A 72,089-nucleotide genomic window follows, 5' to 3' on the forward strand; every position below is an offset into this window, starting at 1 on the left:
CTTCGATGAGCCCCTAATCACCAAACGAATCCTTAATAACCTATCAATTAATTAATTAAAACACAAAAATGCACCTTTAACCTACCGAACGTGCAACCGATTGAAGAACAACAAAAACGATTGAAAGGGGAAGAAGAAAATAGAAAAGAAAGGGAAAACAATGGGATTTTTGGCAACAAAAAAAAAGAGAAAATAGTGGAGTCTTTTGGGAAGAGAGAGAAATTTCAGTAATGAAAAACAAAATAAAATCTCGTTAACTCCTCACCCCAATTTACTCCCCCACTTGCCCACTCAAACCCCACTACTCAGAACCCAATTTTACTTAAACACTTCTACAGCCTCCAGCAAAAACAATTCCCTTGCTCGCATAGAGATTTGAACTCCAGACCTCTAATAACTTAACACTCACCTTAACCATCAGACCAGTAGGCCCATTCTGTTATATTTTTACACACTTTTCCTTATAAACCTATTGACCAGAGATAGGGATTTATTCATATAAAAACAAGGATTTTTCCCAAGCCAATGCTTGAACTTGGGATCTCACACGCACACCTAGAACACTTAGCCACTGAAACAAATACACATTTGTGTGTCACACATGCAAAAAAACAAACACATAAATTTTGATCCTGACCTAAGGTTGTCACCACCTGCCAACCAATGGTGGTCGTGATCCTGACCTAGTCTCCTTAATAAATTCCAAGAATCATTCTTAATGCTTACCAAAGGTGCTCCATAAAACCCAGTAAATCTTCATTCCTTAGCGACTTTATCCTCCTTAATCAAAGCATCTATGTAAATTTTAGAGAAACTCCTTAAACTAACAGTAATATCTTCCTTCCAAGCCAAACATAGCCCTCCGCATGAGCCCTCCAGTCCTACCTCAATTCCATTTACAAAATTGCATCTTCTTCGTACCTTTTCTATACGTTTTTCATCAATTTTAGTCTCCATAAAGATGACCATCTAAAGATTATATATCTTCAGCAAATACCAAAGCCTACGTACAGCCCGTGGACTTCCCAAACCATAGAATTCCATCATATAGTTTTCATTGTGCTTCGTCGACTTGCCTTTTGGCAGTCACCCGTCTATGTTGAATGGGAGCAAAAATTTACTCCGAGTTTTCCATCATCAAATTTGAAGGAACTACTACATGCAAATCAATACTCTCTAATTTCGTCCTTTTAAATTTGTCTTCACAAGAATTTGTAGTTTTTCTCTCATCAATTCTTGTTTCAGCTAATTTCCTCTTGCCCACCACCCTTTCATCCCTGCTTTCATTCATCATTACTCCTGGTGCAATTCTTTTCCAACTTGCCTTCTTGATTAATTTGGATTTGCCTTCCAGCATACTCTCTGACCCATTGAATCCCTCTACTTTCTCCACAAAAGGCCATTCCTTATGCACATTAGCTTCAGTACAGTATAAAACAATTTAATAAGGGTAATAATTGAAAGAAAATTCTAGAAGTGATAAGTAAAACTCATTTAATTTTTAAAGTAAAGTTTAAGGACTAAATCATAATTTTAGTAAAACCTTTTTGTAAAATCGAGAGTAAAATTATGGAATTATCCAAATAAGACTTAATCATGCAAATTTTCAAGTCATTTCATAGCATTTAGGGACTTCAATTGCATAGCATAAAAATCAGGACTCAATTGCAAAGATACAAAACATGCCCAACCCTTATATTAGACATTGACACCTATACATACTATTTCATGTTTTCATGCCAATTTTTCCTATTCTAACATATCGTATATTATACAAATCATGCTTAGTTACACTAAAACAAACATTAACACGCTTTAATAATCATGCATATTCAAACTTAAATCAATCAATCAACTATAAATGCAATTCTTTTAACCCCATTTTTTGAAACCTACCCTACCTTAATTAACTTAGACTTTAGTTTCTTACCAAATTTTGTGCTATTAATAAATTAATTTAAATTATTCTTTTTGAAGTTGTTTAAAATTTTACATAAATGTTTACAAAGTGTTTAAAATATGTTAAAAACATATTAAAAATTTTTAATTAAATATGTAGAGAAACTTAAAACTAATAAAAATTATAATTAAAATACAACATTTCAAAATTTTAAAATTATTTATATTTATAAACATTTTTTTTGAATAAAATAATTTTTTCGGAATTTTTTTTAAACTTAAGTAACTATACAACCATGTATTTAAAGTATTATAAAAAAATGTTATTTTTTATTAAATTTAAGTGATTTTATATTTTATTTAAATAAAATTTTCATTTCTAATTTTAAAGTTAATATTTATTTAAAACTCCTCTATAAAACTTAAATAAATACTTAAATATATTTTAATTATACACACAACCAATTATTGCTTATATATATATAAATTAGTAATATATATATATAAGGTTAAGATGGTAAAAAGCTCTTAAATTTAAAAAAAAAAGCAATAAGTCCCTCTTTTTTTGCACTCAATTATATTTTTACAAAAAATATAAAAGAATAAAAAATTTATAAAATTTTATAAAAATCATAAAAAAAAAGTTAACGACCCCTAATTTTTTTTCAATTAAAGCCATCACGTGTTGTAACACGTTGTGTGACATGTGACGAGAAATAAAAAAATCAATAAAAGTTATAAAAGTAGGGGCCTAATTACTTTTTTTGAAAAAATTTGAGGGTTTTTTGCACCCTTTAAATCTATATATAAAACCAACTCTTCATTAATCATTAGTAATTAATAGGGATATTATTGTAAAAAGAATTAGCTAAATAGGGGTGGTATTGGAATTTATAAAAGTTTAGACATTTAGCAAGTACCAATATTTCCTGTAACAAGCTAAATGAATGTAAAGAGAAATAATAGTAATAAATGGAGTGAATTCAAGAATATTAATTTCCAATCTATCTTATATCTATATTATTATTTATTACTTATATATATATATATTATTTTAAATTTAAATTTTAACTATACTATTAGTTGGAGTAAATAATAACAACTCTAGTATTTCAAATTTATCCTATATCTATACTATTTTCTATTTACCGATAGATTATATTTTTTCAAAATTTGACTTCTAAATTTTATTACACTTTATTACTTTTGAGTTACATATATTAACTATATCTACTCCTTCTATTACAATTGGAGAGGTTTATAGTATTTAATACTTACAAAATTTGATTTCATGATGAATTTTTTTATTGAATTTAACTCATTTTGTTTTGGAGAGTTATAATAATTTATGTATGATAAGAATAGGAGAATTTGCAGGTGATGAACTCAAAAGTTGCGGAGCAGTAAGCGAAAGAATTGTTGTGGGTTCCAATATCTTTAATTCACCAAAATATGTATAAAAAATTACGTTTACACTCCCATATGGCAAAGCCACATTGTCAAGCTCAATAGTTGTAGCATTCTTATCCAAATACCAAAAAATGTTCTCAAAAAATTTCACATCTCAAGACACAACGAACTTCTTAGAATCCAGATCATAAAAATACCAACCATTTTTGCCCAAAGGCTACCCAACAAAATCACACTTTCGACTTCAACTAGCAAACTTATCACCCTTAGAACATTGATTATGAGCAAAACGTAAGCAACCAAACACACGAAAATCATCGAACAAAGGAAGGCTACCAAACAACCTTTTATAAAGTGTTTTATTATGAAGAAGAGGTGAAGGAGTTTGATTAATGAGATGAGAAGCAGCCAACACACACTCCCCCCAAAAACATATAGATAGATTTCCCTGGAAAAGCAAAGCACGAGCTACATTTAAAATATGCTGATGTTTCCTCTTCACTCTCCTTTTTTTTTTTGAGGAGTACCAACACAAGATATTTGACAAATAATACCATTTGCAAGAAAATAATCCTGGAAAGAATTAAATTACGTCTCATTATCACTTCTATCACACTTTATTTGTTGAAAAAATTGATGATCAACCATAGAAATGATTGACATGAAAACTTTGAAAACCTCCTTTTTATTTTCCAATAGATACCCAAATAGCATGAGAGAAATCATCAACCAATGTCAAAAAATAATAAGATCCACAAGATAGAGTGTCATAAAACCACCATAAATAACAATGAACTAACTCAAAAATATGAGTGGCTTTTTGTTCAGAAATTGGAAAGCTATTTCTAGTCTACTTAGCACGATGATAAATTTCACATTCTTTATTCAGATGATCTCTAAAGTTACCAACATAAGGAAGTAACTTTACTACTTTCTCAAAAGGGTGACCCAATATGCCAAATTTCCAAAGAGGATGAAGTTTCAACCGAAGCCGCTTTGACCGTCAAAACCTGCCAAAAGTAGTAATGTCCATCCCGTCTCTCACTCGCTCCAATCAGCTCCATCGCACGAAGGTCTTGAATAGCACATATGTTAGTAGAAAATTGGATAAAACAGTTCATTTCCTCATTCAATTGGGAAACCGAAATCAAATTGCAGTTTAATTTAGGAACGTAAAGAATGTGTTTTAAGTGAACTTTTTCCATCAATTTAACCATTCCTTCTTAGTTAGCCACCATTGTTTACCCATCAAGGAGTCCTACAGAACATGCTACAACATCTCTCACATTCGTCAAACACATAAGATCACCCGTAACATGATTTGAACACCCCTTATCAATAATACAATTATTCTTGGACTTATCATTCAACCAAGTAAAAGTTGATTGTTTATGAACACCGCCAGAAAATACTGTCATTGCCCAACAGTAAAACTAGGAAGTCTCACCCCCATTGGTGGTGGTGGAGGAGAAGACTCGCCGCTAGCCATTTAGAATAATGAAAGAAAAAAATTGTGTCAAAAACCTTGCTCAAATGTCAGAATAGAGTAATCTCTTAAATTCTATTGATAGGCCTCAAGGGTATATATATCCCATTGGGAATCAAATTGCTAAAAGATAATATCCTAACAATGTAGTTGTTTTATTGACTTCTTATGTGATTTCTGTTAGAAATCAATATTTATATATATTACTTATTTTTTTATACATATATTACTTAAATTTTCTTTTGTATTTAAGTAAGTTATCAAATTGATGACCCTATTTGGCAATTAGCCGATTGCTTATTGTAGTGGTTGGTTTGATCAACTGTTTATTTAAAAGCGTTTGGTAAAACCTAGCTGCTAGTTGAAAGCTGGTATGTGTAAAATGACAAATAAAGGCATGATACATTTTATTGTTAAGTACTTATTTAATCCCATGTATGTTCTAAATGTCTAAAATACCCCCAATGGAAAATTTATCATTTGGCCCAAGTCTCGTATTTTTACCAAATTGGGCCAACAATTCTATGGGCTCCTCAATTATTTAAAATAAATTTAATCTATCATAAATCTAAATTTTTCATATCAAAATTCTACTAAATTCATTGATATATAGGATAAATAATTTTTTTAGGGTTACATGAAGTTTCTTTTATTTTGTTTTATTAGGAAAGTCGAGTAAATTTGTTGCTGCTCGTGTTTGAACATTTAATTTGATAAACTCTTGTTTGATTTCCTTCTTGTTCAATGATTAACTTTCTCATACACCTTAAGTGTTATCTCTTGAGAACTCTACATGGTGAAAGGGGACCTATTTTGATAATTTGTTTATGTGTTGTCAAAAAAGCAAAAGGGGAGATTATTTGGGTCATTAATTGTCTTTGTATATAAAGTTTCTCCTCATGTTCAAACAACTCCTTGAAGTGCATGTTTAGTCACCATGATTTTTCTCTTATTCGAATAACATGTCTGGATAGATAGTCTATACATCTCATTAGGACAGCCTAAGTATAGTATAAAGTTTGCATTATTTTTTTGAAAAATAAACCATGATGCGTTTCACTGTTAGTAAATAATCCTCAAGCTATGTTTTATTCTTTAATAATGCTAGTCAAATTTGGAGGAGGAATAGGTGGAAGGATCAACTTTCCTTATTTCAAGAGCTTATCATTATCCTTTAAGGGTATTAGGTGATCAAGCTAATGATTTTACTTGGCTTAGAAGATGTAACACCCCTTATGTAACGCCCCAATTTTCGGGAATTCTATGAATGTTGGCATAGGTTTAATTATGTTAGTGGGCCTTTAGAAGGCCCAAGCTTAAGATAGAACCCGGCAATTTTAGTTAATTTTTTTTGTTCCATAAGAAAAAGGGGGTGAAATTATGAAATAGGACCTATGTGAAAATGTTTGAAAATGTTATAGGCTAAATTGAAGTGGCCAAATAAATAGGAGTACAAAATAGAAGGATTTGCATGACAAACCTCCCATTTTACATGAAGTGGCCAGCCATCATGTTGTTGTAGACAAAATGTGCACTTGATATCCATCATTTATGGTACAAATTGATACAAATTGATAATGGGTTAGGTAAATGTTTCATGATAATGGGTTAGGTAAATGTTTCATGATAATGGGTTAGGTAAATATTCCATGATAATGGGTTAGGTAAATGTTCCATGATGGAAATTTTATGTCTTTTGTATTAAAGAATTAAATGGATGAAATATGAAATTTTATTAAAAGAAAAAGGGGTGAAAAGAACAAGTTTGTCTATCTTTGTTCATCATAGCCGAAAGTTAGAGAAGAGAAAGGAGAGGAGAAAGCTCTTGAATGTTCGGTTACTTGGGGAAGAAAATTGAAGGTAAGTTCATGGTAGTTTGCTTTTATTTTGAGGTTCATGAGTTCTTCTTGATTCTACCTTAACTCTTGAAGCATATTTTGATTTTTAGTTGTGTTGTGAGCATTTAGTCATGAATTAAAATGAAGGAAATGGTTGTTGTTTCATGTTCTTTTGATGAAAAATGGAAGATAGGTGAAGTTGAGCCAAACAAATGAGCATGCATGTGCCTTAGATGTTAAAGGGAAAAATCGGCTAACATGTTGTACTTTAAAATGATGAAATGGAGATTATACTTAAGTAAAATCATAGATATGTGATGATTGATTGGTGATATACATGTTTAAATAATATGCATGCAAGTTATGTGTGAAAGAGTGATTTGGTAATAAATCTGCTTGGGACAGCAGCAGTAACGTGACTTTGGAAAATCACCATAAATTGTGGGAGATGAATTAGAAGCTGAATAAATTATGTAATTAAAGCTTATTGAGTCTAGTTTCAAATGAAATAAACAAGAACATATTTTGAATTCTGTACAATGAGAAATTTGATTCGTAATGAAGAGTGGTCAGATTAGTCAAACAGTGAAACATGGGAAACTTTAAGAAAAATCTGGTATTGATTTGTCATACCAAAAATTCTTAAAATTTTATGGATAGAAGATATATGAGTCTATTTTCAGGGAAAATTAACGGAACTTAATTTGAAGTTTCGTAGCTCCAGTTATAAATAATTTAGTGGCTGTTGCTCAGGAAGACAGCTTGCAGTGAAACTATGATTATGTGGTAAACATTGACAAAAATTTGTTAATGAGTTGCTTATTGTTTTCTTATAAGCTTACTATGATCTGTAGGTGTGGCTGGCCGAATATTGTAAGAGGTTAATACGTAGTTCGTATTTGAATAGTTAGATTAACGTGTTAGTAATCAAATTGTAGGCAGTTCGTGTGTGGATCTCATCAGCATATCGTCGCAAACAGGTGTATAACTAACACCCTCTTTCTTAGTCTAGATCGGCAAAAGTCGAAAATCCGAAATGCCGAAAATCGGTATTTTGTAGATTTGCGAGTGTGCGAATGCTCGTGAGGTAAATCGATTAATGTTTTTGGTAAGCTGCAATGTTTGGACTGCAAAGTGCATGATTTCTGTGCCCTCGATATTTTTGGGCTTAATGGGCCAAAATTGGAATGATGGGCCAACGGGCCCAATTCGGTAAGAACCCTCGGTACGTGATTCTGTAGTACGTGAAAGTTAGGAATATGCATGAAAAACCCTAAAATAGATAAATTACTGAAATACCTTTAAAAGTGGAAAATTTACAGTTTTACCCCTAGGAGATAAATTACCGAAATACCCCTAGGGTTAAATTGACTTAAATGCATGTTTGACTGTTGTTATTTACTGCATGCCATGTTGTTATTATCTGATGCATGGGATTGGGATATTGACGGAGGAAGTACTGAAAGTGGCTTGTCCACGTACTGGAGGCTTTGCCTCAATTTACTGTTAACTAAGCAGCAATGCTGCAACTGTGGAGTGTTGGGCTGGGTGGGTTGAGCTATCCCCACATGGAGTGTATGCTGGTACGGGTGGAGTGTAGTGGTTGGTGGGTTGAGTAGTCTCCCCAAATGGGCTTGCATATGTTATTGATGTTGCATGTATTTTGAAATGGGCCTATGGGCCATATTGTTATCTGAATAAGGGGCTAAGGCCCAGTTTATTGTAATCTGAAAAGGGCTCTGGCCCAGTACCACTGTTACCTGAATGGGCTTAGGCCCAATGGGCTGGAGCTGACTTGGGCTTTGAATGGGTTTTTCTTACACACTGAGTTTCCCCAAATTCACCCCTTTTATTTTCATCCACGCAGGAAATCCCCAACCATAGTGGGCTTGGAGCTGTGAGGGAATTCGGAGTGGCCACCTGTTCTGAAAGTTTGATTTTCTTCTGGTGAACTGGACATCCTTTTATTTACGTTTGAAGTTTTGGGTTTTTAAATGTAATAAGGCCGCTTAATTATTTTTGATGGTTTTAATATGTATTACTAAGATAGGTATTACTTATTTTAACTGTTGAAATTGGATAGCTTTAAGGCGCGTTTTCAAAAAACAACAATTGATTTCAAAATAACACGACAACAAGCAAAGCTTCCGCAATGAAAGTATTTTCCAAAATTAATCACTTTTCCTAAAAATGACTTAATCAAATCGGTTTCCTAGAAATATCCATGACGTTAAGGTGTGGCAATGGCGGTATGCATGTCTAGGATTGGATCCGAAGGGAGCTTGGTACTTAAGCAGTCCGATGGACTCACCACCTTTTTCCGGTTTCCTACCTGGTGCACAGCTTCCATTCACTTTAACCTATAATGAAATTATCTTTTAAAACACTAAGTAAGTTTTTCTGGATCAACAATATAAAATATTTTGAACACTTCGATGTGGCATGTCGGATCCGGTCATAACGTCTGGGCCGGGTTTGGGGTGTTACACCTTAACCCTAAACCGTCGCCGAAACAGAGTTACGAGGCATTATTGGACATATCGGATAATTTACAAATAATTCTTAAATAAATAACAAACATGATATAGAATAATCATAAATTCATATAAACTTTTACTAATTGACTTCATTCATTCATTTTTTTAAATAAAAATTCAATATAACCCTTCTATAAATATCTAACCATCCCTGCAATTTCAAATCGCAACCAAACCAATTCCAATATTTTAACCAATGCATTTATATACTCAAATATACTTGAATCATACATGACATATTGACTTAACAACTTAAGTAATGAAAACCCTACTATCATTTTTAATTAGCTCTTAAAACTATTCAAACCATTTTAATTCAATATCAATGCTATAAAAAATTCTATCATTTCACTAATTTAATCATAAAAATTCCAAATACCTTTCTTTACAACAAAAATTATATAGCATACTAAAATAACCATTAAAATCCCTAAGTACTTGCCACTTTCACTTAAGGGAAGAAAACATCACCAAAATCTTTTTGCTGGAGTCGGGATCGTTCAGATGTTGGATCGGGACACTGGACTTCTATTAACCTGCGCACGGAAACAATCGTACGCTGAGTATATCATATTCAATGGTATTACCATAATTCAAATTATAAACATAATAATCATATAAATTAAATCATCTAAATTTAATATTTACTAAACCAATTCAAACATAAATTTGCCATTATCAATATATTCATACAATTTAATTTAGCTATTCGTCAATTGAAATCATATACATTCATGTTGAGCCATTATCTAATTCATAACCATTGGTTCATGCTTTCCATTCTCATACTCACATTCAAATCACATTTTCAATTCTTGTTCCATTTTTACATTTCTTTCAATGGCTTAACCAATTCCTTTTATTCAACTTAACTTTTCTTTTATTACCCCTATTAACAGACTCGGACTTTGGCGGATACTCGGATCCAACCAAACACACCAGTTTGGCACCCAGTGCCTCATGGATAGTTCAAAGCAAAGTTGACACCTAGTGTCTCATCGGCCTAACTGAAGTGAAGTGGTACCCAGTACCTCATCGAATCTATCCGAATGACACCCAGTGTCTCATCGACTCGAGGTCGAAGTATCCTTGAACACTTCCAATCCTCCAATCCTATGGCATGCCAACTATATCCGACTCAACCCGACTAGTTAACAGGGTTTCCAGATCACATATAAATCTCAATTCGGTTACAATTTCTCACATTTTCAATTCAATCATTTTCCACTTTTCAATCAAATTTTCAATTCACATATTCATAGTTCAATACACTTTCTCAATTCAATATGCATTTCAATTATTTACATATAATAACAATTCAATTTAATTTCATACAATTCAATACTAATACTTACCATGCATATCAACTTAAAATTCAACAATTAATAATAATTAAATTCGAATTATAATAATACCAACACGTATTTCTGATTCAATTCAATTTTCTAAATTCAATTCAATAAAATTACTTACCTCAATATTTACTTAGTATAAAAAAATAAATTTAAAATTAATACTTAATAATAAATAACTTGAATTATAGTAATATAAACCCGGATTTGTTCGATTACTCCTCGACAACTTTTTCTTTTCCTTTCGGTGTCGATGCCTCGGGTTCTTTACTAGCAGTTAAAGCATAAAGCTCTCAAACCCTAATTTCTTATTTTTCCTTTTTCTTTTCTCCTTTGCTTTCTCTGTTTCGAATGGTTCTGTTCTTTTCTTTTCTTTTCTTTGTTTCTCATTTTACTTTGTTTTATTATATGCTTTATTTATTTATTAACTTAATTAGTTTAATATAATAATAATTATAATAAATATCTATTTAAAAACAAATGTATGTGTTACAATTGTACACATATATATTTTTACATTTGTATATTATCATCCACATGTCCTTACTTTATTTATTTCATAATATAAAAATGATAATAATGATAATAATGATAATAATGATAATAATATTATATTATTATCATTATTATCATTATTATCATTATTATCATTATTATCATTTTTATCATTATTATTATTATTATTATTATTATTATTATTATTATTATTATTATTGTTGTTATTATCTTTTTACTTAAATTTTAAGTAAATAACTAAATATATTACAAGTGTACCTATTTAATTATTATCTCAATACACTTGTATACTTTATCACCCTACACTTGACACACAATTAGATTTATTTGTTTATTTATCTATAATTCATATTATAATTTAAATAATATAATAATATAATAATATAATAATTAATAAATTAAGAAAAATCTTATATTTTTCTTACACTTATGTTGCCTCATTCTACAGTAAATGGCATATTTGCCGTTTTGGCCTTTTTTATTTAATTTTAATCTACAATTAAACTTTTACCTTTTATTCAATTTAATTCTTTTAACTATTTACACTAAATTAGGCTAAATTCACTTAATTAAATCTTAATTAAGCACTCGACTAAACTCATAATTGCTTCTAATAATTATTTATGACTCAATTTACTAAGATAAAGGTCCTATAACTCACTTTTCTGGTACCCGTGAATTTTGGATAATTACAGAAGACCTTATTTGAAATAAAGATTGGAGGAATTTATTGTGGATAATGTTGCAATTCAAATGGTGATTTCATCTTCTAAAAGTTACTTGGAGAAGTTGTTATATTTTGCCTATAAATATGCATCACTTATGCATGTGTGATGTAACTTTTGTGAGTGCTTGCGCTACATTTTACTCATTGTTTGCTTGTGTTTGTACTTTGAACTCTTTATAGGCCTTATTAGAGAGTTGATATTTGTTGTGTTGTGAGGTTTTTTAGGTGAATGATTGTAGCAAGTTGAGTTTATTTATTGGGGCTACAATTACTTTTCATGTAAGAGTAGATTGAATTTTAGTTTATTATTTTTCGAATTTCATTTACAAAATTTGTGTGCCTATCTTCTCTCTTTCTCTTATCACTGTCTTTATTACACAATTTCATTAGAATTTGTGTTTAAACATATATTGAAATATTAAATTGATAAAAAGTCAATTAAGATGTTTTTTTTTATATTTTTATTATTTTAATTAATTTTATTATTCAAATTATGCCATTTGGCTTTGTACGATTACTCAAACCAATATGTGTTTTATATGGATATATTTAAAGAATTACACTTCTTACTCGTATACAAATATGTTAAACTTGTACTTCAATCTTTAGGCAGTGCCATTACAATATCTAAACAATCAATTGTTGCACAATTAACATATACATAAGAAAAGCCTAACAAATGAAGTAAAAAAGATGTCCAACAATGGGAGACAAAATAAAAATGATGCCTTAGCTTTCCACCATTTGCATCTCTTGTGCCGATTTCAGAGCCATTTCCTTCTCATTTTCCGCTATTTCATCTCTGAATCTCTCGTAAATATCACCCCCATAGTATTTATGAGTCCTAAGAACCAATACAAGTATCACAATCGACCCAAATGTGTTAGTGGCAGCAAGGATCGAAAACGATAGCCTGTAACATTGTTTCCCAATGCAAGTCAGCTCTTTCACCATTGATCTCGTCATCCCCTTTGCTGCCAACTGCTTCAATGCCTCTTTATCATAAAGTTTCCCAACGATTCTCACGTTAAGTACAAACGAACCCAAAGGGTTTGATAGCTGAGCACAGTTGAAAAGCGTGGCGTAATATTTCAACCCAAAGAGCTCTGAAACTATGGTGAAAAGCAATGTTTGTTGAGCTCCAAATGAGAACCCTAACAACAAAGAAGCAAGGTAAACAGAACCAGGCCATGGGAAGGCGATGAGCAAATCACCTACAGAAGCTAATAGGAAAACGAGTGACATTATCAATGGCCGAGGTATTTTGTACTTCAAAAGAATGATTTCAGAGACAAATCCAGCGAAAACTCTACCAAATTAGTTCCATATACTAAGCAATGAAACAACTGTGGAGACAGCTTGATGTGGATACCCCAAGGATTCACCAATTTGACCTAGGTTGTCCGCTGCTGTTAAGGTGCAGCCCAATCCACAAAATGTACCAAGGAAAACCAGGAACATGTCTATGCTAAAAAGAGCTTGTAAAATGGAGAAGTCTTCACCTCTTTTAGGTGGCTTGAAAATACTTGAACACCCTGAGGCTGAGGCTTCCTTGGTCTCCATTGATTCATATTCTATCTCGGACTTCATCTCCGTCTCCGGCAGTGTCGGTGCCTCGTCTACAAGCCTAATTGGGGCAGTGAGTTGTTCCCTATTCCTCCAAGTATAGAATTCTTCTCTTACAGCTATGAAAAACGGTGAAAACATAATGAAACATACTGCAACCCCACTAAATAGATAAGCAGCATGGGAAAATGGGACCTTTTTTTGAGCAATGGTTAGTGCCATGATCAACAAAGCTAGAACAGTTGCAATCCCCAGATATTCATGCAACACTTTAGTTTCATTAGGATGTGCAGAGATCTTCATGGCTCTAATATTATAAACAAAAACCAAAGAAATTGCAGCTGCAAACCAACCTATAAGAAGAATCAAAGACTTTGAATCATTCCCATAGATTGCATAATAAATCTGTGTGAAAATTGCACCACTCAGCCCTACAAACCCTTTCATCAACCCAAGCATCATCCCTCTACTTTGTGGGAAGTTTTTTACACAAGTAACTAGTGAACCAGTGTTGGCAAAGTTTTGGGAATTTGCACCAATACAGATATATGCACACATTTGCCACACTTTTGGGGTAGCAATTGTTTTGGTCACTGCCAACCATATCATGAAGTAGCCTGTGAAATTCATTAAAGCACCCACCAGCAACACGAACCATGTGGGGGTTTCCTCAGCCAGAAGCCCCGAGAGAACTCCGACGTTGGCTCCGAGGTCCTTGAATGTGCTCATGAGGTTGAGTGTGGATTGGTCGTAGCCTAAGGTTAATTTTATGTCTTTTGAGTAAACGCCGAATAGATACGTTGCACCAGCACATGCCATGATTAAGAATGATGCGAACATCATGAACCATCTGCCAGTGATGACTTGGAGAAAGAAACGGCAGCAGACATAGCCGGAGCTCCCGCTGGCGGTGGTTGCCATGGTGGTGCTAATAGCAAACCTGGCGATTTTGAAGTTTCGGGGCTGAAAAGTAGTGAAGTAAATGATAGTTTTCTTGAAAAAAATGGAAATCTAATCCTTAAAAAACAATAGAATTTTAGAAGTAAAAAAACAAAAGTCAGATTGGATTTTCAGGTGAGAAATAATTGGGAAGCAGAATCTGAGTAGATTGATTGGGAGCTACATTCAGTATGGATTTTTTTTTAAATTATTTTAATTTAAGTTTAAACACGTATCACCTAGTTATTTTGATTTAGGTTAGATATATTTTAGAGTTTTTTTTTTTACATAATTTATCGTAGATTTTAGAGTATAGTTCGTAATTTATGGTTGTCTCCTTATAACAATTAAATTTAAGTTCTTTTTTTTTAAGAGCGTAACGTGTTTTACTATTACATTTAATATTCTTTTAAGATATGTTTCGTTTTTTTATACAAAGTTTAAAATTATACATAATAATCTCTCTTTAACCTTTAAATAGAAAATTAAGCAAATTGCAATCCTTTCAATTCCATGTACTTCTACACTAACAATAATTTTAAATTATTCATGTATTGTAATAATTTTATAGTATACTATAGTTTTCCTCCTGTAATAACTTAAAAATATTTTATTATATTTTTGTAATATAAATAACTATTTTTAAAATTTTTAAATGCGTTCTCTTTTATTTAAAAAAATAAAAAATATGTTGAAATTTAAAATAAAAAATCAGAAATTCATTTGAATTCAAGACTCAATTGAATTCTATTTTCTTATTTAAGGTTCCAATAATTAATGTCTATTGAATTTATAAGATAAAAAATAATTGATTCCAAAGTAGGACGTAATGTAGCACGAAAAATATATTGGCAAAGAATAGGTGGAATGGAAGGTTCGGAATGGGTTGGGGGTTGCTTCAATTGTTTGATTTAATTACAAACCTAATCATTAGAATGAATAGGAAAAGGATTTTGTTCATTTAATCAGGAACACACATTATTAATGTTGAGTAATGAAAATTGTATGTCACATTAAATTACTACTGTGAAAATAAAATAAAATAAACAACACACAGATTTTACATGGAAACCCTTTCAAGAAAAAGTCACGGGCAGAGGAGAAAAAAATTCATTATGCCGAATTCGAAAAATAATTACAAAAGAAATAGACAATGTCTATTTATAGGCTTGTAAAGCCATATTCTAGTAAGACTGAAATATCTTATTCTAATCAATATAAAATAGATAGAGTTTGATAAGATTTAAAAAACCTTATTCTAAAATAAAATAAAAGAAGTGTAGTTCTATATGAATTTTACTTTTATTTTATTTCACCACTGTATTTTATTTAAATAAGGATTCAGGTCATTTAATTCTAACAATCTCCACCTTGACACGAATTCTCAATGAACAAGTTCTTCATCGAGAACTCTCAACGAACAAGTTCTCCACCTCTTCCATAAAACCCCTTAAGGGTTTAACTTCAACAATGGACACCAACTAAGTCTAAGCAATGCTCAAACTTGGTTATAGGAAGTGACTTAGTCATCATATCTGCAAGATTTTCATGAGTACTAATTTTGCTCATAACAATATCACCACGAGCAATAATATCACGAACAAAATGATACCGAACATCAATGTGTTTTGTTCTCTCATTAAACATTTGATGTTTTGTAAGGAAGATTGCACTCTGACTGTTACAAAATACTGTACTGATTTGAAGGTCTTAATTGAGTTCACTAAAGAGTCCCTTCAACCAGATAGCTTCTTTACAAGCCTCAGTAATTATCATGTACTCAGCTTCAGTGGTAGACAAAGCGACTATAGTTTGCAAAGTAGCTTTCCAACTAATTGCACAACCTCCAATTGTAAAGACATAACCTGTGAGAGATCTTCTTCTATCAAAGTCTCCAGCAAAATCAGCATCAACATACCCAATGACTCCATCTCTAGTTCTTCCAAACTGTAAGCAGACATCAGTAGTACCTCGTAAGTATCTTAAAATCCACTGAACTGCTTTCCAGTGTTATTTACCGAGATTCACCATATATTTGCTAACTGCACTAACTGTATATGATAAATCTGGACATGAATAAACCATAGCATACATGAGAGATCCCACTGCACTAGAGTATGGAACATGTGACATGTACTCAATCTCATCATCTGATTATAGACAGAAAGCCGATGAAAGTCTGAAATGGGTTGCTAAAGGAGTACTAACAGGCTTAGCACTCTGCATATTGAACCTGCAAAGAACTTTCTCAATGTACCCCTTCTGACTTAGGTACAATTTACTTGCTTTTCTATCTCTGAGAATCTCCATACCAAGTTTCTTCTTTTCTGGTCCCAAATCTTTCATCTCAAATTCTTCACTTAGTTGGACTTTGACCTTTCTTATCTCTCCTTTATCTTTTGCTGCTATCAACATGTCATCAACATAAAGAAGTAGATAAACGAAAGAGCCATCACTATTTTTCTTAAAGTAAACACAATTATCAAAACTACTTCTTTTGAAATCGTGAGAAGTCATAAAGGAATCAAACCTCTTGTACCACTGTCTTGGTGACTGTTTCAAACCGTAAAGAGACTTTTTTAGCAAACAAACATAGTCCTCTTTTTTTTATACTGTAAAACCGTCTGGTTGTTGCATGTAAATATCCTTCTCAAGTTCTCAATGCAAAAATGCAGTTTTTACATCTAACTGTTCAAGCTCCAAATCATGCATGGCCACAATACCAAATACCAAGCAAAGCTCAAATCGAACTATGCTTCACAACTGGAGAGAACACATCTGTGAAGTCCACTCTTGTAATTTGACTGTAACCCTTTGCAACAAGCCTTACTTTATATTTGGGTTCTTCAATTCCTGGAGCTCCTTGTTTCTTTTTAAACACCCATTTACAACGAACAGCTTTTTTACCTTTAGGAAGTTTCACAAGATCCCATGTTCTGTTTTTTTGGACTGATTTCATCTCCTTTTGCATAGCAAACATCCACTTTTCTGAGTCTTCACAGCTAATTGTCTCAGAATAATTAGATGGCTCTCGGTTTGCATTTATATCTTCAGACACATTTAAAGCATAAGCAACTAGATCAGCCTTGATATACGTCTTTGGAGGTTTAATTTCTCTTCTAGTTCTATTTTTGGCAATAGAGTATTATGGTGAAGAAGCAACTCTATTCTCAATTTTTGTACTGGCTTGAGAAGTTGACTCTGTATTAACCTGATGCTCCACCTACTTTTGATTTTCTTTATTGGAAGAGTCTTTAAGAGATAAATTAGGTAGCACAGCAGTTTCATCAAAAACGCCATCTCTGCTAATCACAACTTTTCTATTTTCAGGACACCATAACTTATACCCTTTTATACCGGCTTTATAACCAAGAAAAACACATTTAATGGATCTCGGTTCTAATTTTTCGTTATCAATATGAGTATACGCAGGACACCCAAAGATCTTTAAGTCAGAATAATTAGCAAGACTACCAGACCATACCTCTTGTGGAGTCTTTTTCTCAATGGCAACGGATGGAGATCGATTGATCAAAAAATATGCAGTAGAGGAAGTTTCTGCCCAAAATGACTTTGGTAAGTTGACATTTGACAACATACATCGAACCTTCTCCATAATCGTTCTGTTCATTCATTCTGCAACGCCGTTTTGCTGTAGAGTATGACGAACTGTAAAGTGTCTCACGATCCCTTCTGACTTGCACAGTCTATTAAACTCATCAGAACAGAACTCTAAGTCATTGTCTGTGCGGTGGTATTTTATTTGTTTTCCCGACTGTTTTTCAATCATAATTTTCTAAGACTTAAATGCAGAAAACACATCGCTTTTCTGCTTTGGGAAGAACGTCCAAACGTTTCTGGAAAAATCATCAATAAAAGTTGGCATATAATTAGCTCCACCTCTCGAAGGCACTCTGAATGGCCTCCACAGATCAAAATGAATATACTCCAACGTTCCCTTCGTGTTATGTATTCCTCTGGTGAATCGAACTCTCTTTTGCTTCCTAAAAATACAATGCTCACAGAACTTCAGTTTGCAAATTCGTTGCCCATCAAGAAGTTCTCTTTTGTTCAATTCTGTCATGCCATTCTCACTGCCCTAGGCGAATATGCCAAATTTTAGTAATATCATCATCTGACAAAGAAGAGGAAGCGATAACTGCATCATCAGTAACAGTAGAACCCTGCAAAACATATAACTTGGTAGTCTTTCTCTGCCCTTTCATCACAACAAGGGAACCTTTGGAAATCTTTAAAACTCTACTTTCAGTTGTGTATCTGTACCTTTTTATATCAAGAGTACTCAACGAAATTAAATTTTTTTTCAATCCTGGAACATGTCGTATGTCACTAAGTGTTCTGATAACTCCATCAAACATCTTAACTTTAATTGTTCCAACACCTACAATTTTACATGAAGTATTATTTCTCATCAAAACAACACCTTCAGCCATTGTTTCGTAAGTTGTAAACCAATCCCGATTAGGACTCATATGGAAAGTGCAGCCTAAATCAAGTATCCATTCCTCGCTCACTTTAAAATTATTGACAGAAGCGACTAGAAGTTCATCATTGCTGTAGTCTTCTACAACATCAACTTCACCGGAATTTTCTAATTGTTTTCCCTTTTGATTCGCAGCCTCCCTTTTAATCTTATTCTGTAGCTTATAGCACTCAGATTTAATGTGCCCTTTCTTCTTGCAGAAGTTACAAGTTTTACCTCTGTTTGAAGACTTCGATCTACCTTTAGATTTACCGCGAGGATTCCGTTCATGTGTCCTTCTACGATCATCATCAGCATTCCAATCTTGTCTCCCACGAATAATGAGACTCTCTCCCTGAGAGTCGGGTTTAACCACAAGATGCTTCATCTTATCATACGAGGTCAAAGAATCATAAACCTCATCAACTATGAAAGACTCGCGGCTATATAAAATCGTGTCTCTAAAGGTTGAATAAGACGGGGGCAACGAACAAAGTAGAATCAACCTTAGATCTTCCTTATCATACTGAACCTCCATGGCCTCCAAGTTTGAGAGAATTTCTTTAAACACTATTAAGTGTTTGTGTACAGACGCACCTTCCTCCAAACGAGGAGCATAAAGACGTTACTTCATATGCAACTTGCTTGTTAGAGTTTTCGACATACATATTTGTTCTAGCCTCTTCCATAATGCAGGGGTAGTCTTCTCTTTCATCACATCCTACAAAATTTCGTTGGACAAATGCAAATGTAATTGTGTTAACGCCTTTTGATCCTTACGCTTCTTCTCTTCATCAGTTAATGTCGAAGGCATCTTATCTATATCCCTAGCAGGGCATCCTCCAGATCTATTTGCGCAAGAACTGCTTGAATCTTAATCTGCCACAACGCAAATCTGGTGTTGCGATCCAACATCGAAATTTCATACTTCAAAGACGCCATTACCGTGTCGAGATGAACAACCCAGAAGCTCTGATACCAATTTGTGAAAATAAAATAAAATAAAGAACACACAGATTTTACGTGAAAACCCTTTCGGGAAAAAAAGCACAAGCAGAGGAGAAGAAAATTCACTATGTCGAATTCGAAAAATAATTACAAGAGAAATAGACTATGTCTATTTATAGGCTTGTAAAGCCATATTCTAGTAAGACTGAAATACCTTATTCTAATTAATATAAAATAGATGGAGTTTAATAAGGTTTAAAAAACCTTATTCTAAAATAAAATAAAAGAAGTGTAGTTCTATATGGATTTTACTTTTATTTTATTTTACCACTGTATTTCATTTAAATAAAGATTCGGGTCATTTAATTCTAACAACTACACAAATTTTTCTCAAGGACTGTAATTTTTTTTACGCTACTCAAATTTATTCTAATATCAAATTATCACCTCTCCTTTTCTATTTCTCTTATTTACTTGTAAATGTAGATAAAAAATAAAAATTGATTTTTATAAATACCATAAAAAAATATTGGGATATCAACTTAAGATGCAAAAACCTTTTTTTTTCTTATTTATACAGAAAATCGAGAAAAAAATAATTAAGAAAGGTTTACTTAGGTTTAAAAAATCCTCCATAAAAAAATAAAAAACCAATTGAGCTGTTGTGAAAAAAAGCCAACACATTCGTTTCATTGGTTCATCATTTAGTTTCTCGACGATCTTTGCCATGCTGGTTAGTAATTTGGAAAAAGAAAACAAGCATTTCCTTTTTCTACCTTTTCAGTTTTTGTTATTCCTATAGATTTATAATATTTATCCTTTGGAAAAAGTTTGTTTTTGTCATAAAACATGAAATTTTAAATGACTAAATTACACTATTAATTATTAAATTATAGTTAAATTTTTATTTTAAAAATAAATTATTTAAAAGTTTTCATTTAAGTCATTGATTGTTAAAATAGATGTTATATGACGTTCTATGTTTGCACTGCCTGTATTAATTGAAAATTCTCATTCCCTTCAATTTTATAGTTTAATTTTTTTATGAAAAAAACTTTAAATGTCATAAATCTGTAAACCAAAACTTAAACTTCCCAAACAACTTTCTTCTTCGATCTTCGACATTAATCGTTAGATAGATTTGGATCTAAGGTATATTTTACTTGTTGATGGGTACTCATCTACTACACTAATCGTCGAATAATAGCTTGGCTATTCACTACTTGGACTTATAAAATGAACAGCCTAGTAACTTAAATAAAAACTTTCGAATAGTTCAATGATCATTGTATAAGTTTTTTAAGTTAAGTGATCAAAACATAAACTTACTAATGATTTAGTGACCTTAAATATAATTTATTCTTCTTCTTTTTTTTTTGTAATAAATGAGGGGAGGGTATAATTATCAAAATTAAATTGGTTCACTAAATTAAACCAATTAAAAAGAAATTTGATGGTTTAATTAGTTCAACCGTTACCATAAATTTGAAGAAGGATCAAACTTGTGCAAATTTGGTTGAATTAATTAAAATTGATTGAATAGTAGAAAAACAGAGTAAAAATTGTTTAAACCAAATTTAAGTTACTTTGAATATTTAATTTTATTGTTATAATTTATAAAATTCATAATTGTGTTTCTATTATTATTATTCATTTACTTATTTGTTCTAATTTTTTTTAACTCTTTTATTTTGTCATGATGATATTAGTGTTATTTGAATTGAATCATCTGGTTGGATCGAAAAATCAATTGGAATATTAATCCAGTGAGAAGTCTATAATCAGTTCAGCCGAATTTGGCTGCAAGAAAGAAAAAAAGATTGAGAGACAAATAACATGTTGATAGGCCCAGATGTAATAATTGGCAATGGCTTGTCCTAACAACTTATTATGTTTGACTTCGACAAATTATGGCTATCAAAGTCAACAACCCAACTAGAGTTGAGGCCACAACCCTTTTTTGTTGATAATTTTCTATTTTATGCTTGGCTAATGCGTTTCATTTTTGTGAATTGCATAGTGTAATAAAAGGTTTATTCAATAGGAAAGGCTCATGAGAAAAACAACCTATAATTGCTACCAAATATTAAGGTTTTGGGATCCAAAGTTTGAATCTCGTAAATGTCGTGCCTAAGTTTTTTTTTTCTGATTATTCTTAATTTATTTTTTTTAAATATTTTTTAATTTTTAGGGTAAATTACATGTAACTAACAAAACAGTCACCTAAATTTCATTTTAGTCACTCAACTTTAAAAAATAACAAAATAATCCTTTTAACCATTTTCCGTTATAGCCGTAATAGAAACATGATATGGCATATTAACGATGGGTTAGTTGTCATTTTAACAGTCCTTTTTAACCCTAAATAGCCCTGGGCAATAAAAGAAGAAGAGAAAAAGAAGAATAAGAGAAGAAGAAGAGGAGGAGGAGGAAAAGAAGAATAAGGGAAAATGGAAGGAGCTTTGTATCAGCAGTTCTCAATGGTCAAAATCTGGGAACTCAAAGACGACTACGCTTCTACGGCACCGACACCTACATGTCCAACGCCCTCCGCCGCACCAAGGACATCTTCAGGTGGTCATTCCATTGAGATCTCCTCAAGCTTTATTTTTTCTTCATTTTCTACAGTTTTGAGAACGAATTTGGCTGCTGCAACGTCTTCAATTAAAGGCCTTGGTGGAAAGGGATTCTAGGCAACTCACGATATTCTGAGTGGGACACGACGCTCTTGAAAAAAGCTTTGAGATCGGTAATGATCTGTAAAGTCTCATGATTTCTTGTACCGTTTCTACAAAAGCTGGTGATAGATCTTGCTTTGACATCACTGCCATGGCTATGGTGGTTTTTTATTTTAGACAAGGAAAAGAGATTGTTTTAGAAAGCTTATCTTGAGTGTTGGCAAAGGGTCTTTTTATTTTATATTCATTAATCCTGGATGGAGTCATATCTTCGAACTACAGATGACTTGATCCCGTAAAGTATGTAAGCAGGCTCGAAATGAGCTCCAGTCAGCTGCTACTCACATTTACGCTTCCTCCTCTTCTTCATGTGGATTCTTAAACTGAAACCTTCAAACCCGCCTTTCCCTCTTAAATGGGCTAATCAGGTTCAGTGCTAATCTCCTTGTACTAATTTGTTCACTGATTAATTACCAGTGTCATCACCTTCTATGGTGCTTGAGTGCTTGGTTTTTCAAGGATGCGGGTGGCTTGGGGTTGTTAAGCAACTGTTGTTGTGGCTCTTGATTTGTAGCCATTGTTTTGTTGTGGGAGAAAAAAGATGAAGAGAAAGGAGAGAAGAACAAGAAAAAATAAAAGAAGAATAAAGAGAAAGAGGTTGAGGGAGAAGAAGATGAAGAGAAAGATGAGAAGGAAAATAAGAAAAATCATTCTGACCAATCATCTTTTCTTTTCTAGTTTGACCATTTGATTACTTGTCCAACGTGGCAAGTTAATTGGCCACGTTAACTGGCCATGTCAGCTATCCCGTTAAACTTGTGACGGAAAATGTTAATGAGTGACTGATTTGTCACTTTTCAATAACGTTAGTGACTATTTTGTTATTTTTTCAAAGTTGAGTAACTGAAATGAAACCTAGGTGACTTCTTTGTCAGTTACCCCAAAGTTGAGTGACTGTTGGTATAATTTACTCTAATTTTTATTATATTGTATGTTGTATTGAATTAATTCTAATTCTAGTCAATCATACATGTACTACTTAAGATTTGTACTTGTAATTGTATTTGTAAACTCATTTAAAAAAAATGTGTTGATTGAGTCTTAACTCAATTGGCCTAAGTATCATTGTCAATTTAGGAGGAGGTGAGTTCGAATGTATTGAAGCACATTATCCTCTTATTTATGAGTTGGGAGGAGCTATGGGCAGTTCTAAATATTGTGTTAAAAAAACAAATATGATCAGAACATATAATGAAATTATTAAAAAAATAACCACATATACTTTTTGTTTTTTCCTTGCTACGTACCCTGTTTTTAAGTTGAATTTTGATATATCGGTAATGTAATTTTTTTTAATTTTACATATGTCATTATTATTATTATTATTTTAAATTTTAGGTACTCTATAAAAATGACGATATACAATAGTAGACAACATATCATAAAAGTTTAATTACTTTTATAGGAAAAACAGTTAATTTTGGGACAATATCAATGATTTTTTTCTTTTTCTTTTTACCCTCTACAATAAAATGAAAAAAAAGAGAGGAAATATTAGCATAATAAAAATAAATTTTTAAGTAAGTCAAATTATTATATGTATTATGTTAGTCTAAAAAGTAGTTGATAACACGATTACTAATAAAAATAGCAAGAAAATAAACATCATATGTAATTTTATCTAATTGTTTTACTGCATATTTGTTGGGTTATTCCTTTTGTAATATTTAACATTATTATCATCTATTAGTCTTTGACCGAAATCATCATCATTCGAATTCGAATTTGCATCATTAAGATTATCAAGATTTTCTTCTACCATGTACTTTATAAAGTATTTACCATCTCAATTCTACTTATGATTGAAGTTATAAAATATGCAACATGCTAATACAATCCAATATTTTCTTATGTTATACTAAGGTGAAGATGTTAATATGAGAAATATTTTTTTAGAACAAAAAAAATATTCTCAACCATATTTCAAAACCTCGAATGTCTTAAACTATAGGGCTCGCGAGTTGTTTACGGTGCTTATGTTTGTCAACATTCTCTCAAATGATATCATACCCCATGATATGGTGTAAGAAAAATTTTTCTATTTGCATAACTAGCATCAATTTTATAGTATTTGGGTTCACAATCCAAATAGTTTATAGATTTAATTATAAAAATTTATATAAACTTAATTTGGAGAAAGACTTATACTAGGTTATATTCTATTTTATAATACATAAATTAAATAAAAATAACATAAATTTTATAATATATAACATTTATAAAAAAAATTTATAAATTATCCAAAAGTATATTATTTTTATAATATATAGCATGGACATATAAATAATTTATGTTCATACTTGACCATAATTTTTTATAAATAAATTATAACATTTTTATAACATGTAATTTATTTTTTATAATATGTAATGGAATGACAAATGTAATTATTTTTTATAATAAACTTTTAGTTATAACTTTAAAAAAATTAGGATTTAAATATTATAATTTTTTATAACTTAATAAAATACACTAATTATTTTTATAATATAAGAATTTTTTTACCATAAACTATCTCAAACACTTATACGTATTCATGTTTACAATATAACTTTTAGAACGTGTATAAAAATGATTTTTTAAAATTAGATTTGAATATAATTATTCTTACCTTCCTTTATGAATTAAAAAGTATAATCGGAATGTTCTAATTACACCTAATTCAATGAAACCTATCAATTATAATAATTATCCAAATACAACATATTTCTATATTATAAATAATTATACTTAAATCTAATTGCTATTATCTAGATTTTTTTTAATAATGTTTTGAAAGTTGTCATAGGATTCAATTAATATAATAAATAAATAAATAAAAAGGAAAAAGACTTGTGGAAAGACTTGAAAGTCTTTTGTGTAAGCGCCGATTATTCGGGATAGTTTATCCTCAATATTTAACCTCTGCATATGCTATTAAGAGTGGGTCCAAAATTCCAAATGTATGGGTCAATTCAATGTAAACTTGACCCCACTTTCAAAACCTCATAATAATAATAATAATAATAATAATAATAAATTAAGGGTAAATTCACTAATTGTTCTTAAACTTTTTTAAATTTATATTTTAGACACTTAATTTTTTTTAGATGACATAAAAATCACTAGCATTATCAAATTGTTACATCTTTATCACTTATCTACTAACTTCTCTTAAAAAAATAACCTTGCAGTTTAAGTTAAAGGGTTAATAGCTAATTTGGTTCATTAGCTATGGTTAAAAAATCATTTTAATTTATTTTTTAAAATTTCTTGAAAATAATTGTAAAAAAATAAAAAAAATGTAACGAGAGATAAAAAATTCATATAAAAAATAAATTGTAGCAATGAAAAACTAATAATTTTGTGGTTAAATTTTCCACATCCAAACTCATAAAAAAATCACAATATTCAAACTTTCACAAAAAAAAAACTCATTCACTTTGATCATACTTATTTTTCATTTATTTTGTTGTTTTATGCTCTCTTCGTTTTCATCTTTCTTTGCCTTCTTTCTTCCTCTTTTCATGCAAATTGAAGTAAACTCTGCTCTTCTCAAATCATTAAAGATAATATATATTTTATTTATAACTGAAAGTAAAATTTGAGCTTGAAATTTGAGAGAAGAAATAATGGTTTTGGAGAAGAAGAAAAGCATTTTGTATTACAAATTTAAAAAATTCCAAAATTGAAAGTTACTCAAAACCGGAGATACAAAAAAGAAATAATAAATTTAGAAAAGAAGTAAAGCATTTTGTATTATAATTAAAAGAAAAAAATCTCAAATTTCAAAAAATTTAAACTTACCAAAGAACCCAAACAATATAATAGAAAATTTTGCTCCTCTCTCTTGCCCTCTTTTTTCTTAATTTTTTTCTACATTTTTTCATAATTATTATTAAGAAAATTTTAAAAAGTATTTAAATTAATTTTTGACTATAGTTCAGAGATCAAATTAGCTATTAACCCATTGGCTTAGTGTAATGTTGACAAAAATATGATAAAGTTAGCGACTATTATGTAATTTTAGAAAATTGAGTGATTGAAATGTAATTTTAAATAAAGTTTAGGGACAATTGATGAAATTTACCCATAAATTAATAGATGCCATTAGAATCAAATAGAGTTTGAATTTTATTTTTAATTAAATTGAAAAATTTTAAATGAAATAATTAAGTATTAAAAAAATTGAAAATAACTTCATTGGCACCCTTTCAGATAATATTTCTTTTTGAAGGTATAATATTTTTCTTCCTATAAACTCAATCTTTGCTGTCCATCGGAAAAATATCATCCGCATTGAATCATATTTCAATTGTATCTATATATAAAACAAATTGTTAAAGAAAAAAAAAGATTGTATAATCAATATGACAGACAGTTGCCAAGTTGCCTTATTTTTTTATTATTTAAAAGCCCCTGTAAATTTTGTGAAATCACCCCAAGTCTTTCTTTTTTTAACACAAACACCCATAAAAATTATAAAAGAAATACAAACAAAGCCTATCCATATCAGATTCAACAAGACTTGTCTCCCATATTAAATTTTACCTATATCTTACCCCACTTGTTAGAATTTTACAAATAGTGAAAAGCAACCCTACCCTGTCTTGCCGTTACCGGAAGACTTCACCTCCGGCAACAAAGTCGTGTCTCCGGCCACCGCCATCTCTGCCTCCGCTGCTTGTAAGTCTTCCCGGAACTTCTTGTAAATATCACTCTTATAAAATTGTCTAGTCCTAAGTGCCAAAATAAATGACACAACAGTGCCAAACAAGGTAGCAGCTGTAATTATAATGAAAGACAATTTGAAACAGTCAACCCCATTGCAATCCAGGTCCTCACCAGCTTGCCTCCTAATTCCCAAAGCTGCCATTTGCTTCTTAGCCTCTCTATCATACAAATTCCCAGCCACTTTCACATTGAGTATGTAGGAGCCAATGGGGCTGGCAACTGAACCAAAATTGTACAAAGTTGAATAGTATTTGAGGCCAAAGATTTCAGAAATTATAGCAAAAAGCAACGGCCATTGAGCCCCAAAGCAGAAACCAATGATGACTGATGCAATATAAAGGCCACCGGGGACATTGAAGGCAATCAAAAGGTGACCAACACATGAGAGAAGCATAATCAAGGTTAACATCAATGGCCTTGGGAACCTGTATTTGGTCAAGAAAATTTCTGATACAAAACCTGATGTAACTCTGCCAAGGTAATTCCATATGCTCACAAGTGAAACGAATGTGCTTATGCTTCTTTTAGGGTACCCCAAGGAGGTTCCGATTTGCCCCAGATTGTCAATGGCTGTTAAAGTGCCACCAACACCACAAATTGTGGCTAAGAAAAGAACAAACATGTCAAGGCTGAAAAGTGCTTGCAAAATTGTGTAGTCTTCCCCCCTGTTTGGTGGCTTGAATGCTGTTTTCCAGCACGAAACGTTGGTTTGATTGTTGTTGGTCGGCTCGTTTCCGGTCAACATCTTTGCGGTGCTTAATGCCGAGGGAGTGTCGGCGTTGATGTCCTTGGACAGCTCGGAACTGGGCTTCTCGGTGACAATTTTCAGTGAAGAATTGGGATCATTCAAGGCCCTGTTCCTAGCCTCCCAAAGCTTGTATTCTTCTATAATCACAACACCAAGTGGTAAAAACAGCAAGAAAAGAACCATGGCAGCACTACCACCATATTCAGGTTGAGTGAATACAAGTTTCTTCTCCACAATGATGATCACCATCAAAAAAGAAGCAAGGCCAAGAGAGATATATAGAAACTTGTAAAAAACTTTAAGCTCATTAGTTTGATGAGCCACCTTCATGATCCTAATTGTTCTCACAAAACAAAGCGAGATAGCAGCTGGTAACCAACCAATAAGCAAGATCAAAGCCTTTGAATCATCACCATAGAAAGCATGGTACAACTGAGTTATGATTGCACCGCTCAGACCAACATAACCCTTAAGAATCCCCAGCACAACGCCTCGGCTTTCAGGGAAGTTTTTGACGCAAACAACGAGAGAACCAGTGTTGGCAAAAGACTGAGAATTGGCACCTATGCAAATATACAAACACATTTGCCACACTTTGGTGGGGATCCTTTTGGTGACGGCCAACCAAATCATGAAGTACCCAAAGAAGTTAAGGCCTGCACCAACAGATAACACGAACCATGGGGGTGTTACCTCGGCTATGAGACCCGAAAGGACCCCAACGTTGGTGCCTAAATCCTTGAAGAAACTGAGATAATTTAGGGTGGTTTGGTCATAGCCGAGCGATTCTTTAATGTCACCGGAGTATAGACCAAACATGTAGGTTGCACCAGCGGCAGACATGATCAACAGTGAGCCGAAAACCATGAGCCATGGCCCCTTTAGAATCTGAACAGCTAAGCTCTTGGAGTTTGACATGGCGCCACCACCATAACCTGGCCCTGCAACCACCATTTTTTCGGCTGCAAACAGTATTGTTTTCAACGGAGATTGATGGTTTAGAATTTGTTTGTGAAAACCTTTTAGTTAATAAGTTAATATATATAGAAAGAAGAAAAATTATACAAATGCATGGAAAGAAAGGATGGAGGATAAAATAGTCATTGGAGTTTGGAGAGATTCAATAGACAATATAGTTGACTTGGAGTCTCTCAAGGAAACTTCAACTTGTTAGATATTTATTTTTTTATTTTTTATTTTTGGATCAACTTTGGATATATTATTTATTAGAATTTAGAAATTATAACATAAATGGGATGAAGAGAAATTTGTGGATACATCCCGAATTTATTTGTTTAAATCTTATCCAAAATGGAAATTGCTTCTCACGAGTTTAGGTTTGAGGTGTTAATAAGTGTTTATAAAAATATAATAAAATATTTAAAAAATAAATGTTTAAATAAAAACAGATATATATATATATATGCCCATTTTTTAAGGTTGGTTGCAATAAAAAAAAATTGGATACTTACTTTGGAGGTGAAAATTAATAAAAAGCTATTAAAAATGTGTGAGAATATAAAAAAAATTATTACAAATATAAGAGATAAAAGAAGTCTTTTATTTATAGTTAAACTAGTATGGTTCTCACCTATGCTTCACCTTATATTAAATATTTACTCTCTTTTTTTTTGTTAAATTATAGAGTAAAAATTTAAATGTTACAATATGCTTAAAGTTCTTTTACTCTTCATATATTTGAAATGTAATATCCTTCCTTTTATTTGTGGAATTTAGCTCATTTACTTTTCAAATTTAAAAATATAGGTTCATTTGTAAACATCGTTAAAATTCTTCTATTAAATTTATTAGTGTGACATTTTGAAATTAAAGAAGAATACTCACTTGGTATGCATTTAACAAAAAATATGTAACGCTTCGAAATTGGGGTTAGAATCATTCAGGTTAGTTGGTTGGATCAGTGGTTCAGTGAGACTATTAAGTTTATTTTTGCGCTTTTGTGGTTCATTTGTTGGTTCAGTGGTTTTGACAAATATGATATTGTTATTTTATTTTGAAATATATTTTAAAATAATAATAAATAAATCTGATTGGTTTGTTTAAGAGTATTTTAAATTGATTTACTTTATTTATTTTATTATTATTAAATTTTAATTGAGAGAAAAGTGGGGAAGTTTTAAAAAAACTCTCACTTGCTCTTCTTCCTTCCCATGTTAGTCACTTTCATTTCCTTTTGGCAAATTTAAAAAAAAAAGAAAAAGATCATTAATTCTTCTTCTTGATTCTGTTGTTTGTTTTTTTATTCTTTGAGTGTTATTGCTCATTAAATATAAGGGTTTTAGTATTTTAAGTTGTTCCTTTTATTTCAAGAAATTTTGGTTAATTGTTTTCCGTTTTTCAAGGCTTAAATTGGGCTCTTGCCTTATTCAATCATAAGAGCATAAGTATCGTTGTAAGGATTTTATCAATTGTTTTGGAATTTTCTTTTTTGTTGCAAGCGAAAACTTGCTTAGTTTTGGGTATTTGTGTAATTGAGTTTTCAGTTGGATTGTTGGTGACAAATCGGTCGGTTCTTGGTGCTGTAAGTAGCATATTTTAGGTGTGTTTCTGAAACTACTATAGTTAAGGATTGTTTTGATGTTGAAATTCACGGATTTCAGTCAATTTCAATGTGGCCCCTATTTTGCAGTTTTTATTTTCTGTTTGTAAATTGACTTATTTTAGTTCTTGTGTAATCCGACGCTAGTTTAAGCCTTTTCTTTGTCTGATTCGTGAGGAAGGGTCCCGTTGAATTCTTAATAATCATGATCATAATATTTATAAGTGTGTTTGGAATATCGTTACTGATTGAGGGAGGTCTAGTAAGAGAGTATTACTGTTTGATTTGAGATTCATTTATGGATTGCTTGATTTGATCACGTTATTTGCATAAATGTTAAATGTGTCGTTTGATAATTAGAGATGTACAATGTTGTATCACTGTTTTGAAACTGATTTCGAGCATATCTGATTTTGAAATAGGCTAGTCTGAGCTGTTTGTAAGTAAGGATAATGGTTAATGAAAGTAGAAAAAATAATTTTATTCGTTTCTGTAAAAAGTTTGCATCTGCATTTGGGTTTGGGATATGTTTGAAGATAAGGAAGTTTGATTTGACAGTTTTATTGTCATATTCTGTTACAGCGGTGTATAGGGTGGATGGGCCTACCATAGCCCAATTGTGGTGTATATGGTGGTCAGAGTGGTGTTTGGCTGGTTGGTTGGGTGGGTGGGAAATTTCAGTTTGTTGCATATTTTACATATATGATTATATGTTTGTTTGTATTAACGTTGGGACATGTGTGATAGATTAACATAATTGCATTATGTATGTTAGTGGAGACTATTTGTATATTTGGTTACCTGTTTTAAATTCTAGTATGACATATGTATTTACTTTTTTTAAAATTATTTTTGTTTCGTTACATCATCATTTGCCTTTTACCTAAGTTTCAATCTCACACTGAGCTCATGTAGCTCATCCCTTTTAGCTTCTCCCTTTCAGGTATTTCGCGAAGTTAGTTTGTAGACTAGGCACACCGATGGTCTCAAAAGGTTTTTTTGTGTGTGTGTGTGTGTTGGTTTGGTTTAAATAAGATTTCTATAAGATTAGTATGGTGATTTTTAATCAATTTGTAAGGCGATTATATAAACTGTGGTATGGGTTATGGCTACTTGATTTGGTTTTAAAATATTTCGATGCCACGCATGGATTTAATTTCATTAAATGTTATTATTCATTTTATAAACATTCAATTTTTAATGTATTAATGTCGTTGGAATTCCGTTTTGAAATTTTAGTTTTTCTCAAAACTACTACTCTGTTTTGATTACAAAATTAGTAGGAAAATAGTAACTTATTTTTTAACTGGTTTAAAGAGATAAAATGGTTTAATGTAATTAAATCTTATTTATGGTTTCAGTAAGTTGCAAAAGAAAAATATTTTCGAAAAGATTTTCTATGTTTAAATCAATGATTTTATAACAACTCGTTTTCAGTTAAATCGGAACAGTGGTTTCGAGACCACAAATTCGAGTCAGAAAGAAAATTTATTTTAATAATATTGCATGGTTTGCATTATGATAGGAAAGACGTATGAAAATTTCAATAAGAAAATTTCGATAAGAAAATTTTACCGATTTCATGTTTAATTATAGAAAGGACCAAATTGCATAAAATGAAAAAGTTGAATTCTAGTAACTAGAAGGATCAAATAGCTATGGAATTCAAAACTTGAGATTCTTTTATGGAAATTAGACCATTAAATGGAGTTAGTAGGTATTTATGATGAATCATCTATGGAAAATTAGAAAAAAAAAGGACTAAATTGGAAAGATGAAATAATAAAAGAAGATATTTTAATTAAATAGAAAATATCACCATTTTATATCATCTTTCCCAAATTTTTCTATGGAAACCCTAGCTAAGAGAGAGAATTTCAAGCAAGCTTAATTGGGAAAGCAATCATGTCTCATTTTTAGTAATTTTTATATTTCCGAAATCGTAATAATCTAATCTATCTATTTTGGGGATTAATTTGTAAAGTTATCAAAGTATTAAAATTTTTTCATGGATGAGTATGCTGGAATTTTGAAATTTTTGGTAGAAAATGAAAGGTTGTTGATAGATAAACAACTTTTGTAAAGGAAATTTCCATGAAATTATGATTTCGGGACTAAATTGTAAAAATGTAAAATTTATGGAAAATTTATGAATTTTATGAATTTCATGAGCTGTAAATTTTATATGAAAAATTTGATTAGGCTTGGAATAAGGATTAATTGCATGAATTTCATTTTTCGAGCCTAAGGACGAAATAGAAATTAATCAAAAGTATAGGGGCAAAATGGTGCTTTGTCTAAGATGTAAATTGGATTGAATTGGATATGAAATGTGTTAAATTGATGTTAAATTCATTTATAAAGATAGGGAAAGATCAAATAAAGAGTTAGATCGAAGAAAAGAAAAAGTATCGGATTAGTAGATTCTTGAATACTTACAAGTATTGAGGTAAATTCGTGTAACTAAATTCTACATATTTACATGTTTGAATGAAACGTTATATATGTGAATGTTGAATTGTGAAATTGATATGTTTATGAAATTAATCATAAATTCAGAAATGTCTGAAAAATGTTAAATCCCATTTGAATAATGAAATTCGATGGACACAAGATTTCTTGAATTGGTTGTAGTCTTGCATGTGTTGTGGACACACCATAGCTCTTACGAGCATCCCGTTATAATCCCTCTCAAGCTTCCCGTTATATGGTTCCTGCGAGCATCCTGATCGGTAGTGATCCTGCATGTGTTGCGGACTACCGCGACTTTTTGTGAACGTCCTATTATATGATCGGTTGCGATCCTGCATATAGTGCGGGCACAAGCACAACTCTTATGAGCGTCCTAATATAGGCTCTTTATGAGCTTCCTGATATGGCTCGCTTCAACTTCCTATTATATGACTATCCGGAGCTCCCTGATAATAACTCTTCGGAGTTACCTGTTAAGCTCAATGAGCTTCCTGTTTAAAACTCTTATGAGTTTCCTGTTATATCCTGGATAAGCTTTCATTACATGGCTCACATAAGCATCCTGTTATATGACTCGAGAGAGTGCTTCCTAATTATGTGCCCTAATGGGTACCCTTCATTATGAGTTGACGGATTACAGTTTTGTACACTTTGAGTGTACTACATGTGTATCCATCGATATTTCAAATAAATTCAACGGGAAAAGTTTTGACATGGTTAAACTGAGCTTAACATGATTTGTCATGTAAATGCACATGTTAAATGGAAATATGATATGAAAAGCATATGTATATGAAAGCTATTACATGATAAACCCATCTTTGATTTTTAATGTTTACATGTAATACATGACTAATAAGTTTCTTGAGATTATATGTGTTTAGGCAAATTGCCAAATTTCTTTTGATAAATTTTTGTGCTTATTTTAAATGTAAATGAGTGGTAAGTAAATTTTCTGTTATACGAACTTACTAAGCATAATATGCTTACTCTCTTTACTTCCTCTATTTTATAGTGCTTGGAAGCTCGTGAAGTTAGAACTTGGTTAGAGACACATCACACTAACCCTCGGACTTCTCGGTATATAAAGCAAGCAATTTTTTTGTATAATGGCATATATAAGCTAAGTAGGCATAATAATGAAATGTTTTGGTTGTAACTTGCCATTGGAATGGCTAGTGTTAATCATATTTTGATGTAGTTATATAAGGCCTTATCATGCTTGATGTGTGTATTGAAATGGTTGAATGATGGAAGTTACATAAATATATTAATGGTTGCATGAATGGGTAAAATATACTCATATGTTTATATGGCCAATCAGGTAAGATCAAATACTTGGATAAATGGGATGTTATGACATGCATTGAACTTGAAATTGGCTTGAATTGAATGTTCTATTATGACTTGTAATGGTACGAAAATAGGTTGGATATATTGATGCGAAGTTGGGTGAGAAATAAGGCTTGAAAATGGCATTTTTGTCTACACGGGCGTGTGTCTCAGCCATGTGTGACACACGGCCATGCGTACGGGCGTGTGGTTTGGCCATGTGTCCTATGCATCTTATAATTTAAGAAACAAAATGCTTCGAATTGCTCAAACGGGCAGAGACATGGGTGTGTGTCTCACCCGTATGACTATCATATGGGCGTGTGACTTGGCCATGTGACCCCTGCACTTAATTTTCAAAAATTAAATTGACTACACGGCCTAGTACACAGACATGTGGTTGACCGTGTGACCCAAGTCAAAGAGTTACACGGGCATGGACACGGGCTGGGACACGACCGTGTGCCTCACATCGAATGCCCACATGGCCTGAGACACGGGCGTGTCACTTGGCCGTGTGAGCCACACGACTTGACCACACGGGCGTGTGTCCCTTGCACTTAAGAAAAACTTTGAGATTTTGTGAAAAAATTCTCTGAGTTCCCAATTTAGTCCTGACTTGTTTCAAATGCATAAATTGGGCTTCAAGGGTCTATTTAAGGGATAATATGATTAAATATGATTGGTTTCTGATATGAATAGTAATTGACATGAATTAATTGTATTTGTTATGTAAACTCCGGTAATGCTCATTAACCCTGTTCTAGCGACGGATATGGGTTAGGGGTGTTACAGATTTTGTTTTGAGCCATTTCGGTTGTAACAACTTATTTTCAGTGGTTTTAAAAACAGTAGTTTTGGGACCACAATTCTGATAAGTGAATTATTATTTTATTATTTATTTAATGTCTACGGGATTATATTAAGGTCGTATTAAAGTTTCGTTAACAAATTTTGAAGTTTAAATAGTCGATGAGGTAAAAAGGACTAAATCGTAAAATGTGTAAAAGTTAAATTCTATTAGTTAAAGGGGTCAAATGGTTATGAAATCTTAAAATAATGGACTAAGAGAGTAATTATACCATTTAAAGAGTTAGTGGACAAATATGGATAAGGTTTACTTGAAATTTTTTATTATTAATAAGGGTAAAACGGTAATTTAGTAAATAAACCTAAAATAAACTAGGTAAATGATATCATCTTCCCCATTTCTTCCTTGTGTTGGCCAAATTCATCATTTTTGAATGGGAGAGAGCTTTTATTTGAATTTATTCTTGCATGGTATGATTTTACGCTCCATTTTTAATAATTTTTATGTTTTTAAGTTCATTTTAGCTTAATCTAGCAAGCCCGGGGGTTAATTTGTAAAATTTTTAAAGTTTGAGGGACTTCCATGGTTGTTTTTTTATTATTTTTTGAATTTATTTGAATGATTATTAATCTTTGTTGTAAAATAAATATGTTTTGTTAAGTGATTTTTGATGAAATTGCAAATAAGGATTAAATTGTTGAAAATGTAAATCTATGGGTTTTATTGTGAAATGTTGGTAACAATGGGTTGTTTCAAGGTCTTTTGTAACATTGATTAACATGAATTTAGGTTAAAATGAGTAATATTCAAGTTATGAGTTTAAGGATTAAATTGTGAAAAGTTAAAGTATTAGGGGTAATTTTTTAATTTTACATAAATATGAATTATGGATTAAATTGAATACAATAAGCACTTATTTGAATGAAATTATCTATTTAGATCAAGATAAACAACAATCAAACTTAAATCAATGAAAGGCTAAAGTTTCGGATTAGTTTCAGATTCTACTTCTACGACCCTAGTTATCGAGGTAAGTTCGTATGAACTATGATCGTATTAATGTTAATTAAATTGATTATTTGCTATGTTATGTTAATATAAATAGACTTAAAATTGTAAATGTATCAACTAGTCATTAACCTAACAGGATCTCTCGATCTTTTACTAACCTAATGAGTTGGCAAGAACTACTTATCTCTCGACCTCACGGTCCAAATCGAATTGGGGTAAGGTGTTCATGGATAGACAATACCAATTTTGGGTTCATTCTCACCTATATGACTTCCTAGAGTTATCAAGCCTAGGGTTTTAAGTTCTTCCTATGCCAACCAACTAGTTCGTTAAGAGACCCTGTGTAGAAGTTAATTACTCTGACGTCTACTTGTTAATCTCCCATTAATGGATAAGTTCCCCATGGATCTAGTAAGCATCATAAACTTGATTGAAACAACAAATATAAAGAATAGATCAAGCAAAGAGTTTAAGAAGAATGTTGATAATAGCATGAACGATAATTCGCAAGGAGTTGATTGTTCCACAAATCGAGTTTCGCAAAGAACAAAATAAAAACTAGTATAAAATTACAATATGAAAAGAAACCTAAGTACAAAATAAACTAAAGAGAATTAAAAATAAAACTAATTGAAAGTCGTAAACTAAAACTTGAATAAAAACTGTCTATAAAGTGTTTAGAGCTATCTATTTATAGGCCTAGGCTTGGTTGTCGTTCATTGATCTAATTCGACTAAAATTTTAGCATTAAAATTTGTTGTGCAAACCAAAATACCCTTGGTTCATTACTTCACCTCATCACATCGGTGTCGCGACTTACATTGTTTTGAATTTGAGTAAAATGTTATACGCTCAAACTTATCTAGACTTACATTGTTTTGAAATTTTTAATATCATATATTAACTAAATTAATACTCAAGCAACCCAAGTTATAATGTATCAAATAATCGATTTCTATCAAGTAGTCCAATAATATTAAGAGTAGAGTAGCATTTTATTTGCCTTCTTTGTTAAAAAAATATAATGAAAAATTTAGCCTTCAATGTTTATATCTTTTATCAACTGGTCCTTATTCTTTTTTAGCTAAATTTGCTTTTTATCAATTTTTATTTTTTTAACAAAAATACTAAATAAAATATTAAATTTTTAAACATGATAGCTTGCATGGCAATCCACATGCACTTCGTGCTAATATTTTTTTAATTTTTATGAATTTTTTGTAATTTTTAAATTATTTACTAACATGACATATAAGACAAATAGTACTATATCAACATGAAAGCACATGTGGATTGTCAGATTGGTTACCACACTAATATTGTTAAAAATTTTAATGGCTTAGTCAATGTTTCTGTTAAAAAAAAAAAGTAATTTGATTTTTTTAAAAGGTTAATGATCAAATTTAGCTTAAAAAGGATCAAATTGAAAAAAAGATAAATATTAAGGACTAAATCTGATATTAAACCTATTAAAAAATTTGGGACCCATCAAAAAAATTTTGGCCCTTTATTTGAGGATTCTATTTTACATGCAAGTAAGAAGGAAGAAAAAAAAACAATTGTGTACATCCCATCGTCACAATAAATAATAATAAATTTTCAAATATAATGAGACTGTCCATGATGAAACACTATGGTCAACTGTATGTAAATATATATATATATATTAAATGTTATGAAGAAAAGGTGTTTGTTTGCTGATGGCTAGTGAAGTTGACTTGGTGATTTGATCTGATCTGCAGCAGGGGAAGAGGCTGCAACCCCACCTATTCTGTCTTCATCACATCCTCCAAAATTTAGGGTTTAGTTTTCCTTTTTATTATTTGCGTTGCAAGGATGTGAATTAAGGGTCCCTTTTTAAATATAAAATTATTTCATTAACACTTCCCTGAATCGTAATCCAATTTTAAGACATAACACTATTATTACCTTTCAACATCCTTTGATGGAAATATAGAAAACAAGTGGTTTAAATTTTAGGTACAAAGTCTTTTTTCTCATACGCAATTTAAAAAGTGACTTAGATATCAAATTTAACTTAAGTTATATTTCGACTTCAATTAAATTTAAAATCGAGATTAAATAAATTTTTGAAAATGAAAAATAAAATTATTCTAATATTGTTTTCTTGGTCCACAAAATTCAGACCCAAAAACTTTCATAAGAAACGTCGAATGGATTACTAATTTTTTTATATACATTATTGGATGAAGTAGAATATGGGTTTTTCTATTTTTTTATTTAAAAAAAAACCTTAAAAAGCATGCGGAAACTATATATATAATTATTATATTAATTATATAAATGTAAAGATTCTGAAATTGGGTTGATGAAGCATTGAAGTAAATTTATATATATATACATAAAGGAGATTAAAAAATGGATATTTTTGGTTTCATATTAATAGTTAGGTCATAGATTCTTGAGATGTTTTATTTTGGATTAGCTGTCAAATTGGAGATGAAGCAAAAAATTATTCAAAGATTTGAAATAAAATAACCCAGTATTCTAATGAATCTAACTTAAAGCAACAGCTCAAATATAATTAAATAATTCTTTAATTTTATTCATGTGCATATTGAAACTAAACCTATAAATAAATATATTTTTATTTTTAATAGTTTTTAGTAAGGTGGGTATTATCCTAATCATATATTAAGAAATTAGTGTAATTATTCCAAATTAAGTAAAGTAGATGAGCAAATTGTTAAATAGAAATGTGGGAATTAGTGACATGAGATTTTAGGTCAATTCCATTTTTTCAACGGCATCTTCTGCTATCATTATTTTCTTTGTCCCTATGAATAAATGGATTTTATTGAATATTCTATATAAATACAAAGAAAACATCTCTCTCATTCAATTTTTATTGAATATACATATCTATTTTTTGTATTATCATATACATTTAGATATGACATAAGATAAAATCATTCAGATTTCAACACCGCAAGAAGAAGTTAGAAAAGTATTGTTCATCACTACCCAACAAACCTCATCAATAAACAGCATTCTATGAATTTTTTCTTAAAAAATCAAAACCATCTTAACGATATCAAACACTTATCTTAAATCTAAAGAAGATAACACTTTAGATATATAAGAAGAGAGCAGATTGTGCATATATGATTTGCATATTCATTATATGGTGAAAAAGGAAATACTAATATTTTATTTTATTTTATTTAACTTAATTATAAAAATTATTTTTAATATCTTAATGTATAAAACATCATTACATTACATTACATTACATGAGCTGTCAAATATAATAATAATAATAATAAGAGTGCTACTTTAGAAAACAAAATTAAGGGTAAATTATTAAAATAGTCACTTTTGTTTACTTTAAGTTATATTTTAGTCACTTACATTAATGTATTGTAATATTTTAGTTATTGAGCCATTAATTGTTGTTAACGGTGTAATGATAAGTTGACATGGCACATTAAATCATCATTTCAAACAAAAATTTTAGGTTAAATTATACAATTGGTCCACATAATTTTTCGTTTTGAGCAATTTATAATTTGTTTCTTTTATGTTCTTTTAACTTTCTTTTTTTTTTCATTCTCTTCTGCTTCTCCCTTTATTTTCCTCCCTTCTCCATTTCTTTTAACATAACTTTTCTATGTTTTCCATTTGTTAAAACTAGTCCCTATACTTTTATTTTTTTGAACAATTTAATCTTTTCTTTTTATTTCTTTATTTTCTTTTTCATCTTCCCCTTTAATTTTAACAAATGGAAAACATTACATTAAAAGAGATGGAGAAGAGAGGAAAACAAAGAAAGAAGCAAAAGAGAATGAAAAATAAAGAAAAAAAATGAAAAGTTAAAAGAACATAAAAGGAAAAAATTAAATTGCTTAAAATGAAAAAATATGGGGACCAATCGTATAAATTAACCTAAAATTTTTGTTTGAAATTATAATTTAGCATGCCACGTCAACTTACCGTTACACTATTAACAGCAATTAACGGCTTAGTGGCTAAAATGTTATTACACATTAACATAACGTAAGTGACTAAAATATAATATTTCAAACATAAATAATTAAAATATAACTTAAGATAAATAAAAATAACTATTTTAATAATTTATCCTAAAATTAAAGTCTTAACTTAAATGTCAACAACACCCCCAAAAGTCTTGGTGTTGGGAAGGCAACACTTGCTAAATTCAACACTGGTTAAGGGAAAGTCAAGCACACCACTTCATGCACTGCAAATTGCAGTCAGCAAGCGATCCTTGAGTCACTGTTTTTTTTTCTTCCCCTCAATTCTATTTATCCATTTATTAATAAAAAGTTAATTATATTTTACTTTTTTATTATTACTTTTACTATTTTTTTTAAAGATGTACAGTTTTCTAACCTCTTATTTATATAAACAAGATATCAAATAATTTAAACTCTAGACTAAATTAATGTAGTGAATTAATTTTGTACCAATTCAATTAAAAAATAATTAAAAAACTATTAATTTTTTAGAATAAAGTAGAATATTATGAAGGTACTTTTGCTTCTTCTTTTTTTAATATTTTTTTATAACATCAATAAAATTTCACCATTTGAATACAAGATATTATGATTTTAAACATCCAACTTTATTATATTAAACAAAATTTTATTTAATCATTATATAAATTTTTAATAAATATATTTTTTACAAAAAATTTTCCCTAATTAAAATTTATAATATTTATCAAAATTATATATAAAAAATGCTTCATCAAGGGTTCAACTTTTTATTTATTGGATAGCAGTAGGATCATTGTAGTGGGGCCTAAAAGCTAGGAAGAAACTTTCTACTCCCTTGATAGTACACTTTGGTAACTTTCGACCTACCATAATTCAAAGCATGATAGTAAGTTCCACACCCATTCCGGTTGTACTGATTAGATGTGTACCATTTTAGTACTAAACTAAAATGTTCAACATTTTTTTTTACACCGGTTCATACCGACTCACTGACGCGATTATCAAAGAAAAAAAGTTTGTTCACCATTCAAATTCTTTTATCAAAAAAGGAAAAGGAGTAAATCCTTACAAATTTCATATTGAATGGTGGGTTTTTATTATTAATTTTATTCATTTGATATTTTTAAATATATTTTAAAAAATATTAATAAATTTGAAATGATACATCTACCACTTACTACCTTGAATCAAAGCCTAAAAATGCATTTATTAAGACCCATATCTAAAGAACACATTGGTGTTCTTAACCCACCAATAAAAGCCCAATTCCGCTTAGAAATAAAGTAGGCTAATATATCTAATGTTAAAATGTCTCTATATTTTTCAAAATTAGAAATTTAGTTGCTATATTTTTATTTCATGAAATTAAATCACTCTACTTTCATGCTTTAAATTTCAAATTTAGTTGATAATATTGTTGATTTTTTTTGTTAAATTCAAATTAATTATAAAGTCATTTTTTAATTACATGGTTACTAGGTTTTTTTTTTTCAAAAATATCATAGCAACAAATATAATAAAAAAATAAACAATATTAACAGTTAGACCTGAATTTTGAAATCTAAAAAGTACAAGGACTAAACTCCATAAAATAAAAATATAAAAACTAAATTCTTAATTTTTAAAAAAAATATTGAGACTTATAACATATTTTAACCTATATTTAAACCATTAAACTTTATTTTAACAAGCCCATATACTTTTTTTTACTTAATTTTTAAAAAAAATATTGAGACTTATAACATATTTTAACCTAAACTAATATTTTTAGCCATAAAAGCCTAAACAAAATATTTTTAATCTTCAAACTAGATTCATATAATAATTTATTGAATAAAATAATATTTTAATATTTTTAGAAAGTGTTTATATACTTAAAATACATTTAATCAAACTCTTTTGCTGAAAGGAATTTAGGGATGCTGGTAAGGGTTTTGGTCCTAAATTTTATAAAATTATTTTTAAGATTTTTTAATTTTTTAATTTTTATTTTAATCTTATAATTAGTATTTAAAGAAAAACAAACGTGTGTTTGGCTCTCCCTCAAAAATTTCAAAGTTTTTTAAAGTTGATTCTTTTATAGAATTTATATTTTTTTATTATAAATTTAGTGATTTTTTTAAATTTAATTTGATAAAAAAATAAAAAATAGTATCTAAATATTAATTTGATAAAAATAAATTTAATAATTTCAATATTTAAGTATAAATTGTATCTAAATATTAATTAGATAAAAAATAAAATTAAATAATTATACCTCTAATACACATTAAGTATTTAACTTATTTTGTTTTCCCTAAATTTTGGTAATCAAGATTATCACAAAATTAAAAATACCTTACTAAAAATAGACTTTTAACATGTATATTTTATAAAAATATATGCCTCCCTTGATTTTCAACAAATTTAGCTCCCACATGACTACTCTTTTTACTTTTTTTTTTTAAAATTTTATGTTGATATAAAGTACATATTATTTCTATTAAAAAAGTATTTATTAATTTTTTTATTCGTATAAGTTAATAAGATTACCATACTCATTATTAGAAGGTATAATGACCTTTTTCGTAAAATAAAGTCACCCCACCATACAACTGCAAGCTTTCAATAATATTTATTTTATAAATGTATTTGACAAATATTATATATTTTGATACTTAAAGATAATTGTATAACTCTTTAATATTTAATTCAAATTTTAGAATTTATTTTGATAAAAAATCATAATTAGCTTATAACATTCATCAAATCAACCTTAAAAGACTTTATTTGACAAATTAAACACAATTAAATAATTCACAATCAACATTAAATTTATTCTATAAACAAAATCATGAATAATTCAAACCTAACAATATTTATAATTAATTTTCATCAAATTAATCTTAAAATCTTAATCTTAAAATAACTAACACTAATATTTTTTAGTATCAAAATACAAATACTAGATTAAACCGAAAAATAACTCATATAACATAATTAAAAAAGTCAAACTCAAGCATGGAATAATATATTAAACCGTATAAAAATTAAGGATTTTTATGGATAAAATATTGAGGCTATGTGCTTATTTAACTATTTTGTTTAAACGTTTAAAGGCTTATTATTATTATTATTAATTTATATTAGCAGATAAAGATTGTAGATAAAACTTAAAAGGCAACTCGGAACACATTCATCTAGCAATAAATAAGAGAAAACGAAAGGAACAGATTCTCTAATTTAACTTGTCAAATTCTACCACTCATAGAAATTCCAGTCGATAGATAGATAGATAAACAAAGTACCTAAGCATACTGTTTTAACCTAAAGGTTGAGCCAGCGTAACAATTGTTAATAGCGGTCAAATGAAGACGGGCGACCTCCCATGCCCGGACGATCATAAGGGCCAGCCCTGTTCCGGTAGCTTCTTCCGTCGTTTCGCGCTGGCCCTCCTGCTCCATACCTATCATTACCTCTTGGAGCAGCATCTCGATACCCTCTCTCTTTGCCAAAACCATTTTGAGGAAAACGATCAGAACCAGCATAACGATCACCAAATCGATCTCCAGTAGGTGGATACCTGCATTGTTTACAGAAGTACTAGAATTGAAGTTATGATATGATGGATGAAGCCGAGCATGTGCAGAAAACCTAATACCTGTCACTAATATAACGATCACGGCTTCCATATCTATCATCTCTACTGTCAAAACGGTCTCTATCTCCATAGCGTCCACCATCATAACGGTCATCTATGTATCGATCACGATCTCTGAAGCGATCACCACGATCATCAGCCCCACCATATCTTGACCTTGAAGAGAACATGCCGCCACTCCCAACTCGGCCACCACCAGCTGAAGGGCAATCTCGGGCCCAGTGCCCAAAACGCCCACATTTGTAGCATTCATCCTGTGCTACAGGCCTGTCTCCACCTGCATAGCGACCCCTGCCACTTGATGAGTAACCTCCTCTATAACCATGATCAAGATCTTCACCCATCTTGGGTTGAGCCTTATTCACTGAAATGGTGCGTTCCCCCAGCTCCCGTCCATGCATCTCCCTGATAGCTTCATCCATGGACCGGCGATCAGCAAACGTGATAAATCCAAATCCACGTGGACGCCCAGTATCTCTTTCCAACATGATCTACAGCCATAGACAAAAAAATCTCATGCCAAAAACAAAGAAAATGTAAAACAAGTACCAACTACTACTAAATATATTTATATAGCACGCATTAGCAATTTATCATATAGAGGAAACAAATCAATAACACGCATCATTTGTAGACTTAAGTATAGAATAAAACATGTATAAATTTCCCTGCAGAAAAGATTAACAGAGTACGTGGTGAATTCATGCCATGCAGCTTGAAACATTTAATAAATTTGAAAAATATCACTCTAAGACAATTGCCTCTGAACTACTGTGACTCAATTAATTATATCACCAGATAGTTCAATTTTATTATAAAAAGAAAGATGTCGAAAGGAGCATGGCATTACAGGGAAAATCGTAAAATTCATAAAATATATCAACTTTCATCTATGGAAATGAAATAAAGGGATTTCAAAATCATGGTCTGCACAATTCGTACAAATAGTAAGGGAGAAAAAAGAATGAAGCATAACTTACTTTCTCCTTGTTATAGTTGGTAATGCATTGATATGTTTGCAAAGATTCTTAAAACAGAACAGAAGATGCTGCAAAATTTCCCTTTTTCTCATCTGATAAAATAGAACTCTGACCTGAACTCATTTCCCATGTGATCCAACATTTCAGTTCATGCATAAGTTATTAGCTCCATATAGTCAAACAAATGGTTTTCTTTCTGATTTTCTGTTTCTCTGTTCCGCTTTATAAAGTTACATTACCCTCAGTAAGTGTTAACAAACAATAGAACACTACGGTTTCCACATTGGCCTAAAATCAATCCTTGCCAAGCCAAAAGCATTTTCCATATCAATGGGTTTGTCTGCAAGCTATAAAAGACAAGCCTCACCACAAGTTTCTTCAAGTGGGGAATCATGCCCAAAACTACCTGCTTCTAGGGATTGGCTAATTCAGTCAGCAGAAATGCCAAAAGAATCAATGATGCATGATCACACTACCAGAACTTATCAAAATCAAGAGAATAACTGCTCCACTCACCATGAAGTTCAAAGAAATTCATATCCTGGTGAAGTTAGAAATTGTGGATATAATATATACTAAAATAATGTATTTCTCATGTCCATGTGCATCAGTTTAGCAGTTAAAAGCTGGTTCAGCTAACTGCCACAAGTAGTGAGTCCAATATCCTATAGTTTCAGCATTCTGGGTAAAAACAAGTGGATAACTTCGAACAGGCTCTCGTCGTAAAGCTGAGGGAGATAATACAGTCACTATGATGCTATGTGTACCAAAACATAGTGCTCCGTGTGCTCTATTATCTGCCATACAGACGCAGTCCCAGTAAAAAGAACAACAATTTCAAGTTCCTAAGGATTTTCATCACAGACATGAGAAAAAGAACAACTTGGGGCTTGCTAAATTTTGGCTGAATGGTGATAGAAGCATGAAAGAATGACATTTGAACTTGATAAACAAACACCCAAGGACCAAGTCTGCAAACTGATGCGACCTCACTTTCAGACTAGTTTAGAATATTAGATGACAGGAAAATTTACACAACTGCATCAATAGTCCAACGGAAAACAGGCACACAACTAATCTGGTACTGAACGTTTCCATTCAGAATCAATTGAGGTATTCAAAGAAAATCAAAAAAGAAATCTCGAAATAAGGCCAAAAACTGGATCTTCCACCATTGTCTAACCACATCAGCAGATACATTGCTATCAATCCCATTCAAAACCATGTATCTCTGGCCTCAGGAAAAAAAAAACATAATCACGTATGAGGATACAACGCTGCTCCTTGCCATCATTTGGAACATAATGGCCCGGAAAACTGTATGCTAAAGCGTAGAGACAAACGTGGAACCACACAAGCACACTCCAAACAAAAGAGGTCATGAACGAGAGAATTGTACAGCAACATAAAGCTCCACAAGGACTTGACAACTAAGAAAGGTCAAGAAATGCTTCCACATACGCTAGCAAAGCAAAAGACATCTTGACAAAACTCTGGTCCTCTTGGAAGGCAAAATGACACAAATCATACTCATTTGTTGTCCATGAGAAAGAAAACAATGGTATTGCCATAAAACTTTCTGGCACTGACTTCACAAAAGCTTCCGTGTGATGCTTACCACAAACAGCCACTTAAGAAACATTCCATATTTCTTTAGACAGTCATTTCAGGCTCATCAAAAGTAAATTTCACAAATAATGCAAAAAAACTCATGGCTTGTGCCTTCATGCATGGACCCTTTAATCCAAACAAAACTGTTTCTCCACAACATAGTTTAAAATAATCAGTTTTAACTTCAGCTCCCTTCGTTAATCATACCCCTTAAATATATACTTTCTGCTTGAACATTATGAACAGAGATGACTTTGCACTTCAACTTGATGCAGTCACCCTGACCAAAAGCACTTCTTAAAAAACCCATCCACAGCATGTCAAAATATTTTTACAGCATTTCAACAAGAAAAGAAACAAGAAAAATTAATTTGATGAAGAAAAGAGAAACAAAAGCAAATTGAACAAATTATTTATAAGCCTAATATCATATATGCTTGTAAAACAAATTCTATTATTGATATATAAAAGCAGTGTCTCTATTAGCATCGACGTTCTAAAATATAGACAAGAGACTAGTAGCAGTGCATGTATAAAGAGCCATAGAGAATTTAACATGACAACCACCTTCCAGAAAAAGAACATTAAAATTACAAAATATTGTTGAATAATATCAATAAGGTCTTAACATAAGGTTGCCTTATCAATAATTTGACCCAATCTTTTTCTTTTTCTTTTTTTAAAATCCAGTGCTAGTGAACACATTCAAAACAAAGTAAATATAACCCCCAAAAAAAATTTGCTTAAAGCATATAATATTCAACCAAATTTAAGGCAAATTCAACAACCCTTTTTCCCATTCATAAGAATTTTTATCTAGTTAACTAAATAAGTATCTCTTTTGCTTTCTATGGCCTAAACATATATACTAGAAAAGAATAAAGAAAGCATAAATAATATTATAGTATATATAGTCAGATATATATATTGGAACCCTAAAAACTCAATGTCAAGATCCACCACTGAACCGAACATAACATGAAAAGGGGAAACCAACCAAAAAAAAAAGAAAATAAAACAGTTTATTTATTATTTGAAGCACAAAAAAAAGGGTAACCTGAGATTCAAGGATTTTGCCAAATGGACTAAACGCATGCTCAAGCTGTCGTTCAGTGACATCCCATGACAATCCTCCCACAAATATTCGGTTCTCTTCTTTCCCCGCCATACTTTCACATATAATTTTCCTTCTCTCTTCTTCAAAAACCTGCAGATGAGAGAAAATAAAACCCAAAAACAAGTTAAAAAGCTAAAATCTTTATATGTTTCCTGAGAAAAATCCTAACTTTTCCAGGAAAAGGAAAAAGAAGGGAAAAAAAATAATTTTTGTTGTTTACCACTCTTCTCTTGGCTTCGGGGCTGAGAGATTTTTTTTTCTTTTTGGTATTTTTATGAGAGAGAAACCCTAGATAATTTCTAGAGACACGTGAAAAATTTTAAGCTGATCGGTTGTTGTACCTTCGGGAAAATGGGCCTTATGGTACAATACTTGTAAGCGAAAGATTGGGCCTTTGTATTCTGGATTGGCCTATTAATAATTGAAAGAAAGTTTTGCCAAATAATAAAAAATTTTAATTCATAACTTTTAATTATCTTTTAAATTTCTTAAATATCTACTAAAAATATGCTTAGGGAATAAATTTATTATTTTTTAAATTTTTAAAAAATAATTTTCATAATAATAAAATTATATTCTAGTGATACTAAAATGTATTTTTATTACCTCAATATCAATTGAATATTTTTATTTTATTATTTTAATAGATTTTTAGTTAATCTTTCTATTTGTCGCTTTCAATCTTTCTTCTTATTTTAATAAATATATATGTTCATAGAAAATTAAAGAAATATCATTGTAGATCAAAAATTACAATTCTAATTTTCAATTTTAATATCGGCATGGATATTGTTATCAATAAAACAAAACTTGAGTTCAAATGCATTGAAACAAATTATTTTCTTATTTATGGGTTGAAGGCAAGTTATGGATAATTCCAAGTGTTATCCCAAAAAGATTAAATAAGTCAAAGCATGGATTTGGTTATATTGGATTAAATTGTAAAAATACATTTTTAAATTTATTTGATAATTTCTGCAATATTTAAATTATTATAACATTTAAGCTCTTCAATTTTATATTAAAATTCACACCAAAATTTTTATTAATTATTTATTGCATTTATCTCCTATTTAATATATAATCTTCTTTAATTGAACAAGCCGATACAACCAACCGGATCGGACGACGGTTTATATCGGTTGCGTCATCGGTTTGACCTTCACTCCCAATTTTTATTCTTGTGTAAAAGGAATACCTTTCATTGAGAAAGAAATGATAATAAATGGCATTAAAATTATAATACAATTTCACATTTTAGAATGTAAAATAATTACATCGTGAGATACATAACCTACAAATAAACTGTACAGGAATTTTAGCATTGTATCAATCAATGATTCATATGATTGAAATCATGTTATTCAGGCAGGAAGGGAAGCCTAGTAACACTTGTTCCTCCGCAGCTATCAGTTAGGGGCTTTGAGCCAGTTTCGTTTCGTAAATTCGATGTAGCTTTCAGGGATTTTGATGATACCTTTTTGTTCAATCTATGAGGAAGAATTTGCAACCTTGGGTTAAGCTCAGTACCTGAGTTCTCTGCATCCAACTGATAGCTTTTGACAAGCTCAAGTTGACGGGCTATTATTTCGGAACGTCTCGGGAGAAGCTCCACTGGTTCACCACCGGGAATGACGATATACTCGATCGCCAGACGAACCTCCTACAAGAAAACAAAGAGAGCTGTCGGTTAACAAGAGTTTGTTTCGTATGGATCGCAGTTCGTTCAATGATGTTTGAGCAGAAATGATTTGATTAAACATGATAAGAGCAGCGTTTAATTATATTCTGGGATTAGGAAGTTGCAACAGTACTATTTAGCATAGAAATAAAGCTTATTGTTGATGTTCTTCGATGATAAACTGAATAAGCTGCTTCTGAGCAGTCAGGTCGAGGTTAGGGTCCTTGAGAAAACAGAGATGCAGAGGTACTGGAGGTTTCTTTACCGGGCATGCTACGGTTCATATAAGTTCAAGAGAAAAGCTATTGAGCAGAATTGGCAAAACTCAAGTGGGTTTCAGTTCCTCTGTTTCCTCACCCGAGAACTTAGTAGCTTATTCAGCTGGTCATCGAAGAACATCAACACTTAATCAATGGTAACCACAAGCATTGCTTCTGAGCTGTAATATTTGTTCACCTTCACCAACAAGATTTCAAGAATAACTGAAGAATTTCAGAACTGTTACGAGTAAAGAGAACAAGGGAAAGATTTAGCACCTCTAAGGCATCGATCTCTTCTAATGTAGGTTTTCGTTTTGGTGCATCATCTTCAATCTCAATATCAGAAGAATCTCTGTCTAGAAGCCTTGACCTTGAGGCATATGATTCCCTTTCGAGAATCATGCGCACTGCTTTGACCATTTGTGCCATGGTATTTGACTGCAATCCAAGAAAACAAAATTTTATATTGATTAAGCACATTTTATATAGCACCAGAACTAATGAAAGAAGTTGGTTTTGTCGGCACAATTTTTTGTGAAAATAGATACGAAGATACCTTAATAACAAACATTGGCAACTTGTGAAACTTTGCTACCCCACGAATCCACGGATTCTGCTTTATTTCAGATGCAGATGCTAATATTGCATCAGCCATCCCAATGTCATCAGTGACGTCTATTTCATCTTCAAGTCCCATTACTGTTGCTACTTGTAAGAGATCAGCTTCTAGGATCTAAAGGATACATCCAACCAGCAAAAATTATATTAGCAATGCCATGCACGAAGAAACTGGTAGCCTCAGGGGCATTGCAAGCAGGGCACCACATTCACTAAGCTTATCAAATGCACCCACAATAATCTATTAAATATCATCCAATAATAATATGAATCATGTTTCTTTTCGGGGAAAAGTTCTAAAACAATATCTTACTCTTGAACCCCGACCTGCTTTTTCTCAGCATGGCCTCAAATTATTATATGAAAGGAAACATAATGAAATAAAGGTAATGGAAATGAAATTTGTGTGCTTCACCTTGTAAGTATAAACAAATATTGGTAAGGTCCTTCTGCTAGCAGATCCAGTAAACCTCTGTTTCCTTTTCGGTTTAGGAAGATAATCTTCATCTTCATCACTAAAATCAACTTCAGCAAATTTTTCTTCATTAACAAGCAAGTCAGATTGTTCATCTTCCTCGCTGTAATCAACTTCAGCACCTTTTTCATCATTAACAAGCATGTCAGATTCTTCAAGATGATCAATTTTATGCACTACAGTAGACTTGAGAGGAACATTAGCTTCAGGCTCCATCTGGCGGATTTCGAATAAAGGAGATTTCCCTGCCAACCAGAAATGTTTCTACTTAAATATCTTATTAAGAGAACACTTCAAATCATACTCAAATGTAGATTCCAAAAGAAGGTTTCTAAATAAATATGTAATGTATATACTCTACCAGCCAGTATAGCATCCACCGTTGCATCAAGTCTATGATGAACACGACACTCAGTCCTAGATGTCATCTCAACAGCACATGTAAAAGTCGATGGGCCCTTCCTTTCGAGAATAGTCTTTTGCACTTTTCTTTTCCTTGCTTCCTCATCACCAAGAGTTACACTCTGTTTTCAAACGAAAGAATGACTTGTAATCCCATGTAAATCCTGCCCTAAAATTGGCATAGCTTGGTAAAATTTATTTATATATAAATAAATTGTACTTGAAACTTTTTACTTGTTCCATAAATTTCATAACAACATGAAATCAAACGAACAGACTCAGACAACAACAGTGTAAGTAACCTAAGTGGTATATCCAAATGGAAAAATCCACTTCAAGTGTATTGAACCCATACAAGAGATATGAAGTAAGATAAAAGAAGCTGCTTCGCACCTCGATGCCACCAACAAGGATCTGTAGAGAAGGGTTCTTGATTATGTTGTCAATGGTCATTCCATGGGCCGTGCCAACCAACTGAACTCCTCGTTGAGCAATAGTGCTGGCAGCTAATGCTTCGAGCTCTGTACCAATCTCATCAATTATGATGGTTTCTGGCATATGGTTCTCAACTGCCTCAATCATAACCTGCAAGGTAATCGAACCCAAGATAATTTAGCAAACTGCAACCTCAAGAATAAGTCCTTTGACATTTTGCAATGAGAAAAAAAACACTCACATTATGCTGCATATTTACATTTGGAACTTGCATTCTCCTTGCACGCCCTATTCCTTCATGGGGGACATCTCCATCACCGCCAATCTCATTTGATGTATCTACAATGACAACACGTTTCATGTGTTCATCTGCCAACATTCTAGCTATTTCTCTGCAAAAAGAAACAAAGATTTTGTCATATGCCAACTGTACCACAAAAACTAATACAGTTTTATGTCAAATGCCTACACAGAGATATCTGAACAGATTGAACCCAATAAGTTTCAGGAAACTCAAACAGTCAGTCAATGAAACCGGTGTGACATCAGACAACATTTAGATTATTAAAGGTATCAAAAGAGAGGTTATCTAATCTAAACAAATTACAACACGAAGCACACAATTAAAACTAATCTTCTTTTTAAAAGCTGAAGAGAAAATCACACAGTAATTATTTTAAGTAAAAGGACATTCAGCGACAACATAGAGATCATTCAAACTTCAAATCAGTACAGTGATTTGTAAACGGTACGCAGGTAAGTACCTGATTAAGGTTGTTTTACCAACTCCTGGAGGACCTATGACGAGGATGGAACCTCCTCCTTCGATCAAGTCACGGATAATCTCAGCACTTCCAGACACAGCTCGACCCACACGGCAAGTGAGGCCAATAATTTGCAATTTACGGTTTCTAATAGCACTAATGCGATGTAAAGATCTATCAATACCCGAACGGTTGTCATCTGAAAAGTCACCAACCTAGAGCAAAAAAAGTAATTTCAGTTCACTTAATATTTGCCAAAAACAAGCAAATTCATTCCAGAACTCATCCACCCACAAAAATCTCATTTTCAACAATCAAAGATACAATTAATATTAAAATATAAATCATTATCATCATACAACAGACATTGTACTCATCATACAAAATATAAATTATTATATCATCATACAACAGCATTATATTAGCTTTCTATTAAAGTTCATTTTATCACCATCAAAAAGAAAACACTTTTTGCAATATAATATTAAAATACCCTAAACCCCATAATAAGGATCACTGGGGCTCCGGTCAACACTATACTGCTATAAAGTTCTGACGTAAAGGCATCACTTAAAGTCAAAATTTTTACCAAAATCTCATCTTTGTTAAACATAAAACAAAAAATCATACCCAAAGCTTAATCTAATTGGTTGACCAATCATCATTAAAAACCTATGGAAAAAAAATTCAACGTGATCATGAGTAATTCACTTAAAATTACCTTAGATGTTGCATGCTTTAAATCTTCATGCTTAACAGGTTGTTCCGAAATAACCCAATCCCCCGAAGGAAACCTAGCGAGAGGTTTCCTCCCCAAATCCATAACCACCTCAATCAACTCCCCAATCTCTTCATGCCCGTTAAGCTCACTCCTCATCCTCGACGGCAACATCTCGAGGAACAAATCGAGCTCCGTACATGACTCCATCCGGGAAGTCGAAGCTGGGTTCGGGCAATCCAACGACGACCCATTGGAGGACGTAGTTCGATCGGAGGGTTTACGGATCTGTGGGGTCCGGAGAACAGAGGCTTGAGATTGCTTCAAAGGCGGCATATATGGTCTTTGATGAGCTCCGCCGCGCGCGGACGTGATGAAGTGGGAATGCCTCTGACGGTAGCGCCATGAAGCGGCGTTGTTGGTGATGTCAATAAGAACAAATCTCGAATTCAAAGCTCTCATTTCCCTTTACTATGAATTTTATTTTCTCTTTTGTTTGGTTTTGGTTTTGTAGTAAGGGGAAAGGAAAGGAAAGCAGATATGAGAAGCAAGGAGAAAGAAGAAGATTCGAAGGGATCTCCTCTGGGATTGGAGAGAAAGTGGGACCCCAACAGAGGAAAGGCAGGCATTAGCGACCATGGAAGTTGTGGAGGTTGATTGAGAAGACACGTGGTGGATATTTTGGATTTTTTGGATGACATTGTAAAAGAGTATAAAACACGGATGACTGACTGTAAAATTTAAGTGATGGTTACATTTAACTATCAAGGAAGGCAAAGGATGCAAGGAGGAAGATGAAGTGCAAAGAAGGTCAGAGACGGCGTCGTTCAGTTGTTGGCCCTACAAATTAGTGGGTCAGAAATAGTGTGAACATCAATCAGCCATTCCAAGACGGCGATTCAGACCAAAATGACGGAAGTGTGGATCATGTAAAGCAAAGTGACGATCTTTCTTCACCATAATGCCTTATTGGTGAAGAGAAAGTTTGGGTTGGGATGATCTAAAAGAGGACATGGTCAACACGCAATAAAAAAAGGAATAATAAGTTGTTTAAACTACACCAACCTGAAAAGTCTTTGGGATGAGTACGGAGCCATCACATTCACAAATCTCTGGATGCAAATTGAGGAGTAACCCAGGTTTGAAGAACCCACACCATCGCCAAACTTATACTTGAACCTGCTCAACAAGTAGCTAAATTTGAAATTAAATATTGTCAATTTAATTTCACATTCAATAGGTTAGATTTCTGTAAGTTTATAGTAGCATGGACTGCATGGTATTGTTTATTGCCACTCTTGAATAATTAATTGGCTTATACTTCCAAAACCAATAAACTAATTTAGTCAATGATTTCAACTTTTTCAAATAAGGTTGCTCATTCAAGGCCTGGTGCTTAAATTTACTACAAAATAAAATTTACTTCACCTTAGATAAAATTGGAAATTTAAACTTCCTTGTCTCATTTCATGTTAGAACAATTTTTTTTTTTAGCAATTAAAATTTTGAGTGTTTGCATATTTAACTTTCAATAGCTAATGATCATCCTCTGTTAAATTAATCTTGAAAAGGAAAGAGAGGAGTTTAAACTTTGGTGGATACTTATATTATCTTTAACCTTATGTTTAAAGCTTACTAGAATATTGTTGGTGATCACTTGAAAAGACTTATAATAGGTTGTTTGTATCGCATTGTTGGTGGATACTTTTTTAGGTATTATTTGGATAGGTTTTCTATTGCATTGTGAGGTATTTGGGTGATCCATTTGTAATAATTGGGGTTGGAGTTGGTGCTACAATTACATATTTGTGTATGGGTAGATTAGACTTAAGCCAATAGGTGATTCAGATGATTATTGAATAAAATCATTTACTAAGCGAGGCTCCACAAAGTAGAATCAGAAACTGCGTTAACAAATATTGTATGTTAATTATCTCCTTACTTTACTCCTTGCCATGTTTTGCATTTATTTTGTTCCTTTCGATTCTATTCCAATTTTTGTTAAAACAAAACCATTGTACAGCCAACCAAGTTATATGTTTGAACAATAGTTGAAACAAAGTGCAACTGGATGCTTTTTTAGTTACAATTTAAAAAACTTATGGTAAAAAATTGTATGTAACCTTCTTTTATGCCTCTTCTTTTTTTTTTTAATTTTATCTCCCTTCTACAAATTTTTTATTTCAAATTTTATTTCCCTTCTACAAAATTTTACCTTTTTTTTCTTTTTCTATTCCCCTTCAAACTTATCCTTTTTATCATGGCTCTTAATTAAAATACAATAAATAATAAAATATAATATTTGAAACTAATAATAATAACAATACATGTACGAAATTTATTGATAATGGGTATCAACAATGAAGAAGATAATGAGGAGAAGGTAGTGGTATATAGGAGGTCAATTCACCTAATAAAATGGAGAGCCAGAAAAGTACAAAAGGTAGAAAATGGGTATTATGCTGAAGAAGACTGAGGTTGAGGACTAGTAAGAGGGTTTAAGATCTGATCCTTTATTCATCGCTCTTTAGGGTATTTATAGGAGAAAGGTCTCCCACCTAATAATGCCACATTGCTAACAATTCTGGGACATGGTGAGTATGTGGTCGAGCAAGTGGCAAGGTTGTTATAAAATGGTTGTCATCAAGCAAGACATTGCTCTGACATTCTCCTTATTGAGGTAATACAGGGTAGTTATGCTTTAGTGGTCTCACTTAGAGATAAGAGCATTCCTACCAAGAGCAGGTGGTTTAATAGTGGGTGGCGAGGTAGAAGGTGGTCTATCCGAGTGCCACACCTAGAGATTGATCAAGCCACGGACAAATGGGTGAAAAGGAATGTGGATCCCAGATTCAAGTAAGTACAATAGGGCCTAGAAACTCTGCTAAGAGGATGAAACCCTTCCATATGCTAAACTTATATTTGTGGTGCCTCGTGACAAGCCTTTTGCACATTAACAACCTTCTCATCCCCATCTTGTGGTTCACTCATAGGAAGCACTGACCATAGGGTTATTTTTTTCCCTCTAAGCTCATCAATCTCTGACTACCCTTCTAGGAAGTTCGATAATAGGTTTATATCTTGTTCAACCATAAATGTCAAACCGACAAAGAGAATGAGAAGAAAAGGCAAGAAAATGAGGGTTATCCTGGAAATCCTAAGCGAAAAACCCCAAACCAAGGAAAACAACAATCAAGAGAGTAAGAAACCCAAAAAATAGAAGCACTTAAGGACCACCTACACAATAGTAGAAAACTAGAAAGAAAAATTCGAAAACCAACTGCGACAAAAATGATTACAAGGTTGAAGAAGAAGAGAATATATAGGATTCTCTCAAAATAGTGCATTTTATCATTTGTACTCCTCAATAAGTCACAGCTAATAACACCTGGACACGTGTTGGATGAAGAGTTGCTGTTCATTATTACTCTGACTCCCCATGCATAACTGTTTAGCTTTGCATTAAATGCAAATATTTTGAAAGCTTCAAGGTAATCCTTCATCTCCAAACACGTACTTAGTACACATAATGAGCAACTTTTAGTCTTCCAAATCAGTCATTATCATACCACCTACTATTTTACCCCTCACGAAGATTACAAATCGTCTCAAGATAGGCTATTTTATAACTTACCTTTCAATGGGGGGACAATTGTTAAATCCATGCTCAACTTGAATACATGGCATCACTAGAAGCTACTTAAAAAGAACTTGTGGACAATCCTCCACCTCTTACCAACTGACTGGCCATAGTGTGAATAGCCAATTGGATAGACCACCTGTTCCTAGCAAGAACACTATTATCTTCAAGTGGGGCCATCAAGGGACCATTGAGTACCTCGTACTTCCACAGGAAGAAGAATATCAAAGCAATGTCGAACTTAACGACATTGCCACCTAGTTGACCACATGCTCACCATATTCTAGAATTGTCGACGACGTGACATTACTAGGTGGGAGACCCTTGTCCTATGAATACCCTAAAGAATGATGAACGAAGGATCAAATCCTAGACCCTCTTACTAGTCCTCACCCTCAATCTTCTTCAATGTACTACCCTTTTCTCTACCCCCTTATATTTTTTCTAACTTTTCACTTGATTAGGTGAATTGCCTCCTATGCCTCACCACCTTCTCATTATTACCTTATCCCTTGTTGATACCTAGTTGTAACGCTCCAAACTTCATATTTTTATTTTTGTGAAAAAGTGACACAAGTGTGTATCTGCTTTAGTGGTTAAGTGTTCTAGGTGTGTGTGTGAGGTCCCAAGTTCAAGTCTTACCTTGGGCAAATTTTGGTATTTTTATGAATTAAGCCATATCTCTGATTAGTAGGATTATAATTAAAAGTTCATCAAATAGTTATCAGAATTAGCTTGCTGGTCTGGTAGCTAAGTGAAATGTTGGTGTGAGGGAGGTTTTGGGTTCAATTCTCTAGGATGGCAAGGGTATTATTTTTGCTAGTGGTGCCATGGAGAGTTTGAGCATAATTGAAATGCTGAAGTGGTAAAGGTGTAGTGGGAAATGTGGAGAGAAAATTAAGGGATTTTAGATAGGAAGAAAGAGTGGTGGACGATTTTTGGGTGTTTGAGTTGTAGTGGGGGAGTGGGGGAGTGGGGGAGTGTGGGAGTGGATTGAGAGATTGAGGGGTTATCTGATTTAGTTCAGATTTTTTACCCTCTTTCTGAAAATTTGTTCTCTCTCCCTAATTCTAAATTCTAACATTTTTCAGTTTCATCTTTGTATATTGTTGAAATTCTTTGTTCTCCTTCTTCTTCTTTTTTTCTTTTTTTCTTTCACTCTTGTCGAAATTCTCATTGAATCCTCCCTTTCCTTTTTCTTTTTCATTTTATTATTATTTCTTGCATCAAGAAATTGCGTTGGTGCGGTTTCGGTAGGTAATTATTTCCCTTCTCTCGTATTTGTGTGTCGTTCGAGTGAGAATCTAAATATTTTTCTGGAATTGATGGTTTAGGCGAAGGTCTTGGAGTAGTAAAACCGTTCTTAGATTGAATAGTGGTTACAAGGTCCTCTGTTGGCGATAAGTCAAGTTTTAGGTAATTCTTTAGCGACGAATTTGTTAGTTTTAAATCTTTAAATGGCTAAATCGAGGTTGTGTACAATGATTTTTAGGCTTTGGTGTGCTTGGGAGTGCTTACGTGTTGGAAACGATACAGATGTGTACCTATATCGCAAAAAAATGAGAATCGGTGAAAAGTCAAAAAACGGTGCTGTCGACACCACACAGGCGTATGGTCGCCTGTGCGGTAGGCCGTGTGACGTAACACAGACGTGTGATCGACGAAGCAGGCCGTGTGCGACACACGGGCCGAACTAAATTAGGCCGTGTGGGCCCACACGGATAGTCCACACCGGCGTATGAAATTTTTGGGCCAAGCCGTGTGATCCACACGGAAAATGCCAATTTGGGATGTGTGGGCCCCACGGACGTGTGGGCCCACACGAGCATGCCACATGGGCGTGTGAGCCCATTTTTTTAAAAAGTTCTATAGGGTTACACGGGTCGCCCGAGTCGATTGTGGACCTACTATAGGTCGGTAAGTATTACTTAGACCCCTATGTGAGTGATCTGCCTGTTTGATTTCTGTACTGAGCATGAATTCTGAAATAAGAATGTATGAACTGTAATTGCATAATAGCATGGCATTTTATGCATGTTGCATTGCATCGGGGTGGGTTGATGATTTTTTGGAGGAAGTGTCTGAAAGACTCTTAAGCCTATTTATCTAGCAGCTTTGTTGCGATATTCTGACTTTGTGCAGCATTTCGGTGCAAATTTTTTTTATGTGACGTATTTCTGTACAGCATGGTGTGTAGGGATAGGTGGGTTGATTTAAACTCCACATGGTGTGTAGGGTTGGACAAGGATGGTGTGTAGAGACTGCTGGGTAGGATTCTGGTATTCTATTTTGATCTGCATATTATATCTGAGATGGGCTAAGGCCCTAATTTATATCTGATTCTGTATCTGAGTGGGTTAAGGCCCACACTGACTTTGTAATGGGCTCAAGCCCAAACTATATATACATGATTGATTTCTGATGTTATGCTGTGTGCATGTATTTTGTGGGGATTACATACTGAGTTTGTGAAAACTCACCCTTTTTTGTTTGGTCTGTTCAGGTAATCCCCAGCATTAGACGGATCGGAGCAGCGGAGGACTCGGCGGTGACCACCACTATTTCGTATTGATTCAATTCATTTTTTTAGTTAATTAATTTTTCGTTATTAATTTGGGTATTTATTTTTTTGTAATTGGGACTTTTGGGACTGACTGTTTAAATTTGGGATTATACTTTGCTTTCCAGTTTTATCTCTACAAAAACACGACGTTTTCTTGAAATTAAAAATTTCCTAAAAAAGAACAGTTTTCTCAAACAAAAAGTTCACAAGCTTCCGCTAAAAAGTCACGATTTGAACCATAACAACGAACATGCGTTTTTTTAGTTAATTAAAGACTAATAAACTGGAAGGGTTTTCACTCGATAAATTAGACTACAAATTTCATTCCAAATTCCATTCCATGTGACATCGCCAGATTCGACCATAACGTCTGGACCGGGTTTGGGGCGTTACATTAGTTCAACAAAATTAAAATAAAAAATAATTTAAATTGTGAGTAAAAGAAAATTTAAATAGGTAAAATACATTATTAAGAATATTAGATGCACTCAAATTGTTTATCATAGCATTGCCATTTTTCTTGAGTTGGTATTACGTTAACTTGTGATATAAACTCCATCGACAACATTATCAATAAGATTATGGCATACCCACGATGTTGGTGAAAATAATTATATAATATATTTATTAAATTGTGAGTAAAATGAAATTTAAACTCGTAAATCATCGAATTAAGAATATTATTATTATTAAAATAAAGCATTGGTCAAGTGGTAAATTTAATATTTTTCTGATGCAATTGGTATGAGTTCAAAGCTTATCATATGCATTTTTTTCTTAAAATAAAAATACTAAAGTATCATTTAATAATATAACTTATTTTAATTACGAAAGGACATTTTCAAAATTTTTCTAACCGAGTTAGTGTCCAATTGACTCATAACATCAACTCAGTCATGGACTTAAATAATAGTATAAATTAATAAATAATAAATAAAAATAACATAAATAATAAATAAATAAATAATAAAATTAACAATACGAAAATAATAATAAAATAATAAAATTCAAAGTCAATCCAAACTTCATCCAAATTTAATCCCAACAAAATATGACTATAATATCAATCAACACAAAAAGATAAAACCACCCCAAGCGATATCATGTTGTCGAACAGAACCCCATCGAGTGTTGAATCCCGAGCTTGTGGATGCTTCAACCTCGTAAGCGTTGCTATGTGACCGTAAGAGATTTTAATGCACCTGGATGTGTTTACAACCTTTTTTTTCCTTTTCAGCAACAAGAATGCTTGATTTTATTGATTATGATTATGTTTAGTTGATTTTATTGCTTAAGTTTAGGTTTTTAGATGTATTTTTAATTGATATTATTGTATTTTACAGTTTGGTAAAAGAAAAAACTTCTTCATTTCTTTGCAGGCAACTTTACAATTTTACAGTTTGGTAACTTGTTAGCACCTAGCATTCAGCAAAGACTTAAAAAGGACCAGAATAGAAAAAAGGATGTGCTGTACATTGAGTTAGGAAGAAATTCTAGGCTTCTGAGCATGATTTTCAAGTGATCTAAATCTACTATTCCCATCCCATTAACAATTTTCTAACACCCTCTTCGATCATATTCCTCGAAACATGATGACTATCTCCTTCGTCGAGTAGGATCCTATATACTTCCCATTCTCGATCACATATCATGTGTCTCCCTATCTCGACCTGACAAAAGTTTATGTAGAAACCGAATTGCAGTTAGAAATTGGAGGACAACAATCATTTTTACGAGTGTTATGACAAACGATAATAATGGATAATGTAGGTAATACCGAAAAGATCTGGATGTTGAGATTCTTGAGAGCAAGGGTTATGTCGTGAAAAACAAGAGGCCGGCCTCTGCCGGACAACTCAACAGGGTTTGCTACTAGTAGCTCGGTATCAGGTCCCCTGCTTACCACGGCTACTCTAAGAGGACGAAAAAGCTCCATTCTTAGACGAGAGCACAGCGCATTTTGCTTATTGCGGTCTATGATTTTCTTGCCATCTGCTTGCACTATGAACAAGTCCAACTCACAGCCACCTCTTCGGTTTGCAAAGAATCGTCCATACGAAACCTGATACAATATGTTAATTTTATAAGGAGCATGTATAGGAAATCGAGCAATCAAGAAGAGAAGCCAAGCTGCATAGTTTTGCAACCTTTTACAGTTACGAAACAACCCTTTATGGACATTCAAGACTTTCTGAAGGTACTTCCAAGCAATTCTAAAGCATCAAAATTGTTAGTTTTTTTCTTTAGATTTACCCATTGCAAGCAAATTCAATGCAATGCTGGAGCCCGACACATATTTCGACATAGGTATGAGGATATGATCTCCGAAAACCCTCCAAATATAAGGGGAAAAAAACATACTTGTCCCAAGACACATACCGTATCCAACACTAACATCCAAGCCTGAGTAACATAAGTTCAAAGTTCCGCATAAATGGGATCACAAACACCAACATAAAGAACCGTTTCGAATACATAAGTTAGCAGTTCACTATATGTACCTGGATATTGTAGTCCTTTAGGGTTCTCATGGTATCATATATTAGACCTTTGTGATCCTGGCAGAGGATTTGAATAAGTGTGTGGGAGGGGCTAAGGGAGTTATCAACTGTCACTGATATTGGGTCAGAAGCAAGTAATCCACCTGGATGCCGTGCAGGCAGCTCTAAACTGAACATGTCTTCAGTGATTGCAGAAGGAAGAAACGATGTTCCTTGTGAACAAGCAGTTATTTCCTCGCCAGCTGATTCAATCTCACAACTTTCCAATATATCACCTAGTGCAGTTTTCAAGTGAAGAATTGTTTCACCTTGCCGTTCTTTTGTATGAAGAAGTTCCCTAAAATTATCAAAAGGGGGAGAAGAACCAAGTTACAAAAATGTCACACACATACATGCCTGCCAACAAACATACAATACATGCATACATCTACATATATATATATATCAGAAACGATAAATACATGGACTGCCCCTAAGAAGTCGACATAATGGTACAAAACTCTGTACATATCTTCTCTTCTTTCCTAATATTAAAACACACTTTCTCTCCATCACAACGTGCCATGCAAAGAGGTTATATATCTCTTCCAATGCCATAAACTAATTCCTCTCTCAATGTCAGATTAATTACAGAAAAGCTTTATTTAAAAAGTTCTAGATCGGACGTTTAATGTACTAATAAATAATCAAACTTCACATTTTTTACACTTGGAAAAATCATCAATTTAATGCTCATAGATGATGAATGTGAGAAGTTCTATTAAATTTAATAAAAAAGGTCAAGTACAACTTAGGAAAATAGTGATAACTGATATGAGAACCTCATAATAGATATAATGAAGTGGAAAAACTATATATGGTGCCTTGATGTGTCTCTTATTAGATAACCATCACCGAACAAATGTCCGTACACTCCACTTTGGAGTTTATAGAAGTAGAACATTCCCTTTAAGAAATCAGTTGGTTTTTATGTTTAAGTCCAAAGCAATGATTCCCAAGGAAAACAAGTTGGAGTGTATTTATGACTAATCGATTAATTTCCAATTATTCCCCATGTTAACATTAACATCCTTCCCCTATTTCACACTTAAAGTACATGTCACTTATCAGATCTACTTTATACCCCACTGGCGCTGGTTATGGAGAAACCACCATGAAAAATTTATACCCTTAAGAATCTGAATACCCAATACAAAATTAAATAGGCCTAAAAGAACCAAGCAACGGTGCATAGATGAAAATCGGAAAAGATCACTTTGAATTTCAAGTTAAAGAAGTTCTCAACACTAGCAAACCTGGTATCAGTGATGAAAAAGAGGTCCATCACTTTTCCATCTGGAGTAGTGGATACCTTCACTCTCTTTATTGTAAGCTCCAGGTCAAAAAGGACCAGAGTTATGTCTATAAAAACAATATAGGAAATTTTATATCAACCAAAAGACATGGACATACAAATTTAACATAAACATAAAATTGCTCTTAATGAATATCAATGATCAACAACTACACTCAGTTACGGAGCAGTAACCGTAAGCAATTAAACAAGGAAAAGTGATTATCAAATTCAAAAGTACTTATACTTTAAGAAAGATTCTCATTTCTATTCACAAGACAATTTCTAAATTCCATTCATTTTCCCATGCATTTTGGCTTCTCTAACATCTCAAAGAATAATAAAAGTTAACATTACAATCTTAATCCAAAAGCAAGAAAAAACCAAAAATAATAGAAAAGGAAAACAAATTCCTTCTCGTTATAATATTTCCAGTTAATAAACAAATACCGAACTTATCCGATTCAATTTAATCAAATAACTTTTCTTAGTTTCAGCATAAATGGAAACATGCAACAAAAGAGGTGGCTCACAAGATCGCACTTTCGAAGTTTAAGCAGTGAGGCAAAACGAAATCAAATGCCTGAAATACCTCAAAAAACAAGTAAGAGATGGCTAACCACTTGCTAAACCTAACATTGAATTATTTTTTTTTTCCATTATCAAAGACTTAAAAGAAAATAAAGATTACCATGTAACAGTTCTTTCCTAACACAAGAACACCAAAACTTCAGAAGATATACATCCAGTCGCTTTGGTTGCTGATTTGCAGGCCGGTAATAGTCTATCCCAGATGTCGAAAAATACGAAGGACAAACTTCCAATAGCCTTTTTTCAAGCAAATCCCACCTTGTGTTTGTTTTCCCATCCACCCAAAGCACTATGTAGCACCATTTTCCATCTGTTGAGAAATCTTATCCACAAAAAAGGAAAAAAAAATTCAGTACTTGACTTACGCCTCCAAATTCTTTGTAGCATCAACACAAACAAAATCTAAAAGTTAAAAAAGGATGAGGATAATAACAGACTCAAAAGTACATATCATAAAGAACTCTGATCAAGCAAGTATTTTTTGCTTGCTATACATAAATTAAAGATTAAAAATTTATTAAAACAAGACAAGCAGTAACCAATTTTATTCATTGTTCATATCCCCAAAAAAAGTTGCCAAGAAAACCCCAAGGATTGATATTCAATCAGCTAAATAACATCCCATTAAAATAAAAAGATAAGATAAAAAAGCTAAGAAAATCACAATGACCCATCATTTATAATGTTAACACAACTCCAAAAAAAAAAACACCCAAAGAAATGTTAATAGAAATGGTGAGTGGAAAAAAGCTTACCTCCTCTAGCAATGCTTAACCCAAAGTGCAAAACAATCCTACACAAATCACAGCCTAATCCAGTCTTATCAGGGCAATTCACCGATATCACAGTGGGATCCCCAGCTTTCTCTGCTGGACTTATCACTACAACATCTTCCCTCAAAATTCCCATATTTTTCCCTTTCCCTTTCTCTTCACTCTGTTCCTTTGCCCTGTTTTTTGCTTCAAAAGACTGGGCTTTCCCCCCTTCTTTGTCTCTCTTTTGCTTCCTTATTTATTTTGTTGTTCAATTTTGAAGCAAAAGGATTGAAGTTTCCGTCAATAGCAGTGAGAGAAACAAAACACAAGACATAACTGAGAATAAAAAATTCAAAAAGGAAATTTATTATTATTATTTTCTCTTCCTCTGTTTCTCAGTTTCTTTCCATGTGATTTTCAATTTCTCGCCCAATTTCAGAGGTAATATTTATTAAAAAAAAGGCTTAATGAGAAATTTGGTGATTAAAGTTTACATATTTTCTCAAAATGATCCTAATTGTATTTTTGAGCATATGTAAAAGAAAATTTCAAAATGAATGCATATTTCTATTTACAGATAACTTTTAATTTTGAAACTTTTTTTAAATAATTATGTTTATTTTATTTAAATTAAAATTCATTTTTTTAACTTCATGAATTATTTATTTTATTATTTTCCACATGTAATTATTTTATTATGTTATCTAAGTAATAAATTATATCTCATTAAAAATATTTCACATATGAAATTCCACATCATCCTTATAACTTTTTTAACAGTACTTTCATTAAATCTATTAAAAAAAGCAATTTGAAAAAAAGAATGAAGGTTGAAAGCAAAGAAAGGCTCAAAAATACAATTAGGGCCATTTTGATAAAACATGTAAACACTAATGGCCAAATTTGTCATTAAGCCTTTAAAAAACAGAGGTCTTTTATGATCAAGTGAGGTCAGCTTCACCTAAGCTCTAAACGTGGCTTGTTATGATTTGATTTCTAGTCTTAAAAAGTCAATCCAACTTGTGAAACTTTTGAAATTTATTTTCTTTTTGGTCCATAATTAGAATAAAGTTTTATTTATAGTAATTCCCTTTCTTATAAAAACAATTCATTTTATTTAATTTCTCTCTTATAAAGTCTATTTTCACTTTTTTTTAAAAATTCAAAGGTTTTTTTTTCAAAAAACAAAATTATCTAAATATCTCTTTGGAGACTGAATTATATTTATGACTGAAAATCACAATGGTTTGAAGATTTAATACTCAAATATATCTTTAAATTTTAATAAAAATGGAATTATATCTCTTACATGAAATTAATATTATATTGTTTTATTAATTCCAAAATTTATGATTATAAATTATAATGTAACAAAATAAAATATTAATTTTATTTATATGCGCACAATAAAAAAATGTTGGACTTAATTTATTTTTTATTAATATTTATGTTATATTTAGATATTAAACTTAATTTAAAGTAGGAATAATGATTTATTTGACCCTTCAATTTTACGAAAAAAATCATTTTAGCACTCCATTTAAGTTTTCATCTTTTTTAGCCGTAAAATTTTCGTTGTTTGTCAAATTGCTCAAAAAGGGATGAAAAAGTTATTATTTGTTAACTTTGCTAACATAGCATATACGTGGATTACCATGTAAATGTTACATTAACAATTAATTAATTTTTTTGAAATTAAAATTTTAAAAAATTATGTTTAAAAATTAAAAATTATAAATATTTTTAAAAAATAAATTTTTTGACAAAAAATGCAAACAAGGGCGAAATCAGAATTTCTTTTAGGGGGGCGTAAAAATATAAATTCACCATTTTAATAGTATATATCTTTATTATTTTTAACAGATTAAATAATTTTTTTTATCTTTTTGAGGAGGTCAAAGTGCAATTTAACTATTAATTTAAAGTTTTATAATTTATAAAAAGGCCTAATTGAAAAAAAAATCATTTTAGGGGGGTCGAGGCCGATACCAGCCCCTGAATCCGCTGCGGAATGCAAGCTCAATAGTTAAAAAAGGTGAAAATTAAATAAAAAACTAAAATAATTTTTTTTATAAAGTTGAAGGTGGATAATAAGTTATTATACTTTAAAGGGTAATCTATAAAAATAGTCACTTTTGTTTACCTCAGGCTACATTTTAGTCACTTATGTTTGAAATGTTACGTTTTAGTCACTTATTTACTGTTTTGTTACGAAGTGATCACTCTACCGTTAAGTTCCGTTACCTCTCTAACGGTAATCCTACATGGCAGTCCAACTAGATTTTAGATGCCAACTTAGATTTCTAAATGGGATGAAAATAGATTTTTAATTAAAAAATTTAGTTAATTAAAATTTTTAAACCTAAACCTTAACTAAAAAATCTGTTCATCTCCTCTTTTTATTTTTTCTTCAGTCTCTTCTTTTTTTCAATGGTTTTTTTTTCATTTGATTGTTAAAATTATTATTAAGCTCAAAATAGTTGAAATCAATTTGACTGCTTCATAAGGATGGATTCAATAGAGGGTTCAGGTATATCTTCTTTGCATTCCTCTATCTCTTTTATTCAATACTGAAAAACAAAAGATTGAATTTTTTATTGTTTAATGAAAACCCTAAATTAAAATTCTTGATATGAATATTAACAATTAAAAAAATTTTAGATAAAAAAAAGGATACCCACAAAGGGATTGTGAACAAATAAGCTGATTTAGATCAGAAAAAATCGAATTGAGAAGCTAATTATTCAAGAACGTGAAGAATTGAAAAATACAATGATTAGGAACAAAAATGATTACCATCTTCTTATTTGTCGACAACCACTTTATTTTAAGTTTTAGAACATAAATTTGTCGGTGAAGAAGACATACCTGGACCCTCCATTGAATCCTCTTTTGTTTTCGTATGTGAATAAAAAAAATCGATGATAATAGCTTTTTTAGTCAATTGAAACAGAAAACTAAAAAAATGGGGAGATGAACAGTTATTTAACTAAGATCTAGGGTTTAAAATTTTTAATTAATTAAATTTATTTAATAAAAATCTATTCTCATCTCATTAGGAAATCCAAGTTGGCACTTAAAATCTAGTTGGACTGCCACGTAGGATTACCGTTAGGGAGATAGGGAACTTAACAGAAGAGTGATCACTTCGTAACAAAATAATAACATAAGTGATTAAAACGTAACATTTCAAACATAAGTGACTAAAATGTAACCTGAAACAAACAAAAGTGACTATTTTTATAGTTTACCCTACTTTAAAATATTAACTATAAAATTATTGTAGTTTGGATAGTAGTTTAGAACATTGAAAATCTTCGTAAAACAATTCTCATCGTTAATTATGATATTTAGTTTTAATTACATAATTGGTTATTTTGAAAACTTTTCTTCAATTTCCATGTGATTTGATAATTATTTATAATTTTCATTATAATGTTTAATTTATTCATATATTAATAGATTTTTTTTCCCAACAATTACGCGTCATAATAATATAGTATTAATGATAAGTCCAAAAGAAGAAACAATGAAATAATAATTTATTTTATTAATTTAGTCCAATTTTAGTGAATTTTATTTATACCTTCATTAATGGGACAAATAGCACAAATAAAAAAGAATGAAAAAAGATCACTTTATCAAAAGGAAAAAAAAAGTACACACAATTTTTTTTTTAAATTCTCGTTAATATATTATTTAATACTTGAATTTAGTTTTAATATTTTATTTGGTATTCGAATTTTTTTTTGTTAAAATGATATTTAAATTTAGCTTCAATGTTTAATGCTTTAATTTAGTACATAATTTTTTTTAATTTCATGTTTGAATTTTCTCTCGTCTCAATTAAGTATTCGAGTTTTTTGTGTCTCAAATTAAATACCTATGTCTTTTTACTAGAGCATAAGTGTCGAATATTCATTGAGTCACATGATATCATTTGATTTGAGTACTAAATTAAAATACCAAATTAAATATTAAAACAAAACTTGAGTGGTAAATTAGGTATTAAACCTTAATTACGAAATGTCAAAGGACAAAGCAATAGCACATCATTCTTTGCTTGTGGTTGTGGTATCACTATTAAGAAAGTGAGGTTTTTTAGCTTGGGTAGGTAGTTTGGTGAATGGTAGGTGAAAATCATTTATTTCCATTCGCTTTGTATTTTTTAATATTAAAAAAATTGCATTTTCTCTATTTTAAATATCAACTACTACTACTTTGGTGATGCTTAATGCTCTTTGTTTTCTTTGTCCTTTTCTCCGTCTATTCAATTAGGTACCATAATTTGTGTTTAAATAGTTATATAATTTATTGTATAATCATATCATGCTAAAAATTATTATAGATTGTTGTCGAGTGAGTTTTAACTCAATTAATATGGATATTGTTGTCAATGCAGGAGGACAATGGTTTGAACACGCTGAAATGCATTATCTTCCTATTTATGCATTGAGAATGGGTTCTAAGTAGTTCTAGATTTTTAATAAAAAAACATAAATATAATCAGAACTTATAATAAAATTTTCTTTATTAAAAAAAGTTATTATTGTCTAAAATAAGTTAGTACCTCTTTTTCCACAATTCCTAACTTTTGTTTCTTCTTTTTCCAAATCTCCCACTTTGCTAAAGAGATTCCGTCTCCCATTTTAGGATAAATAAACAAACCTAAAAAATGGATATGGATTTGCTTTTAATTGCACTTCCTTAGGTATTTTTAAGGCTGGTATTATTCATTTAAATTTGTAATTTTGTTGAAAATTTGAAGGGTTTTGAATAAAATAATGAGTCTAAAAATAAGTTCGAGTGAAAAAATTAAACTTGTTTAAATATGAGTCGAATCTGATTCATTTTCTAAATATATAATATAATATATTATATTATTTTTATATATTATGTAATTAATAATATATAATACTATAATGTAAACATTAAAAAATATTAAATATAATGCAATATAAATATGGGATTAAAATAACTCGAGTTTATCTTCTATAATTTTTTAAAAAAAATTAAAATTGGATAATGGTGCCAACCTACCTTCATATAAACAACTTTATCATGTGCGTTGTTTAATTTTTTTAAAAAAATTGTAATATATATATATAATTTCCTACTAATATTGTAATAAAAAATATGTTTTCTATGATTATATTATAAAATTAGATTTCGGAACATAACAATAATAACTTTATTTTTATTTAATAATTATTTTCAGAAAAATAAAATTTATAATTACTAAAATAATTTATTTTATTTTTGACTAAAAGGTGATTTTTAGAATAAATAAAAATTGTTAGGCTATATTTTTGTAAATTTTTAATTTTGATTTTTTTATTTAAAAAATCAACCCCTACATAATTTATTAATTAGATTAAGATTTGATTTTAATTATTATTATTTAAAATTTTGTTTTAATTTTATACTTAAATAAATTTTTTTGTTATTGATTTCTTCACCTGCATAATTTTAATCAATAATAGGGATGTTATTTCTTGACCTAAAATTAATTATTTTAATTATTTTCAATTTATAAATAATATATATGATTGAAATATTATTATTTAAAATCTCCAAATATTTAATAGTTATATAAAATTAAAATTTGATCCATTAATAGGAGGGTAAACTATTAAAATAATCATTTTTGTTTCTCTCGGGTTATATTTTAGTCATTTATGTTTGAAATGTTATGTTTTAATTACTTACGTTATTGTGTTATAACATTTTAGCCATTGAATGTTAATTGTCGTTAACAGTGTAACGGTAAACTGACGTGGCACACTAAATCATCATTTAAAATGTAAATTATAGGTTAAATTATACAATTGATCCCTATATTTTTTTCATTTTGAGTGATTTTTTCTTTTACTTTAAAAGAGATGGAGAACAGAGGAAAAAAGAGGGAGAAGCATAAGATAATGGAAAATAAAAGAAAAAAGGGAAAGTTAAAAGAACATAAAAGGAAAAAAAATTGTTCAAAACAAAAAAAATATAGGGACCAATTGTATAATTTAACCTAAATTTTTTGTTTGAAATGATGACTGAATGGGTCACGTCAGCTTACCGTTACACCATTAATAGCAATTAATAGCTCAGTAACTAAAATATTACAACGTGTTAACATAAGTGACTAAAACATAATATTTCAAATATAAATGACTAAAATGTAACCTAAGGGAAACAAAAGTGATTATTTTGATAGTTTACCCTTAATAGGATAATATTTTTAATTGTTAAAATCTTATCAATGTTATAAAACCCGTGCATAATAGAGTGTGTAATTCAAGTATTTAAATTATAAATTATTGATATTATTTAAATAATATATTAAATTTTAAATAATATATTATATTTTTAAAATAATAAAAATGAAAGTCGATATCATATTTATCATGTGTCACTAAATTAAACATCCATGTCACGTGAGACCTAATACCTTGTAATATATATAATTTATTAAATTTTATACACAATAAATTCCCCCGTTTGTTTTTTTTTAATTTTAAACATTATATTCATTTTTATTTATAATTTGCACTCAAACACACAAAATCTGTTTAGGATAAGATAGAAAAGGATTGGATAAAATAGTAACGTTATATCATCTATATCTATTTTTAATAATTTAATGCCACATCAATATTTTCATCCTAAAAATGATTAAATTCAAATAAAAATTTTAAAATTTTAAATGAAATTATTAATGTAACATTAAACTATTAAAAATATATAATATATGGATTCCATACAATTTGTTGTGGGATGAGCTTTAGGGGTACATTCCAAGTCAGCTTTAATTTAGTGAGACAAACAACTTTCTAAATTAGCTTTTTAAATTGATCGTCAAAGAATTGTCCTCTTTTCTGTTATCTTTTAAATTAGCATTTATTTCTTAAATTAGTAATCACTCTTTTTACTATAAAAAGTCATTTAAGTTCTGTTGTGAGGTAAAATATGATAATTGCAGTTGAAGGACCAGCTTTGAATAAATAGATGGATGCCCTTTGTTCAAGATAATACACTTCTAATTTCGAATTTAATAAATTTTTATTCAATTTTTTAAAATTGTATTTGTAAAATCATTTCTTTTAAACAAAGCATAAGTTAGTAATGTTATAAAAAATAGATTTTAATTTTCTAATTTTAATTTTTTTACCAATTTAACTAATATTTAATTTAAAAATAATAAGCATTGTTAAATAAAATAAAACTTGATATTTTGAAGATTGATATATGTCAAATCAATCAATTGAATCCACCTCAACATGTCGAGTAATACTAATTTCATAATTTTCAAAAAAAAAAAATACAGACCGTTCAATTTTAAAAGGTTTTTTTTTATAAAAATAATATAAAAAATTATAAATTATAAAAATAGGTCAGGAAAAAAATATTTACGAAAATGAGTTGTTTTGAATGGTCTCCGCCGGCAATACCATTAAAAAATATATTTTTTCTCATTATACCATATTTTTTTCGATATATTTCAAAATATATATATTGGTGTCGTCTGTTGTCGTGACGGTACTAAATTTAAAAAAAAACCATAATAGCCTAATGATTGGAGAGAAAGTAGGGGCGGATACTATTTAAAACATCACATTTTCATAAATAAATTTTCTCTAATCTATTTTCGTAATTAATTATTTTTATATTATTTTTGTAATAAAAACAATTTATAATTATCCGTACATAAATTAATTGAAATAATAAAATTGAAGTAATATCTTGTATATTGTCAGTGTAATTTTTTTATTCTACAAATAACCTCAAAAGATTATTATATATATTTTTTAATATTTTACTATACTGATCACTTACAAACCTTCAATTTTATTTGTGGAGTCTAAAAACTCCATTGATAATATACTAAATATTTACCATCTAGAAAAATATAAGTATAATTATACTATCATTATAATCTGAATAATTACTA

General features: G+C 31.1%; 4 protein-coding genes and 1 pseudogene across 5 annotated transcripts; all 5 read right to left on the reverse strand.

Annotated features, from left to right (window-relative positions):
- Positions 1–12,338: 12,338 nt before the first annotated feature.
- On the reverse strand, positions 12,339–14,544 carry LOC121203401 (protein NUCLEAR FUSION DEFECTIVE 4-like; annotated as a pseudogene).
- Positions 14,545–26,780: 12,236 nt separating this feature from the next.
- Positions 26,781–28,925, reverse strand: LOC107939267 (protein NUCLEAR FUSION DEFECTIVE 4). The gene has a single exon (XM_041078065.1). The coding sequence runs from the start codon at positions 28,852–28,854 to the stop codon at positions 27,019–27,021; it is 1,836 nt and encodes a 611-aa protein (XP_040933999.1). The 5' UTR covers positions 28,855–28,925; the 3' UTR covers positions 26,781–27,018.
- Positions 28,926–43,268: 14,343 nt separating this feature from the next.
- On the reverse strand, positions 43,269–47,759 carry LOC107939272 (glycine-rich RNA-binding protein RZ1C). Of its 2 annotated transcripts, none has more exons than XM_041078067.1 (4): positions 47,635–47,759; positions 47,355–47,504; positions 43,707–44,197; positions 43,269–43,628 (listed from the first exon to the last, which is right to left on the reverse strand). In XM_041078067.1, exons 2-4 carry the CDS (start codon positions 47,463–47,465, stop codon positions 43,400–43,402), a joined length of 831 nt encoding a protein of 276 aa, XP_040934001.1. In that variant the 5' UTR covers positions 47,466–47,504; positions 47,635–47,759; the 3' UTR covers positions 43,269–43,399. The 2 variants fall into 2 exon arrangements, with proteins under 2 accessions (XP_040934001.1, XP_040934000.1); XM_041078066.1 differs by having other exon boundaries at positions 43,269–43,648; positions 47,635–47,745.
- Positions 47,760–48,640: 881 nt separating this feature from the next.
- On the reverse strand, positions 48,641–54,087 carry LOC107939273 (protein SEEDLING PLASTID DEVELOPMENT 1). Its single transcript, XM_016872576.2, has 9 exons — positions 52,771–54,087; positions 52,050–52,264; positions 51,527–51,677; positions 51,244–51,435; positions 50,810–50,972; positions 50,389–50,693; positions 49,912–50,088; positions 49,632–49,793; positions 48,641–49,077 (listed from the first exon to the last, which is right to left on the reverse strand). The coding sequence occupies exons 1-9, from the start codon at positions 53,227–53,229 to the stop codon at positions 48,775–48,777; spliced, it is 2,127 nt and encodes a 708-aa protein (XP_016728065.1). The 5' UTR covers positions 53,230–54,087; the 3' UTR covers positions 48,641–48,774.
- Positions 54,088–60,318: 6,231 nt separating this feature from the next.
- Positions 60,319–64,567, reverse strand: LOC121207698 (ACT domain-containing protein ACR10). The gene is made up of 6 exons (XM_041078068.1): positions 64,151–64,567; positions 63,496–63,717; positions 62,767–62,872; positions 61,472–61,808; positions 60,748–61,032; positions 60,319–60,640 (listed from the first exon to the last, which is right to left on the reverse strand). Exons 1-6 carry the CDS (start codon positions 64,302–64,304, stop codon positions 60,503–60,505), a joined length of 1,242 nt encoding a protein of 413 aa, XP_040934002.1. The 5' UTR covers positions 64,305–64,567; the 3' UTR covers positions 60,319–60,502.
- Between the last annotated feature and the right edge of the window lie 7,522 nt (positions 64,568–72,089).

The sequence above is a fragment of the Gossypium hirsutum genome, chromosome A10 (genome assembly GCF_007990345.1).
Source record: "Gossypium hirsutum isolate 1008001.06 chromosome A10, Gossypium_hirsutum_v2.1, whole genome shotgun sequence".
NCBI classification, from domain to species: domain Eukaryota; kingdom Viridiplantae; phylum Streptophyta; class Magnoliopsida; order Malvales; family Malvaceae; genus Gossypium; species Gossypium hirsutum.

Excerpts from the sequence above, each read along its gene's own strand:
- LOC107939267 (XM_041078065.1), bottom strand. The coding sequence starts at position 28,854 with ATGGTGGTTGCAGGGCCAGGTTATGGTGGTGGCGCCATGTCAAACTCC.
- LOC107939272 (XM_041078066.1), bottom strand. The coding sequence starts at position 47,465 with ATGGCGGGGAAAGAAGAGAACCGAATATTTGTGGGAGGATTGTCATGG. Across the intron at positions 44,198-47,354 it reads GCAAAATCCTTGAATCTCAG|ATCATGTTGGAAAGAGATAC; the intron begins GTTACCCTTTTT and ends CTATGGCTGTAG. Across the intron at positions 43,649-43,706 it reads GATCGTTATATTAGTGACAG|TACTTCTGTAAACAATGCAG; the intron begins GTATTAGGTTTT and ends CTTCAATTCTAG.
- LOC121207698 (XM_041078068.1), bottom strand. The coding sequence starts at position 64,304 with ATGGGAATTTTGAGGGAAGATGTTGTAGTGATAAGTCCAGCAGAGAAA. Across the intron at positions 63,718-64,150 it reads GTTAAGCATTGCTAGAGGAG|ATTTCTCAACAGATGGAAAA; the intron begins GTAAGCTTTTTT and ends TTTGTGGATAAG. Across the intron at positions 60,641-60,747 it reads TCAACATCCAGATCTTTTCG|GTCGAGATAGGGAGACACAT; the intron begins GTATTACCTACA and ends AACTTTTGTCAG.
- LOC107939273 (XM_016872576.2), bottom strand. The coding sequence starts at position 53,229 with ATGAGAGCTTTGAATTCGAGATTTGTTCTTATTGACATCACCAACAAC. Across the intron at positions 51,678-52,049 it reads GGTAAAACAACCTTAATCAG|AGAAATAGCTAGAATGTTGG; the intron begins GTACTTACCTGC and ends TTCTTTTTGCAG. Across the intron at positions 49,078-49,631 it reads AAGAGATCGATGCCTTAGAG|GAGGTTCGTCTGGCGATCGA; the intron begins GTGCTAAATCTT and ends GTTTTCTTGTAG.